The sequence below is a fragment of the Cariama cristata genome, unplaced genomic scaffold (genome assembly GCF_000690535.1).
Source record: "Cariama cristata isolate BGI_N322 unplaced genomic scaffold, ASM69053v1 scaffold9323, whole genome shotgun sequence".
NCBI classification, from domain to species: Eukaryota; Metazoa; Chordata; class Aves; order Cariamiformes; family Cariamidae; genus Cariama; species Cariama cristata.
The window spans coordinates 1-57,543 of record NW_009608943.1 but is presented as its reverse complement, the minus strand read 5'-3'; the positions used below and the strand labels follow the sequence as shown (position 1 = coordinate 57,543).

At 39.9% G+C, this 57,543-nt stretch overlaps 2 protein-coding genes across 2 annotated transcripts; one reads left to right on the top strand and one right to left on the bottom strand.

Annotated features, from left to right (window-relative positions):
• Positions 1 to 7,581: 7,581 nt before the first annotated feature.
• On the top strand, positions 7,582 to 44,535 carry BMP2K (BMP2 inducible kinase). Its single transcript, XM_009697346.1, has 15 exons — positions 7,582 to 7,692; positions 9,153 to 9,258; positions 10,718 to 10,860; positions 11,159 to 11,280; positions 12,278 to 12,359; positions 13,002 to 13,134; positions 15,735 to 15,838; positions 17,996 to 18,075; positions 19,731 to 19,891; positions 21,191 to 21,369; positions 22,381 to 22,476; positions 23,225 to 23,412; positions 25,470 to 25,627; positions 31,748 to 31,861; positions 43,097 to 44,535. The coding sequence occupies exons 1-15, from the start codon at positions 7,636 to 7,638 to the stop codon at positions 44,533 to 44,535; spliced, it is 3,162 nt and encodes a 1,053-aa protein (XP_009695648.1). The 5' UTR covers positions 7,582 to 7,635.
• Positions 44,536 to 52,580: 8,045 nt separating this feature from the next.
• On the bottom strand, positions 52,581 to 57,539 carry LOC104159444 (progestin and adipoQ receptor family member 3-like; the record flags this gene model as incomplete). The annotated part of the gene is made up of 6 exons (XM_009697347.1): positions 52,581 to 52,656; positions 53,137 to 53,275; positions 53,596 to 53,686; positions 55,155 to 55,352; positions 56,110 to 56,265; positions 57,480 to 57,539. Coding segments are annotated over 6 exons (720 nt in total), but the record flags the coding sequence as incomplete, so codon positions are not given.
• Between the last annotated feature and the right edge of the window lie 4 nt (positions 57,540 to 57,543).

Below are 57,543 nucleotides of genomic sequence, written 5' to 3'. Positions count from 1 at the left end.
CAGGAAGGCCACTTTACAATGCTTTCTGGCCAGTGGGCACAGACAGGTGTTACGGCTTTGATTGGCAGCTGTGCAGCCAGGGTGATGGGACAGTTGGTGTACGGCACCTTTCCGGTAGCTGGAATGCTCTTGCTGAGCTTGGGGCTACCAGTGTAGGAGCAAATAAAGTGGTGACAGTGCACTGGAATGATGAAAATGGGATGACCTTTGAGCAACGCTCTGGAAGCCTAGCATACAACGTGAGGTATATACCAGTTGTTGCAGGAATTCTTGTTGCATTGCTGGGAAACTGATACCTTTATTAATGGGATGTCCCATCATCTTCTCATGCAGAGGTGCTTCAGGAAACAAAAGGCAGAATCGTGGTCAGTGGCATCCTTGCCCTGTGGAGGTTTTGACAAAAACTGAGTGCTTGAGCAGAAGTTCTTCGTAAGGCTCGAAAACTGTATTATTAGTTTCTGTTAGTATGTAGCTTCTCAACAATCATGCAGTGTTTGGAGTCTGATGAAAAATTTTCAAGTGTTTGAGTTCTGTGCATTTTTAAAGGTTTCACTGTCACAGACAGAAATTTTGTTAGCTTGAACTAAATAGTGTTCTCTACACAAAACTAAAGTGTATCTTGTGTGTGCTTTTAGTCTGGCACTCTCATGAATGTGCCTGCAATACAGCGTCTGTACTGACTAACAGAAGTCAGTGCCTCTGTGGAGGAAGAACTTTCTTTGTTGCAGGAAGGAGAGAGTTTCTGATAATTTGAAGAAGTGCCTTGTAATTATCCTAATAGAATGCCAGTGAGCGTACAGAGTTACGGGCATTGTAGCAGTACACCATGAGAGAAGAAATTGAGCAGCAGGATGGAAGTGGGGGCTGTGTGGCATGGTAGCAGTGTATCAAGATCACAGAAGTGTTCTCTGAGCTCCAAGAATGTGCTGTGATTTATGTGCTTCTACTATGTGAAGCTGTGATCAAAACTGAAATAACTGCAAGAAATAACTCTTGACAGGGGTTCATCTGCAACCGTTCCAGAAAGGAGTTTATTCAAAATTCCTGGTAAAATAGCACATCAATATGGTACTTAGCACTTACTGAAAATGGGCCTTTCCCAGTGCTCTATGCAGAAGTGCATGTGAGTATTAAGAGATGTTTTTTCATGAGGTCATGCTTTTGTTACGGAAAAGGACTACTTCTTTTCTGATTTTCTTAGTAAGTGTCCTGTTCTTTTGGACACTGACTTCTTTGGTGTCTTGTCACCTCATAAAACTATAAAGGTCAGAGTTGGGTTTTTTTCCGGCAAAGAGCATGCGTTTGAAACATTTAATGAGGCCTTACTGCTGTCCTTTGTTATAGACTTGCAAGAAGTCTTTTATTTCTTCATATTGCTTGGAGCCTATCTGCAGGGCATTCATGCTACTACTTTGAGAGAGACTGGTCTTATTCTGTATTTTGAGTGGATTCATAGTGCATAAAATGGTTCACGCTGGTGTGTTGGGCTTGCAGGCTATAGTGCTCAGCAGGCTATGAGATTTCAGGAGGTGTGTAACTTCTGAAGGAGTATGTCTCTGGCTGCAGTTCAGCTTGATTTTTGGAAGATCGTTGAGACATCTGGATGACTTCTGCCTCTAGAATTAACAGAGAGCAGACATGTATACAAGGTGATCCAGGCATCAGGTGGTGCAGATTAAGACAGCAGTAAAACTATTGCTAAAGGTAGAAGTTGTTTCAGAACACAGATGAACACACCTACGTTATTGTTTTATGTTAAATTATCTGAATTGCAAAAAATCCAGATCTGGTATTTTAAAGAATATCAGTGTGGATAACCATCTTGTTGCAAAGGAGGGAAAAAAAACGGCTAGCAGCATATGTGTGGGTCGATGGGTCACTGGAAAATAAATTGCACTTCAACCTGTTTATCCAGCTTTGTGGAGAGAGGGATGCAAGGCCATCTCACTGGCCAAGGTCATACGAAGCTGAGAGCCAAACTTGCAAACTGGCTTCAAATCAGAAATAAACTGTCCTTTAGGTTATTGAGCTTTATTAAGAACAACTTTACATAATGACTGTAAAGATAGTTCTGGAACTGTGCCATAATGGAGGCAGTGATGTTGGCCTTGAAGCCCCTCTTAGGGCTCACAGCTCTAACGGTTAGTTTCTTTCAAAAACTGTCCTTTTTTTAATGCAAGATTATATTTAGTTCTTGAGGAAGTTACTAAATATCTAACTGTCCAGATTGTGTAGGTACATAAGAACAACTAGTATGTGTTGCTTCCCACATTTATTTCTTCATTCATTTCAGGTTTCTGAAATGTACAGGAAAACTGGGTGTAAATGCTCTATCTGAAAATACACTTTTATGTAACAATTAGCTTTGTAAACACTTATTTTTGAATATTCATTTGTGTCTAAATGGAAATGGACATTAAGACTCAGCCACCTTTCTATAACAGCCAGGTTTCAATGCATTTATAGGGAAGCTTTTATACCTTTTGCAGGTTTTGCGAGAGTGTCTGTAGTAGCTACTGTTCCTGGTTCAGCATTTACAGGTGTGGGTAGTGGTTACTGCATGTTGCTATACTGATAAAATCCTCCTGATACCAAAAGGTATCAGAACACTTCTGCTCTTCAAGTTCTGTTCTGTTTTTCTGAGATTTGAGTGTATAGTTGAGTAGCTCACCAGTTGGAGGAACAACACCTGGTGCTTCTATATGTTTTAATGGTATATTAAAAAAACTTATTGTCTATATATTTAAAATATGCACAACTTTGTTCAGAATATCTTTGTTGATACCCTTCTAGTCTGTCTTCACAAAACGGTTGTCAGCAGTCTGAAAGATGGTATAGGTATTGGAAGATTCTTCAGCCTTGTTTTGTTCTACCTGAGTAAGCAAATAGGATATTTTTGAATTCTGACAGCTACACTGTTTCCTGGTTGGAGTTTTTGAGAATATGACATGGTAAAGCATAAATAGAATGTTGAGGCCTGTGAATTTTTCAGGGTTGATTTTAAATAGGCATAGGAAAAAAATGGACTAGACAACGTGGCTGATGTAGAATTGTGTTTAAACAACCCCCCCCCCAAAAAAAAAAAAAAAAAAACAAAAAAAAACCAAAAAACCCAAAACCCAAAACCCAAAACGTTGCTAGTTAACTTGGTAACAAGATCCCGAAAGTGGATGGTTAAGATGAAAGAAATGACCATTCAAGGTAAGAGGTGTGAATTTCAACTTGCTGAGCTTTGTGATGAATTTATCTGCTAAGTATCTACTGACATATAAGTGCAGATGCTATAGAAAGGCTTTATAGCAAGTATTAAAAGGAAGAGCGACTTGTGCAATGTGACTGTCCTGTGTAACTTTTAAGTATTTAGGTCTTGGATGAGCTTGATGGAAATAAGAGACTATAAGAGGTTCAGCTCCTACAGTACAAGTCTTTTGTGATTTAACCCGGGTAGCGACTTGGCCCCACACAGCTGCTCAGTCTCTCACCCTCAGTGGGATGGGGGAGAGAATAGAAAGGGCAAAAGTGAGAAAACTCATGGTTTGAGGTAAAGACAGTTTAGTAGGTAAAGCAAAAGCCATGCGCGCAAGCAAAGCAAAATAGGGAATTGATTCCTTACCTCCCATGGGCTGGCAGGTGTTCAGCCATCTCCAGGAAAACAGAGGGCTCTCATGCATAACAGTGATGGGAAGACAAATGCTATCACTCAAACGTTCCCTCTGTTCCTCCTTCTTCCCCCAGCTTTATACGCAGAGCATGATGTCATATGGTGTGGAATATCCCTTGGGTCATTGGGGTCAGCTGTCCCAACCATGTCCCTGCCCAACTCCTTGCACACCCCCAGTCTCCTTACTGGTCGGGGGGGGTGAGGAGCAGAAAAGACCTTGGCTCTGGGTAAGCACTGCTCAGCAGTAACTAGAATGTCCCTGTGCTGTCAACATTGTTTCCAGCACAAATCCAAAACACAGCCCTGTACCAGCTACTATGAAGAAATTCAACTCAATTCCAGCCAAAAGCAAGACAAAGTCTCAGATCTGGGAAAGGGGATAGAGATAATTCAATTCTAATGGTACAGCACGAAATGAAAAGGAGATGTGTGTTTTGAGGGGAAAATAGCATCCTTATAGCTCTTTGTGGCAAGGTGTGAGAGTAAGAGAGATGAGTCTTGGTTGCGAGGCCCACGGATGCAGTGCCTTGTTGATCCACGCTTAGCAGCAACGCTGTGGGATGTTCTTGCAAAGGTAATGTGGACCAGTACAGGCTGGCTAAATGCAGTGCTGCTGTCATCGTGCAAAATGATACTTTTTTTGTACTACTTCTTTGTATGTGAGTCTCTTCAGAACTGCAGTCAGTCCTGTATTCAGGTCTCGAGTGCTGACTGTGTTACCAGCCCTATGGTTTTCTTAGTTGCTTTTCCTGTGGCCTCTCAGTTTACATTTGAGTTGGCTCTTGAGGGTGTGGAGCAAAGGATTAAAAATGGGATTGCGGTGTTAGGCTCTCTACCTGTGTCTGGTAGCCTTACGTACTGTTGTCTTGAATACGTCAGTGGCAATTTTTAGATGGTATCTGGAATTATTTTCTGACAAATAACCTGAAGGACTTGCTATGCTGAAATACTGACATGGCTAAGGGCCGTGAGGGTTCATATAATTGCATTGCCAAACCTGTTGACAGCCTGAGCACATATGCAATTTGTTAGGTTATTACATTTGATCACTGTGCCCTTTCCGTCAATTATTAAACAAAGGTACTGTAAATTTTGCTGCTCTTATTTTTAAAACCACCCAAAGTTATATTGCTTTTTTAAGGTGAGGCCTCAAAGTTGGCAAAGCTGTCGCTCATTGCCCAGTAGGTGAAGAATATGTGCTAGTCAGTGCCTGCATACCTGTCGTTGTCCCAACTGCAGCATGCTGTGGCATTTCTTGTCCGTGGGAAGATGGGGAGGTACTTGTGGGATGCTGTGGCGGAGTTGTGACTTGACTATATCAGGAATTTAAGAAGGCAACCAGAATTGTCATGCTGGGTGGTGAAGAATGGAAGTGTGTAGAGAAGATGGTGGCTTAACATCTGGAACTTCCTTGTCATCTTTTTATGTACCATAACTTATGACAGAAAACAGTATATTTTCTGTCTTCACTGATATGAGATAATAGAAAATTTTTTCAGCTTCTGAAAACGTTGGTGAAATGCCAGCTCCCATGTTGATGGATGCATGGAACTGTGGTTCTCTTCAGTCTGCAGTCTTGAGTCTCTGGGCAAAGCAACTACTCACTATTTCTGGTTGTGTTTCTGTATAGGACAAGGCCGTGCATATACTCACCTACTTCCCCCCTGATGGGTAGCAGTGTTTTAATAAGAGTTTTCAATAATGTTTACAGCACTGATTATTGCTTTCTTTGGCACTTTCAGTGAGAAGTTTTATGTCAGAAATGACTGAAAAGGTTTAAAGTTTAACAGTTCAGGGTTTTGCTGGATAAAGATTCCCAGAATATTAGTGACTATTAATTTTCCTGTAAATATTAATATATTTATTCAAGTCTTGTTCAAGAGTTATGCCACTTGGCTCTTTGATGAGCCAATTTTTATAGCAGTGATACTTACTAATGGAAAACCATTCAAGGTCACATCTAGTTCTTGGCAAAATGGGGAATAGGTCTGCTTTTATGGCTCTTTCGGGGTTCAAGTATTGGTTAATATTGCCACCTAATGGCAAGAAGAGCAGTTGTCTGAGTATTTAGATTTTTTTTTTGCTACTTTCTACTGATTGTTTTTACCCAGTCATGTCTACTCAGGTTATGTAAAAACAATTGTCAGGGAAACTTGAAATCCAGCATTTTGCTCTTGTCCTCCTGCTAGCCATAGAGAATTTTATGGCTGTAAAACTGGTTAAAAAGGCAAGACGTGATTTTTGTCTTGAATCGTTAGACTTTTGTGCTTTGCCCAAGTACTGCCTTATATTTCTGGTGACGTATTGGTGCTTAAAAAAGAAGTCTCTTTTTATGGAGAGGCTAGTACAAAAAATCTTACAGTAATGAAGGTCTGCGCATCACTGTCTTCACAAATTCCTCAGGCTGGTATTAGGGGAACCCTATAAAATCATTTCAGCCCCAGCTGGAGTTTGGCATTAGAACTTGAGTAACTTAAGAGCAAGTGTACTGTTAATGTTTCGGGAAGGCCCTATGCAAACTAGGTTACATATAATAATTTTGCAGAATTTAGGCTGTTATATTAAAATTGGCAGTAATTCTGTTTTGACAGTGTAGCATCTCATTTGGCTAAATGAGCAATTAAGTTAAAAATAGTAGATACTTAATCTTCAAGAAAATTTCCTAGTAAGACCTAGCTTCAGTTGTAAATTGTTATGTGCACATTTGTTCAGGCACATGAGACTTGTATCAAACGAGATACATTATACTTAATAAATGCTGCTTGCAGATTGTATCAGGAAATGTGAAACACGTGCGTTTTTGGTTGGCTGCCTGATTATCTGAGTAGTTAATTGTTTTAATGTACATATTTCTGTCCTGATTGTACACCTTAGTTTTTGTAGTAGTTGAAAGTTCCCATGGTAATAGTTGGCTTACCATCAGACAGCAGTCAATTAAGGAAAGTACAGATTTACGTGAGCTCTTCTATGAGGCAGACTTCCCAAAACTGTGGGAAAGCTGTGCCTGTGAACCCTGAGGTGATGCTAATGTAATCTACTTGAGGCCTTGGGCAGTAGTCAAGACTAACAGAAGACAGATAAAACAGGAGAGTGTTGTTTTTCCCTTTGGTTTGCCTGAGTATTTGGAATTACTTTCAGTGTAAGCTGTTTCACTTTACTTCTGTGTATAATTCCTGTCTTTGTGATTCTTTTTACCAGTGAAGAGAAAAAGAAAAGTCTCATCTGGGGAAGCTGAGAGGTGGGCTTGAGTGTGTGGCTTGCAGTTCAGGCCACTTGTAGGACTAAAAATGCCCCTGATGGGACTAGTTGTGGGAAAATGTTTAATTCTTAACTGTGTATTTAGTATGGGTTTAAATAAAAACACTGCTTTAGAGCTGATTGTTTGCACCATCTGTGATTGCAGCGAGGTTCTACCTGTCTTTAGGCTGTGCTGATAAGTTGCATGACTTCTTCAGTATCTCGCAAGACTTGGTCTTTTCTTAGTATTTTAATTTACATTTTAAAATGTAGGTATTAATATTAACCTTTATCAAGTATTGGGGATTTAGAAATTGGAGAATACCTTCACTTTGTTCAAGTTTCTGGATGACTCTGAAAGTACTTCAGGGTTGATACCTGAATACGTAGAGTTCACACTAGGCTTTATAAATCTGTTTGAATGGGAAAATGCTTTTCAAATATTTTCTTTTAATGTTCTAACAGAACAGTAAGAGCCTTACGTTTTTGTCAAGAATTCTTCGCCTATGTGAAGTGGACTGAGGTAGCAAATATTTATAACTTTTTAGGTGTTTGTTACTCCTCACTCAATGACTGACATAGATTATTGTATTTATTTCTTAGTGTGTAGTGATGTTGGCTAAAGGAATAACAAAAACTCAAGTAGCTTCATTTGCTTGTAATTGTTTTTTCCAGGTGGCTTCTCAACTGTGTTTCTGGTACGTACCCATGGTGGGATACGTTGTGCCCTGAAACGAATGTATGTTAATAATGTGCCGGATCTCAACATATGCAAGAGAGAAATTACAATTATGGTAAGAAGCCTGTTGTTTGTAACTGGAGAATATATTAATTTGTAATGTATGTACACCAACTGCCTCTTCAATGACAATTGCTTCTAGACCACCTTTTCTTTTGACCATGCGGTCCTGATTTTGCATCGGTAGTTTCAGAAACTAATACTGAGTTTAAAGTCAGTGCATGATCAACTTTTAATGCTATTATAAAAAAATGTATTTGATACCACAGTCAATTTGGTCAGTGTATCTGGTTCCCAAGCGAAAGTGATTTCTTCCAGTTCTGCAGCAGTAACTTAAATTCTCAAGGCTGTGTGCCACAGCTCTGCTAGCTGAATGATGCTGGTGGTGGCTTCCACGAGTATTATCTTGAGTAGGCGTAAGCACCTTCTTGAAGTTGCAGTCCAGTGTTGAGGTCACTGATATGTGTGTAGCTGAACTCCCCTACCTCATCAGTGTTTCTATTGTTTTTCAGTAGATGACTAGCAAATAAGGAGAAACTTAGAAGGGTTTAGTCAGGCACACGTGGGTTTATGATTACTTGACAGGTAGGAAAAAAAATAAAATTAGTTGCTGACTGGGCAAGAGGAAATCTGTTTTATTGTCTTCCAGTGGATGCTATGAAGACTATTTATCTCCATCTGCATACACTTCTAGCTTACATGTGTTCTGATCATAGCAGCACCCATATAGTTATCTCCATACACTTCTAGCTTACATGTGTTCTGATCATAGCAGCACCCATATAGTTATCTGATATGAGAGGTACTTTTATGTTAACCCTTAAGTTATCGTATAGGCAGAAATTTTGTAGTGCAGATGACACCACTTGTATGGTCAGATGTGAAATAAGCATTGCTTAATTCCACATGTAAAATGGCTCTTAAGTTTGGTTGGGTTTTGTGGTGGTTTTTTTTTGTGTGTGATGTGGATTTTTTTGTTTTGGGTTTTTGTGTTTTGGTTTGGTGGGGTTTTTTTTCTTCCCTTGGGGACACCTTCAATTGCTTGAGTGTAATAACTTTGTAAGACATCGTAATAGTTCAGACTACAACAGTTGTGGTTTTTTTCCAGCTACCTTTTTTAATAACTCTGAGAGGCTGTTTTTCAGTTTAGCTTAGGATGGGCATGAGCAGCTTGATTCTTCCGTATCTCCTGCATATCAAGGCTCTAGCTATTACTACTTCACAATGTTGTTCCAGAATGCAACAGTTCAGATGTGTTTGCACTGTCCAACAAGAAGCACGTAAATTTTCTTTTCTGAATAGTAATTGCATTGTGTTTGATATGTAGCAGTCACTCTGACATTGCTGGCAGCGGTGAGCTTATGTTCTGTGTTTGTGGTACTTTCTCAAGACTAGTGGATATGGGGCAGGGACTGACTTAACTTGAAATCATAGATAGTTGTCTGAAAACTTATACTATCTTTTATTTGTTTATATTTTTCTGTGCTGAAGTGTAATGTGCATTTTCTTTCTCAGAAAGAGTTATCTGGGCACAAGAATATTGTGAGCTATTTGGATTGCGCTGTTAACTCTGTAAGTGATAATGTTTGGGAGGTACTCATTCTCATGGAGTACTGTCGAGGTAAGAGTCAACTCTTAGGTTTTTCAGAGTAAATGCAGGGAAAATGTTTGCATTGATCACTGGGGATTTTTACTTAGAATTGTTCCTTTATTATTTATATCTCACAGCTAGAATCCAATTAGTTCTTTTTACTTTTCAGTTTGTGTTGTTAGTTGGGCACTGAGTTGTTGAACATTGAGAAAATGTAAAAGTCAGTTTCACATGGCTTTGTAATTAAGTAGGATTAGAAAGAGGGAAATTATTTGTGTAAGTATAAAGTGAAATTGTTCTGTTCTACTGTTTGTGCTAATCAGTGTGTAGCTAGAACATAATTCAATACGAAAGATTAGCAAGCTTTTCATTGTTCTTCTGCTATTTTTGTTTAAGATACTTTACTCTTATCTGACAGGTGACTTGTTATAAATGAGCATAGCATAGTTAGTGTTGATAATGCTGGCCAAAAGAAATTACTTTTTTCCCCACCTCACATATACATTGGAATAAACTTGCCATTGAGTTGAACTTCTGAAGTTTATCTTAAAATTTAGGGTAACTAGGCACTCACCTCTTAATACGAGATGGTGGTTAACCCAAACAGGTGATGATACTAGAACAAGTGCTACAAGTACAAAGTAAGTATTTCTAGACAGAAAGAAAAGCCACCCCGTTGTCTGTAATGCTTGAAGAATACTTTCAGTTGAGGTTTACATTGGTTTTATTTGCAGTAGAAGCAGTAAACATTACAGCTTGTGCAATCTGTACCATAAGGAGCCAAAGAGAGTCTTGATGTATGTTTTGGGAATGGGAATAAGGAGATAACTTGAAAACTAATGGCCACATTTTTGGCCCTCTACTCTGCTTGTACGGGAGAATTTCTGTACCCTTGTGGGAGCTCACTTCTGACTCCCTATTTTCTTTCCTTAATTGTAATGGTAAGTAGCCGTGAGTATGTCAGATGACTTGACAGTGTTAGGCTTTTCTTTTTCAAAGCATCCTTGGTTAAGTGAGGTCTCTCTCTCAGAGCATCCTTGGTTAAGTGAGGTATCTCTCTCTCTCAAAGGGTGAATTCAGGGTTCTTTTTTTCTCTACTTTTTTTTTTCCCCTGCTTTGTCTCCCAGAAAGACAGAGAGAGGATATCTACAATATGAATTAAATTGAACTTGGTTGACTGACAGGGTTTTGGCTATGGATCTAAACACAAGAGACGCTGATGCTTCTTTGTGTTTGCAACAATTCGTCCCAAATGGGTTCAGTCATAGCGACTTCTTTTTTTTTTCACTTGAGACAGTAATTTTTCTATCTAGGATGATACAGGAGTGAGTGGGCATTTGGGAAACCAGGTTGGTTTTATTTAAATACAGTGGCTGTGGAAAACTTTCTTGCATCTTATTTGTGGACTTTTTGCATATAAAGAAGTCTTTACTTCTGTACGAGATAGGAACTGCTAAAAAAAAAAATAATTACCTTATTGTTTCTTTAGCTGGGCAAGTTGTCAATCAGATGAATCAGCATCTTCAGACAGGCTTTACCGAGTCAGAAGTAATGAGAATATTTTGTGACACCTGTGAAGCTGTTGCCCGGTTGCATCAGTGCAAAACACCTATAGTTCACCGGGATCTAAAGGTATGACCTTAGTAAAAAGAAACATTTTGGTTAAAATCAATGATCTACTCAACTCCTATATTTTCAATCCTTTTTATCTTACTAAAACTGACTTCTAGTTAGAGAAGCACTTGCTGTTGGTGGAGCTGTAAACGGAGAGACTAAACCATAAGACATCACTTATTGCTGATGCCAAGTCTGTCGATTGATTTTTCTGGGAACTTTGCTGTTTGTGTGTGAGAGCGTGTAGTAACAGTTAACTTGGAAATGAATACCATTATTTTCATCTAATGTTTCTGTGTGTTGATTTCCTTTCAAGGTGGAGAATATATTGTTAAATGATAGCGGGAACTATGTTCTCTGTGATTTCGGCAGTGCCACTAACAAATACCTTAATCCTCAAAAGGATGGTGTTAATGTGGTTGAAGAAGAAATTAAAAAGTAAGTTCACTTTTAAGTGGCTAGCATAAGCAGTGATTGTGCTGCTAGGAAACTCCATTTATTATTGTGCATATATCTTATTAATATGAATTAAACTTAATGGCTGAATTTGAATTAATGATGATTTGGTAACATAGATTTCTTCCATTTATTCACAGATTGTTTTTACAAAACAGACTCTTAAGACTCAAACTGTTGGAAAAAAGCATTCTATTTTTAAATTAAATTGTTCAAAAATGTATGTCTGGCTACTGGCCATTTTAAGAGTTTGTTTTAAATTTGTGCTATTTTAATACAGCTAACGATATGAGAGAAAAAGAACTGATGTAAATAAGCATTGGAATGGATTTATGTAGAGTCGTATTTGTAGACTAAGGTCTGTGTTCATTCTCCTGAGACTGATCAGAAAAATATTTTAACCTTTATTACAGGTGCACTCCTGAAAAGGTGTATTGTTTTGGTTTTGCGCCTTTGGGCTAACTACTGCAGAGGAGTAAATACAAGCTACTTGTTACCAAGTTATAAAGTGATACAGTGTGTTTTGGGTTTTTTTTCCCCAGCTCTGAAAAATACTTTGACTAGCAGTTTAGTAATTATTTTCAGATGTTAGTATTTTGAAGTCCGCATTCTGTATGTTTCAATATGTGATAGGTAATACTCCTATAGGACTCTCACATGACACCTTTCAAATGACTGGTTATTGCAGTATTTAAGCAAAGTGACTCTTGCAAAAGTACAGGTGCTGGGGAAATAACATTAAAAGCAAATTTTAGCTGTCTTAATATTTATTCTTGTGTATGATAATTTTATGTCTCTACTCCAAATATTCTCTGTAATACTGCGAATGCAATAAATTACTTGTATCACCTGAGACAATTCGAGGTGCGTATCTGAAACTTGAGTGTGAATCGTGTGTGCATGGCAGATGCAGGAAAACACGCTTTCAGTTCTGAGGCATGCTTTTCATCTATGTCTTCTTTTAATTATCTACTGCTAGGTATACAACACTATCATACAGAGCTCCTGAAATGATCAATCTTTATGGAGGAAAACCGATTACTACCAAGGCAGATATCTGGGTAAGCAAAAACTCAAGTACTATGAAATACGGAACTAATTAAGAGGTGAGGGAGGGAAGTTAAAAGCAGCATTGACTAACTGAAAACCTAATTCTTTCAAAGTGAAATATATCATGCAGCTATGCAATGCAGAATATAGTAGACGTGTCTTTGGTAGTTATGTCTTTGGTAACTAAAATGGATGCCATGTGTGATGATCATTTTGAGTTAAGAAGGACATGATTTAGAATTTTTCCTTTTTGTTGCCTTCGGTTGCTGCTTAATAGTCATCAGTGATTTCTTGTGGAAACCTGTTGGCAGCATGATAAAGAAAGGTGTTTTTATTTAGTTCGCTGCACATCACCTAACAAAGACTAAATTCAGCAGAAATGCGAGTGATATCTCTGCTATGACAAGGTGAATGCAGCTCTTGGGATATGCTCTGATTTTGGTAGTACATTTTCTAACATAGGAGTCAGCGGGAAAGCAAGCCTTTTTAGAGCTTCTTATATATCAGCTTGTCACATCGAGTGCTTCATAATGCAGCTTCTACATAACAGAGTAAGCATCAGCTGTAGCTAGAATGCAATTTGTTTCTTGTTGCTTTATTGTGTAAAAGGCTTACTCTCATCCCTTTACAGTGCTTGTATTTGTTTTTTACAGGCACTTGGCTGCTTGCTGTATAAACTTTGTTTCTTTTCACTTCCCTTTGGAGAAAGTCAAGTTGCTATTTGCGACGGAAGCTTTACCATTCCAGACAATTCCCGATACTCTCATAGTATACACTGTTTGATAAGTAAGTAACTGGGCAGCATGGCAATTCTTTTGCCTTGTAAATCAAATAAAACACAGAAGATCTTGCTAATGTAGGTGAGTGACTTGGATAGGTGGTGCAGACTGGCTGGGTTCTGGAGTGAACAGTGGGAGTTGCTCCTGGCTACCATCAGTCTTGCAACTCCTGCACTTGCCCTTGAAAGGAGGCTTATCCATTTGCACAACAGAGGACTGTGCCACAAGGCACAGAACTGAGGTGCTGGCCTAGAGGAGGAATTTCGGAAACCTAGAAGAAATGTCTTTGAAATGGTGCTAAAAGTCAGCCAGGTGAATGAAGTACGAACAGGTCTTTCTTCTGGACAACTGACATGTTAAAATTAGCTGTTGTATTCTGGGCATTTAATGGATGAATCTATAACTTCAGAATTGAAACAGAATAAAACAGCACAAAGACCTGCCAGATTAAATTGTACCTCTCAACTCAGAAGAGCTTTGTTGCAGTTAAAAGAACATTTTGATTTCTTTGGGAGGCATGGATGATTTTTTTCTTTAGTTGGCCATAAATCACAAAGGGATAAGGGGAATGAAAAGAGTAGCTCTTAATTTATTCATTGGTCCTTTTTGCCCTTAAGTGTGTATTTTCTATGGAGTATCAGACTGTTAATAGTATTTTCTGTCCAAGTTGGACAGTTGTGCTCGGATGAATTTGAAGTGCAAGTTTAGTGTAGAAACATAACTGTACGGAGATGAATTGCACTGTGGAGAATTTTATAGTAGTTTCATGGTTTATAACAGAACAAAAATCTGATAAAGTTTGTGCAATCCGAAGTGTCGGATGTGAACTCTGGCAGAACTTTGAAGGCACAAAGAGTATGAAGGAAAATTTTGGACAACAGCAAGCTCTGAGGCTAGTGATTAATCTGTTATCCGGGTACAGAGATACAGGATATAATATTTACAATAATAATGAGTATTTTCAATTGTCTTTGTTTTCAACTTTGAGCAGGCTAACTCAAGAGAGTACGACGGACAGTATGAAAAACTTGGAAAGTTTGAATAGGAGCTCTTATAATTATTTTCTAAGTTATGAATATGTTGACCACAGTTTATGCTTTTATACAATAGGAAATGCCAAATCCAAACCACTTTTTTGAGCACAGGTTCATAATTGAGAAATAGCAGTTACCATGATAAGCATTTACCTTCTGCAAATACTTGATAATTGACAAAATGAGATTAATTTTCAAGTGATTAAATATTTTTCTCTGTGTCACAGTGCTACTTTTAGAAAAGTACAGGTTTTAATCCTATCTCTTTATAAGTATGAACGCAGATTTATATTAAGATTCAATGAACTGCTGTGCCAAGACTGGCATTACTGGCATAGAATATATGTGGGTAGGGAAGAATCTCATAATGTAAACTTCTCTTCGTTCTATTTGGAATGGAAGCCAAAAAAGATGCAGTTGGTTGTAGAAGGTATTTCAGGGATTTCTGGCTTCTCAGCTCTTTTACAAGGTGGGGGTTGGGGAGTGACAAGCTGGCCATTCTCCACGTAATAAATCTAATATTTTAGAATCAATTGGCAGGAGTCATGTCCTAAGTGTTCTGTTTTCACTTAATGGTGCTGTTGCTGTAAGTTTAAATCTGCTTTATTTTATAAAACCCATTAAAAATAGAACTTGCTGTGAACTATATTGGTCATGAAATAATGGCTTTAAGTAAAATTGTAAGATCTGCCTAAGATCATATTAATTTTTTTCTTTAAAATTACTTCAAGACTTTTTTACAAAATCTTGTTTAAGTTTGGCTGTACTACTGAACAGTTTTGGAAATGTAGCTCAATTTTCTCATGCAAACTGAGAACTTAAATTTTCATAGGTTAATTTTCTTTGTACCTGAACATATTTTTAGAGGTTTAGCTTGTTTAGAAGGCATCTTTCATGGTTTATTTAGGTTCTCCAGCTATTTAGGCAAGATTTCCTGATTATGTGCTCTATCATATTGTAAACAATATAAAGTAACTTTTTTATTTGCTTGAAAAACACAGAACCTTCTAATGTGGGAAGGTAATGTTTGAGAGGGACATCAGAAATTCTGTGTCTTGTCAGGAAAAAGTCCTTTTTTCCATGGAACTATATATATATTTTTTTTAATAAACAAAAGTGTGCATAGCCAACTAAACCTGCAGGACAAAAGATTATGTAGAACCTTAGCCTGATGCAGTTAGATATATCTGTGAATCTTCTGTTAGTTACATTGAATTTTGTATTAACCCTAGAAAATTCAAGAACTATGAGTTGGTTTTATGCTCTTTTTCTCTGAAGTTGTTAATTGCTACTTCAGTTAGCCACCATTTCCACAACTGAGTGTCAAAATATCAAACGGCATACATCTTCTCCAATTGTATTTGATCCTAGAAACTATTTGACTTGACAAAAAGTATTAAAAAAACCAAAACAAAACCAAAACACCAAAAAACCAACATAACAATAAAACCAGGTCTTTCTGTGGTAAGCTCACTTGGCAGAGCTGCTGAATTTCTTCTTGCTGGTAACATGCTATCTCAACAGGCTTTTTGATATCCGATAGTTGTTAATTTGGTCGTGTCATTTTTTGCAGGATATATGCTTGAGCCAGATCAAGAACAGAGACCTGATATCTTTCAAGTATCTTACTTTGCCTTTAAACTTGCCAAAAGGGATTGTCCAGTGTCTAATATTAATGTAAGTAGTCTTTAATTTTTTCCATATTTTTGGTGTATTTTGTAGGTAGCATTGAGAAAAGTCTATGAAATCAGCTGAGAGATTATTTCAATTTCTTCATAAATCTTGTCCCTAAATTTAAAACAGAGCAGAGTACACTTCAAGCTACTGTTGCGTATATGTAATATTAGCTCTCCAAACAAAAAAAAATTCTTCCTGAATTGTATTGATACTGCACCAATACCTGACTAACAGTTTTAACCATTACTTATCTCTTGTGTCTAATACAATAAATATGAAATGTACCACAGAACTTAAACTTGTTGACAGTAGAAGGTTTAATGTTGTAACTGTAGTGTCAAGAGCATTTGTTTGTTCTGGATAAACCCTGTTTCTTAATCGTCCTTAGCGATTATGTTAATCCATTGGAAGGATGACGGTGAACTGGAAGGCAAACAGAGCAGTGCCTTGGTTAGCCTGCATTCCTACCCTTACTTTCCATGTGAGTTTGAACTTTGTTTGAAAGTCTGAACTTTCTTTCAAAGATCATCTCATTCACAGATTTAATTACTGCGCGATGGAATTTGAGGGCACATCGATAATGTTCAGTATTATAAAGTCATTCTCAAGATATGCATCAGGAAAAATCCATCTCAAAATACTATAATTGACATTTGTTCCAAAATGAAAAATCTACCTTCAGAGACAGAGGAGTGAACTTACTGAGATCCCTTTGAATTCCTTTATCATTGATCCCTGTAGAAGAAGGTGCTCAGTAAATGCGAGTGTTGCTTTTTGGAAACTTAGGTTAAAAATCAGAAGACCTTGAAGTACTTACTGTTTGTAGGTAAAGGCTAAATTTCAAGTGGTTTGAATGGTTTTGCATTTTGCTGTTGCAGTGTGTGAACAGGAGGTGCACTAACTATACTTTCTCTTGAATACTTTATCCTGAAATATGAGCCTATCTTGACATAACATAATTTGGGAATTTACTATGTTACTCATTGAAGGAGTAGTATCACCTTACTCAGGTGGCTTGAGAATATGTGTGTTTCTTGGATTTTTTTTGTTTTTCTGCTGCAGATAGGAATTGCCTGCTTACTTGGCCCTTTGCCTTGTGACAGACATAGAAAAGCAGAAGTACCTGGAGTATTCTCACAAAGTGAAGCTGTTTGATGTGTGTGTTTTTTACTGCTGGAGTGTTAAAACAGCAGTAAGAGCAGCAGTCTATGCCCTTGTTTCTGTTGCTCTTGATTTCCTCTGGTAGTGCTTGCTTGTCTAGCACCCACGGCTACCTTAAAAGAGAAGCAGCACAAAAATATGCATGTGGACACCCCTCCCCTGACCCTCCCACTCAAAGTTCCGTGAGAATAGAAAAATGACCATTGTAGGTTAGAAGACAGGCTGGCTGTCTGCAGTATACTGTCTTTGACAGCAACTTGGTTTTTCAAGGGGAAGTTGGAAGTATGCCTGTCTGCCTCTTTCCTAGATTCTTGACTAATTCCAGTACTGATGGTAGTCTTCAGAAGCAGTATTTGATAATTAACTCTGTCTCTGATATTTATGACCAGATTTAGATTTGCGTCCTTTACATAAGGAGGTACTACATGTGTAATTAGAGATAATCTTCCTCCTCCCTCTCCCAAAATTGCCATTTTCCTTGGTAAAACGTAGTTTAGGTGACATATAATTCATTCAGGAATTTGATTGAGATGAGGATAAGTTAAAGGACCATAGAAGCTTAGATACTGCATGGTTTTCTGGAATTTGTGTTGTGGTGGAAGAGCTGAGTGGGCTAAAAAAACTGCTGTTGTTTCATCCAAAGATTAGGCTTTGTTTTAGTTCTTAAACTTGAGGCTAAAATAAGTGTCTGTTCTGTGCAGTTATATGAAATCATTTGGAGAAAATGTTTTACTTTATTGTTAATAGTTGGTAGGGAGTAAATGAAGTAGGTGACAAAACAGTCAGACCAGTAATGTTTTGGTTTTACTTTTGCAACAGATAAGAGAAGGTAGAGATACTGATAAATTAAAGCACTTTTAATCTACAGCCACGTGAGTTCTGTATGAAGCCTTGTAACATGAAAAACTTGAACCCAAGTATTCATCTTCAATATGTAATGATTTTTTTCTTTCAGGATTTCGGTTTTTTAATTTATTCAAATTTATTTTTCCCAAGAATTCTCCTGTTCCTTCAACTCTTCCTGAACCCATGACAGCTAGTGAGGCAGCTGCTAGAAAAAGCCAAATAAAAGCAAGGTGAGCAGCAGATGTGGCTTTACTTTTTTTTTGCTAATATTGTTAAGCTACATGTTTGTCTAAAAGCTGTTTTCATATGGTTGTTAATAAATGAAAAATTGTCTTAGGAGCAAAGGTCATTAGAACAGATCAACTGCAATTCTAAGAGCTTCAACTCTCTTTGAATTCCACTCCATTGCTTTTTTCATTGTATTGAGAATCCACAGAGAGAAACTGAGAGCCTGTTTCATGGTGGAATAAGTAAGTGCTAGCAGTCTGTTTCTGATCTGCTTTATTTTCTCCTAGTGTGGTGAGTGAATTTTGAAATAAAATATTTTAGTGGCAGGTGAGGTTAATATGGTACAGTTAAACTGTTCTTAGGAGTTCTGTTTAAATGTGCAAATCAAATCTGATTGAAAGTAAGTGGATTTTGTTCTTTCAAAAATTCCCATTTTTTTTACACCAAAATATTCTTTTTTTTGTACTTGTTCATAAAATCAAAACCTTGGGAATTCCTATTCATGCTTTTTACTTCTGCTATGGTATATGGTGTATGCTTAATGCTAACGCTGGAAGGATCCTTTACACTTCTATTGCTTGTTAATGGAAGTTGTTTGGATTTTGAATCTACCAACATGTGTGACTTAGGTACTTTTATATTCAGCTGTAATTATCAGCTCTATTTCAACTGTGACTTCATTAGCCTATTGTCAATGAGAAGCAAATGAATGGGCTTTTCTAAGCTGTGTTTGAGCCATGTAGACGTGTCTGTGCCATTTTAAGGTAATGTCATGGTCTGGACGTGGTTGGTTTTGCTAGCTCTGCTGTCAGTTGGTAACATGCAGCGGAGGGCAGGCGTAGAGTATCTATGCAATAATGTTTTAAACTCCAGCTAAATTTGCTAGACGATAGTAGGAAGATTCATAGTTCTTCCTAAATAATGTTTTCCTGGTGGCTCTAAGTTACAGCAGGTTAAGGCAGATGGTATCTTGCTGTAATATGGTAGGAACTAATATAAGGTGTTAGCTACTGGAGCTCAGATGTTGAATGAGTGTTTTTGAGCCGTTGGACAGTTGTAAAAAATGTGTATACTATAACCTGATAATGGGATTAAAGCTCAAAAGTACTTTAGTTTTGAACATCTTTATTACCCTGGTGGACTATTATACATTTCAGAAGTACTTCAGGGAAGATGTAAATATTTTGAGCAGTTTATGGGTGTTTGTAACTGCCAGAGGCTAGATCTCCTAACAAAAAGTAGAAATGAGTTGACTTAACAGATAAGATTTTTCTTAATCTTATTTCCTGTATGTATGAACAGTAATCATATCTCTAGTCATAGGATTGCTGACTCAAGTGCTAGACATAACTTTCACTCACTACTGTGAACTGAGGAAAGCTTATACAGAGAAATTTCATCTAGTGTCATGGTCTCCTTGGGAATAAGGCAGTTGCTTGCTTAATGGTGTCCTGCAGCAGTCATGTATCCTATGGCTGCAATGAGTGGTGAGTGGAATTTTAGGAAGCAAATTTTAAGGTATTGAAATCCAATTCAGAAGTAGAGCAGCACATAGTTAAGACATAATTGAGCTATTAAGAGATATGCTGTGTCTAATTTGAAGAAGAAACAGTCTTTTTTAATCAACTCTCTTCTGTGGGAAAACTTGCCATTTCAGAATAACAGATACTGTTGGACCAACAGAAACCTCAATTGCACCGCGACAAAGACCAAAGGCCAATTCCAGCACTGCCACTTCTAGTGTGCTGACCATCCAGAGCTCAGCAACTCCAGTCAAAGTACAAGTTCCTGGTGAATTTGGTAATCGTGGCCAAAAAGGTAACTTAACAAAATCTAAGGATGGACCAAAACAAATGACGAATGAATCTTGTATTTCTTTTTTCTTCTTGCTCTAGTAGGGATAACATATAAAACTCAAATTCATCTGGTTTTTTTATATGCGAAAACCCAAATCTTTATCATTTCAGAAAGACTCTAAATGTACAAGTAATAAGTTTGACCAGGTGCCAGAAAAACTAAATGCAAATTGAGAAGTGAGGGTATTTTTTTCATTGTGCTTAACACTGATTTTTGAACTAACTTTCCCACTGTGGACTGTGAGAAAAGTTCATTAATTATTGGAAAGTCAAAACTGAGCATGAAAAGTACTGAGCTCTTCTGTAACAAACTGCTTTCATTGTAATAGGAAAAATATTTTCCCTGTGCATCAGTAAGTCATGAGATATCAGTAATATGTTAGTATTATTTATAGACTGGAACCAAATTTCACTTCTCTAATGACTGACCAGTGCATTTCACATTGTACTGTGGGTGCAATAGAGGGGCAACAGAGGAATAATTCAGGGAAACTCAATTGAGTGAAATGGGTTTTCAGTAAATCCTTTCAGGTTTTCTTTATCTCTTTCCTAGTTGCACTCTGTGATGTTACGTGACTGTTACAGTACAGGAAGAGTAGCTTCAAGGGCAGCATTGGGAAAGCCTCCAGTCAGAAGGCCCCTGAGAATGTTTGTGTTCCTGGTGTAAACAACTTTTACTAGACAGGATCCAAATAACATCCAACTTGGAAAGCTTTTCCTGTTATGATAACGAACAGGTCATTGAACTGGGCACTTCAGAATATAAATACAGCACGCAAGAGAGATTAATTTATGTTAGTAACTGCTTACTTAAAAGGCAGCAAAAACAGTTGAATGGCAAAATTCATCAGGTGTTCTGTTTAAGGGAACTAGGCTGGACTAGTGAGCCAATAGTTCTCTTAAAAAAAAAAAAAAAGCGAGAGAGTATGCATTCAAAATTGTATGTTTTGAGGGTTAGGGTTTGAGATACTAGAAGGTTCAACTTAAGCATTAGTAAAGCGGAAGTCTTGAATCCAGCTTGCTCTGTCATGAGACCAAAGGAAGCTTCACACACCTAAGTAGAAATCGTGCATTGACAGATGTGGAAGTCTTTTCAGAGAAGTGAACTTAGTATCTACCAGCTGTACTAGTTGTCTGACTGGGAAGGGAAATTTATAAACTGTTTCACCTTGAAGTGTGAAATAAAGATGTTAACTGCCGTGGAGCACTCTAACTAAACTTCAGAGATCAGTATGTCAGTAGTGTTGTCTGCGTATCACAGAAACAACGCGACTAGGGAATGGACAAGACATCTTACAGTCCCAAGGGACCAACCAGCACCCCCCGCAGCAGAACAGAGTTCTCCAACAGCTGCAGCAGGGCGACTGGAGACTGCAGCAGCTACACCACTTACATCACCAGCAGCAGCAACCTGCCATTCAGGATGCTTACATTCAGCAGGTACAAGTCGAATCTCTTAGGTTTCTGAGACACACATTAGCTTGTTAATAACACTTGGAATCATGTGCTGATTAAACATTTCTGCTGTTGCTGCCTGGTTTTTTTCCTGCTAGGAGGTAAAAGGATCGTGCCTCCTGCCTCTTCTTTTGACGTTTGATTTGTCTCTTCATAGACACTGTAATGCTTATCCTAGAAAGTTACTTTCTTTGTGCTGTCTTGTGTTTGCAGTTTGACCTTGAATCCCAGCTTGCTTTGAATCTCCACCATGTGGCCCAAATAAAAGTTTTGTGTATGTGTAAAAGTGATTGAGATAAACATTAGAAGTTACCTAGGTGACAATGCTATGCTTGCAGTAGATGGTTGTACATACACTGAGTAGGATTTTTGCAGTTTTTGCTTTCTTCAGTTTTTCTTGGACAAGGAAGAGCTTCCTTTTTGTAGTTGTTCTGTCTGCCCAGATTTTTCATGGATACCACGTATTCTAACACTGGTATTCTATACCATCAAGTATAATTGCTTAAGTTGTGTAGCATAAATAACTGTAAACATAACAGAAGAGCAGCTAGGTCAGACAAGAACTTTCAGATCCTGTCCAAGACACCTCAAGACACCTTCTTGCTATTCCCCCCCTCCCTGTTGAGAAGTTATTCTTTAAAGCACAGCTCGTTTATTTTACAAAGGGACTCAGAACAGGTGAAAAATGCAAAAGTTGGGATGTTAATTGATATGCCTCAGAAAAGGAAGTGCTAAATATGTAGTCAGATTTTTTTGGTTTGTTAAACAGGCTGGTATTAATTGGGCGAGGGGTGGGGCAGGAAAAGCTTCCAAACACAGAGTCGTTAAAAAGCAGTGACTGAATTGCAAGCTGATTCTTGGTTATGTGATGTTTTAACTGAAAAATGCTGTTGAGTCACAGAATTAATATTTTAATTGATGCTTCTTCTAAATATCTGGATGTTTCTAAAAGGGGATCACGACGACTTTAAGCTATTTTCTTCTTTTCAACTATAGTATCAACAAGCAATGCACCAGCAGATGGTCCAACAGCAGCTGTTGATGCAGTCTGTATATCAGCAGCAACCTTCCCAATCTCAGTATCCTGCTATGGTATGTGAAGAACGGAACATAGATGTCACAGTCGTAAAATACATGCTGTGTTTGTAAGTCTGTTGTGAAGATGCAGTAAGAGAAGTTTGTGAGTAGTTGTAATGAGCTGTGGATGTGGTAAATAGTGTGAAGTTCAGCATCTAAAATGGGGAAAAAAAAAGTTAACCCAAACTCGGCTGTGAAAGCTTATCTGGAGTTGCACTTCTGTATTAATCAGATGGGCTATATCCTAAACTTCATTAAGTAGGTATATACTAATTTGAAACATGCTTGATGCTTAAGGTTTCCAGTAGTGACCACAGCAACAAATGTATGTTATGCTACAAAGTGATAGAAGACATGGTGGCATCAAATTTCTACTTTAAAAGCAAGAAGGCTAACTAGCATAGTCTATTTTTCAAAAGTCAGGAGAAATTGTCCTGAAATTTTGACTATTAATATTTAAGAATAGGGTATGATGAAAACTAGCTTCTTAGTGCTACAGTAGCATATACTTAGGTTGGAGTAATTGCAAAAAGCTAAGTAGTAATATGTTAGATAATAATGGTATCGCTGATCTGTTAGGGCAGTTTCTTTTTACCATGTATGTTATAATGGACAGGTCTGGCTTCTTGTTTCTGCTGAAGCTACCAAGCTTTTCTAGAGTGTGGTGGTTAGTGCATCTGGCTGCAAGACCAGTATTGTTACTTTGCAGAAGAGATTCACACCGGCTCATGAATTTTAGTAACATGATCATTACCTTACTTAGGTGCAGCAATATCAGCAGGCTCTCCTACAGCAGCAGATGCTTGCTCAGCAGCAACAGCGGTCCCAACAGGCACCGTCTCCTGAATATATCACTTCTCCACAAGACTTCTCACCAGCCTTAATCTCCTACCCTGGGTCACTTCCAGTGCATGCTGGAACAGTGGCGGATTCTCCCTACCCTGCAAGCAGGCAAGTATTCTGACAGAGATGTACCCAAGGGTTACTTACTGCTTACATTCCTAATTTTGATGTGCACTGCTGAATCCTTTCCTCGGAAATTAATGCGTCAACAGTAAGGTATTATTTAAAGCAGTTGAGTAGTTGCTGTTTGGTGATAAAGGATATTTTGGGAGGAAAGTGGGACGTTTAACTTGTTAAAAAATGAGCCTGGTACAACTTCTTAAAGAACCTGTCTTCCACTTTTACTTGTTCATGGATTTATTCCAGGATCTGGCTGCTAACCACTTTTGCTTAGGATGGTCAGTACCCTATGTTGAATGAGGTTATGGGTGTGTGAAAGTAATCTCAAATACTCTTTTAAGAGAGGCTTTATAGTTGGCATTTATTTGCTAGGGCTTCTAACTCTTGTGTCTATTGATCAGACGTCTGACTTAGGTATGTAATGTGATGGAGTACACCTCATCAGAGATATGGTCCTTTTGCAGGGGCCTGTGGACTTACCTTTGCTTAGTGAAGTATAATAAATAATGACTTTTCCATGAATTCTTATGAAAAACAGCATGTGGAATAAAAAAAACGCTTCCTTTTCTGATTTAAAAAATATAAAAATCACAAATTTGTCCAGTTTCACTAATGTTATGAAGTAGGTTATATATTTATATAGGTTCCTACTGTGCTATATTGAAAGAGAAGTCCTTTGCAATTGTGGAAACGCTGCTGTCTTTGGTGCACTCAGTCTTGACACAGGCTTTCAGTTAATAGTGTGGCTTACATGTTTCAGGTGCTACTGTCATTCTTAGTCTTTTCTAGGTTAGAGTGTGTTGAAAGAGGAAAAGGCAAAATATTTTCCTGCTATAGGCTGGATTGATATAATATGATATATCACTGTGACCAGTTTGGCTTCATCTCACCAATTAGTCTAATCCCTAGCAGAGAGTGTTGTCCCACACTTCTGTGCCCGTATCTGAGACTTACCAGCTGTACTGTGGTCAGGTCTACTGACAGAGTACTTCTGTCACAAATAATTTCTGAAAGCAATCGTTCCAGTCAGGAAGTAAATACGTGTATTTCCAGTTTCTCTTCTGTGTGTTTGGCTGAAGATTTTGATCCTGCTGTCTAGCTTCAAGTCAACGACTGTGAGTTAGCAATGGTTTGCAATGCATAAGATCTTGTAAACAAAAAATATGACTACTTATATGAAAGGAAGGGGTGATGCATTTCTTATCCTTTGACATATTAAATGCATTGTATTGTATTGCACATTGTCCTTCTCCTAGTAGAAAGAGCCAGTAGTCTTTTGGGATGGCAGCACCCAGGCTGACAGGAAGTAGCCCCTTCCCCTTTCTCTGGTCTTAGAGATGGTTCCACATGGAGCTGGGCTGCAGGTGTGGCCTGCAGAGCCTGGCCAGGCATAGACAACCGGTTATAGTGCAGTAACTTGCTGATTGCTGCTTTTCTAGCCTGCTTCAGACAAACAGAGAAGTGGTAGCTGTAATTGCTAAAATGTGCATGAAAGAAAAAACACATCTGGTCAAAGGTTTCCTTATCTGTGTAGATTAGAGTAATAAAAGCAGAAGCTGTTATGTCAGCTGGTTAAGTTAATTATATCGGTTGGATGGATGTGGGATTCAAAGACACTTAATGTGTCTATCAAGAAAAAAAATTTGAAAGTAAAGAGAACCAATAAAAATTTCAAACATATTTAGTAGGCTTTTTTTTAAGGAAGACAAGGCAGTCTCCTATGTCAATATAGAAATGACCACAGGTGAAATACAGTTTTTGCACTTGCACAGAATTCTTCATCAAGGTGACATGCTTTGGCTACAGTTAATAAATTGAAAAATAAAAGTCCAAGGATTGCATACAGAAATGATGTGATCAAGCCACATATTTCAAATTATCTGTTTTCCCTTAAATTAGCTTTCAGATGTTTTTGGGATAAGCTGTTAATGCATGTGTTACTTGTATCTAGTATTTTGGCATAACGAAGCATGTCATAGATTTTCACCCTGATAAACAATCCTGTAATGTTTCTTTTTATTTGCTTCCATGAACTGACTTTACAGGTCGGGTATTCCTGATGCTGAAGCAATTGCCAGTTACCCAAAGCAGAGCATCAATAACCCACCTGATATGTCAGGCTGGAACCCATTTGGAGAAGACAATTTTTCAAAGTTGACAGAGGAGGAGCTGCTGGACAGAGAATTTGACCTGCTAAGATCAAGTAAGGGACACTTGAAGGCTTATTTTGCTTCACAGTAAATAAGGGCTCTGTAGTTGCTCAGCGCTTCCAACATCTGTCTTGTTGAAGGGCCGTGTGGTCTGTGTACAGAAAATTCTTTCTGAGCATTTGAGGGCAGAGTTGGGCCTGTCTTCTTTCTTTCCTTTCCCTTTTTGAAAATGTGTGCAATAGGAATTCACTGTCTAAAATTGGTAGTTACTGGCTCAAATATTGCAGAAATGGTAATATCTTAGCTCTTAAATACTGCTTATGTCACCTTGATTGTTAAGAAGCTCTGAACAGCAGAGGTGTGTTGTCAGATAGGAAGAAAAGTTTTGCTGCTTGCTTTATTCCTTTCCAGCTTTTTTCCTTGCACACCAGAGCAGAAGATTCTTCAGGTCTGATATGTCCTTTGAAAATGCCTGAAAGAAAATTGATCGATTACATTATGTTAATGTTTTGTAATGTCCTTTTTGATGAGTGGCTACATGTAAGGGCTGCTTTATTGTTCTGATATGGCAATAGTTGAATAAAGTTTTTCCTCTTAAAGTCAGTTATCTCAATGGTTTTTACTTGAAATTACTTCCTTTTCTTAATTGCTTAACACATGCTCATTAGATGCTCTTCCTAAAACTGGTTTTGTCAAGATCGGATTTTTTAGTGAGACTTGTAAGATGTGACAGTGTCAAAAACCAGATTGTGTATACTTGGCTGACTATCAGTAAGTTCCTTGCAATTAAAAATGCAGTAAAGTTGAATTTGAAGTATTTGAAAAAGAAAAAAAGAAAAAAACCCAAACCTAACAGCAGCAAAAAAAAAATCCCCAAAACCTATGCCTTCAGTTGAGTCTTTTTCTTCTTGGATTTCTGTGTCCTTAAATGTAGCTGAACAAGACATGCGCGTTACCTGTTAATCTTTAAGGAAAGTGACTGGGTTGTGGTTTGTTTTGTGTTTGTGTGGTGGTGGTTTGTGTTTTTTTTTTTTCTATGAAACTCTAGTTGATTGTTTTCACTTGTATCCTGTGTTGATCAAATAATGACTCCTATATTTGAGGTGTGGATATAGCCTGCACACATTTTACACTAAAATGACTTACTGCTAGCTGGGGAAAATGGGTAATGCACCAGCTGAAAAATAAGCATTCTTTCTCAATCCAAGTTTAGAATTTGAAATTATTTAGTAGTAGAATTGAATATCCTTAGGCATGCTGCTTCCAAATGAAGCCTTAGAAGTCTTTTGAAATAATACACGTGTGAATCTGGAGAAGGTTAGTTTGAACCAAAAGGTCATCACGACATTACCAATTTCCAGAATCTTTGACTGTTGGACTGCTGACTGTAGCTATGGTAAGTTTTGAATTTGATTTGGTTAAGCCACGTGTGTTGAACAAATGTAAGTACAGAAGAAGATATGAACCAAGGACATATTTCAAGTGGCTTTACAAAAAAGCTGGAAAATGCTATAGAAGAAATAAACTTGCTTGGAGTAGCTTAATAGGCTGGTTATAGTAACCCAGGGAAACAGAAAATCATAGAATCATTTAGGTTGGAAGAGACCCTTAAGGTCATGGAGTCCAACCGTTAACCATGTTCCTAAGTACCACATCTACATGCCTCTTAAATACCTCCAGGGATGGTGACTCAACCACTTCCCTGGGCAGCCTGTTCCTGTGCTTGACAACCCCTTCGGTGAAAATGCTGAATTGCATGCAATTAGACTTAGTAAAGTCTAGAATAATTTGGAGCTAAACGCCGCTAACTGCTGTCTCTAAATCTCCAGCAGAAAGAACAGTTAACTACTCCTATAATTCCATTATCCAGTTTTTGTACTATGTGTGTGAAAATAGTCAGAGTTTTTAAAGACTAAATCTACTTGGGCGTGTTTATGGCTCACCTCTTGGTAAAGATAATTCAATGCACAGAAGAGCTGGATGTGATTAATAAACTTCATATGCTGTGTCAGAAAAGTAAACATGACAGTGTAGTTTTGCTTAGTAATAACCAGCATTAGGGGTTTTTGGTCACTTGAATGCGGAAAATGTAAAAATAAATTATACACTTGACCAATAGTACACTAGATGGCAGGCGTGTTTGTATGTAACATGAGGTGCAGTTACAGCTTTTCATAGGCCTGGCTTCTTCTCTGTTAGAGCTCCTGTGGAGGTCCCTCATTGCTAGTTTTCATCTCGGTGTATGTGTGTTTGTGTGTACACATAGATACATACATCAAAGACTTGAAAGGCCTCTTAACTTTGTTTTTTGATATTAAGGATGTTGTGCCAAAGATCACATGAACTTACCTTGCAGTGTTAATGCCTTTACTGCAGTCAAAGCAGAAATATTTATACTTAATTTTGTCTACTGGTACTTTCTCAAACTTAGATGGATTCATGAGAAATTGGGAGATCTATTGTACAATTAAGGTGTATACCTATAAAACTGTCTTTAACTGTGTAATACTTCCTGGAGTTTTCTCAGATGTATCTTAAGGGTTAAGGCTTAATTTTCTTTAGATGTAGATTATCTGTTATGAGAAAAAAAAACCCTGCTGTTTACTACTGAATTATTTTTTTGCTCAATTTTTGAGTTTACTGTGAGTCATTTTTGCCTTCTAGAGGAAACAGAATTGAATAATACAGGTTTCATAAACTGTTATTTTTTCTGTTACTAAACCCGGTTGCTGTCCCGTACTTCATAACTCATGTACAGTGTTATGTAAGTTTGTCTTTTTGTGATGTTGCATGGTGCTGAGTAGCATCCTTTCATTCCACTTCCAAAAGCCTGGCTTGTATTGTTGAGTTGATGCTTTATTCATAAACTAAAAATATTTTTAAATCTGTCAAATATTTTTTAAAGCTGTTGTGTTCAGGATGGTAATACACAAGTAATTAAATATAGGCAGCCTTTGTTAGAGGATCAAGATGTCATCATAATTTGTCAGGCTAACATTACAGTTCGATTTCATGCATTTAGTAGCTTAATGTCATAGTGTATGTAGTGATGGTTATTGCTGTGATGATTAATCCCTTTTCCTTTAAAAAGGGAGTTAATTCATAGAACAGAGTACCTTGCTTCACTTTGTGAAAGTTTTTGTGGTAAAAAGATTACAGTTGCAGTAAAATGTAATGTGCAATTGAATGAAGATTTCTGAACTGAGCACATTTGCGGAGAACTTTGATAGAGTGTCACAGGGTGGAATTGCTGGTTCTTGTGTACACTGTTTCTGTGTTGTTGTCGTCATCATTGGTATTAATGATGGTCCAGAAGCAACACATTATGCTGAGATTCTGACAACGTTGTGAAGAAATTAATTTCTTACAAAGAGCTTCTGTAACCACTTAATAATCTGTGCAGAATTGGGAGCCAAGAAGAGGAGTCACTTTTCTCGCTGGGAAAAAATACCAGTGCAGCCTTCACACTAAATCGCACAAAGGTTCTTGTTAGGCTCAGAATCATCTTGGTGCTTCAACAGAGACGCCTATGGGTGCGAAGCCTGCAAAGCTCCATGCCCGTCTCCTTTGCAGTACGTACAGTATGAAGGAACTACCTAGGCCATCTGTGCAAGAAAGAGCTGTGGTTCTTACCAGGCTTTCCTTGTGCACAAGTGCTTCTCATACTTCAGAAAGTCCCGAGAGCGCTGTCTCCTGAGGATTCTTGGGCCTGTCACTTGAACGGAAACAGCTGGATTCCTTGTTCGTGGTTTTAAATAACTGTACTTTTCTATGGAAGGGTCTACTGTGCCACGTGGTGCATGATCGTGTCTCTGGCAGCAGTCTGGGCTGCATTTGTATGATTATTCACTGAAGGAAAATAAACTTGGATCTTTATTTTAAGGAAGTTGCATCTGAAGCACAATGAAGTCCAATACTGACAGTCCCACTGAATCTACTTCTGCTTGTGTGAAGCTGGAGAAACCATCGCTGTCTCTTTTCTCTCGAACGCTCTCTGATAAAGAGAAGTGGATCTTGTTCCAAGGTGGACAAATTACACTTGTGCCTCAGAAGACTGGAAAAATGGCTCGTCCTTTTCCAGTAGCCTTAGATTTGATGAACTGCCAAATTTTAAACTTTATTTTCCAGGGAAATTTGTCCCAGAATATATATGCCTAGGTGCTGCGGAGGAGTTGAAACCTTGTATTTACTCGCTTAACCTAGTTTTTCTTGCATGCTTAGCATTTCGATCCATTTTGCTTTCTGCTATCTGTAGCCCTGATGCTGAAACTGGGAGATCTGATCATCATCTAGGGGCTTGAACTTGCATAGTCTTGCATGCCAGCATTTGCAGGGAGTCTCCAAAGAGTCGTTCAAGTTGTTGCACCCTTAAAAGTTACTCTAGAGTTTGGTTGCCTGCAGACTGTGCAGCAGTCAACTGGTTTTTCTCTGGAGGCAAGACACTAGTAGGGATAATAGAACAAAGCATCCCTCACTCAGACTGCATTTAGAAAGATGCAAGTTGAAGGTCACACACTTTGCTTCTAAGACAAAACTCAAAAAACCCCAAACAAAAAACCCAACAAAGTAAAACACCACCAGCCTGCATACCCCTCCTGCAAAAACCCCATCAAACTAACCTAAACCCCCCAAAAAACCAAAACCCAAAGCCAAACTCTTTCTCCCTGAGGAGAGAAAGCAATGTGAGTATGACTGTTCAGAATCAGGAGTAAGTACTGCTGTTGGATATGATGCTTGGCAGTTGTTTGTCTTCAAGGCTCAAAGCCAATGGTATGAAACACAGCTGCTAGTCTTTTGTGCATCTTGGCTAGTATTCTCTTCTGCATTGCTGTGTCATGGTAGGGTAATTTTATTCAGGTCTGTTAGTCTCTGCCTATTTCAATGTGTATATGTTGAGGTGAGAGCAACTGCTTAGTCTCCTGTACTAGGAGCCCCCACTTGGGATTATATTTTGAGTGGGGGTTGCCTGTAATGGAACGACTCCCACTTGTATTTCTTTGGAGAGTCTAACAGTAGGAAAGAGTAAGGCAATTCACATTACCGACACTTGAATACAAACAGAACACTTGTCTGTGAAAACTGGCATGTAATGTCAAAACTCTTGGGCTTTGTACACAGGGTTAACATGCATCTGTCTGAAGTAGCTTAGTTTGCTGTCTAGTCCCTGGTGGTTGTCTTGATAAAGCTGCCCAATCGCTGTATTGAAGGACTGAATAGGATATGTGCGGGTAGCTTGATACATAATTAAGGCACAGTTCAGCTGCATCTCTGCAGTGGCAAGTTGTCAAGAAGGTTGTGCTGCAAATTGTTTGGAGGAGCAACTGCTTGCTGTGAAAAAGGGGAAAACAAAATGCTGTGTTTTCTGCATAGAGGGTGCAGGATGTTAGGTAAGGTGGGACATCTTGTCACCATGGTACTGTTAAGTGGCTGATGGGCCTTGCTTGGACCCTCCTGAGTTGCAGTGTGGTGGTTGGGCTGGATCTTAAGTTGGCAGTAATAGTAGAATAAGAGCTTAGACAGAAAACCTTGTATTTACCATTGCTAGTGCTTTGAATTTTTGCTGTGTTAAAAACCTTTTGTATATCTCTCTTAAAAAGAAAGAAAAAAAAAAATCAGTCTCCTAAGGGTTGAAGACTATGCAAAACAGACACTACATTTTTCTATGACACTCAAATTGTTTTTAATTGCTAACGGATCTTAGATTTTTTAATAAAAAGTACTCCCAGCTATTTTGCTCTGATTGTCAAATTTTCTCCTTTTGTGGCAAAGGCTGGCCAAAACTTGGATAAAAAGAATGATTTTGTGTTTTAGATAAGCATAGTGATTCTAACTTCAAAACCTCAAGAGCACAGAGGACTAGTAGTTTCTATTACAGAGCACATAAGCTACATATAACATATAAGAGAGATCCTCATTTAAAGCATTCCAGCACCAAATACATGCAGCTTTTGGTGGTACAAGGGGATTAACAATAGGTTTGTGCAGATTAATTTTCCTGAATGATCAAGCAGTATGAATTAAAGATGTAGGGTATCTTTACAACATTAAAAAAACCCCATAATCAAGAGTATATCCCTCCCTCACCCCATACAGTAGATCTCTTTACCTAGGCCTAAGACCTGCCATTTTTATTTTATTTTATTTTTTGTTCTGTTTCATTTTGTTTTTTACAGACAGGCTGGTGGACAGGAGAGCATCTTCAGATAAGAATGTGGAGCCACATTCTGCTCCACAGAAAAACCTTCCTGAAGATCCCTTTGGTTCTGTTCCTTTCATTTCTCACCCAGGCAAGTTACATCTGTAACATCACTACCTCATATGTATATGTATACATACGTACAACTTGCTTTCTCTCTCTCTGTAAGTGTTGAAGAATGTACATCTGGTTAAATGACCAAAGAATGATAAAAGTGTTGGCTGCCTTCATGGGTTGAAGAGATTTTTTTTTTTTTAATATGTTGATTACCTCCAATTAAAAACTACTTCTGCATCCAATTCCTGGTTACTTGTACAGCATACAGACTATGTAGTCTTCACAGTGCAGATACATTGGACCAGCGCAGTGTGAATCACTTGCGTAGAAGCAGAAGTGCTTTTGCTAAAGGCAAATTACTTGCTAAGATGAAAGTTTGCTACTTCCCTGTAGTCTGCTTCCAACTCATGCTGCTTCTTTAGTTCAGTTCCCCAGCCAAGTTAAGGTTGTAAGCTTCTGCTGCATTTAGTGCATAGTGAGGCAAAACAAACAAAATACCTTATGTTATCTGTATATTTGGAGGGGAGGGGGGGATTCGTTACTGTGTTTCAGTTCAGCTTTGGCTATTTTTAGCTTGGATGGAAGTAAAAATAACATTGTATGTGAACTTTGACTGTGAGTGTGAAATTGCGTCATTATACAACTTAATCACCAGTTTAACATTTGCTTGATCAGCACTTTTTAATAATTTTTTGGTACCTGTGGCAAAGTAAAACCTACATGACAGTTAAATGGTAAAAAGAGCTTCAGTTACTTATGGAGCCTCTTAGGTGCCTACCTAAGTTTTGAGAATGCTTGTGTGATAAATGTGCCTTGATAGGACTTTTAAAAGCTATTCTTACAGAAGTTCAGATAACATGCCTTAAAATAAATCACTTGGGGTCAATCTAAGTTAGCATCCGTGTTTCCTTTCTCTTTCATCTTGCATTGCTGAAGGTCATCTTCTAGGGCTGCTTAATGCTCACAAGTGCTCTTGTACTATACATGGTGAAGAGTGAACAGGGTAACACTGTCATATTCTGCAGGGCAATTTGTAAAAACACCTCTGCATCCATGTCTGCTCCTGTTGTTAGAAAGACTTGAATTAATTCTGCTTGGTCTGTTGCTGTGCTCTTAGTTTCTCCTTTTGTTCTGCTCATTCAGAAAGGACAAGCTTACCTTTTGTCATCCTGTTAATATTCAGTAGTTCAAAAAAATGTGAAAGCAATTCATAAGTGAAGAAATGTTTGCTCTATAGGTGGCAGTTTGGAAGGATTTACCCTAGAGTCTTCATTAAAGAAGTTGCTTTGTTTTATAGGTGAGCCTAAATTCATATGCAAAGTGAACAGTAATAATTACACTTAATCTGAGATGGTGACTATCAGGTGCTGTCTCCTGTCTTGAGTATTCATACCCATGTGTCTAGGGATTTTTTTTTTCTTTCCTCACCTTAGGTCTTAGAAATGTATTTGCTCATTGCTGTTTTTCAGGTAGTTATAATATAGTTTAGATTGTAATGAATGGCCTCGCTATATTATGTCATATGTTTTAATTGTGTTACTTTGAATCCAAACTTCAATTCTTGACATACTAAAAAACAAGGGGAGATGCCTTCTACTAAGAAAAAAAAAATCAAATTCAGTCATGGCTGAACGGTCAGACTGCTTGAGAAAAAAAAATCAAATTCAGTCATGGCTGAACAGACAGACTGCTTGAGGAATGTTGAGTTCATTGTGAACACTGTTATCTGTGTCATTGGAAAAAAAAATCATACGTTTATCAATAGCCTTTCTTCTGCTGACTCGTAACTGGAACTTAAACAAGTGTACATACTGGCTTGATTTCAAGGAAGGTATTTTTAATTCTGTGTGAAATTACACTTCGCAAACAAATTTGATGTGATAAATCTTGAAATCTGAAGATACGTCTTTTAAAAGCTGGTTTGTTTTCCCCACGGAATTGTTCTTAGAAATGTCTTGAAATGAGCTGTTGTAAGACGACTAAGAAAAGGAGAATGGTGTTGACTTAGACATATTTTATTTCTAGTTGAGGGCTTCCTAGGACAAAATTGACAAATATCCCTAATACTTAGATTTCCTCTTGTACTTAACATTTCTTTCTGATTTGTTCCTTGTGATTGTGAAAGATTTAACGGAGAAGTAAACAACATGCGTACCTTACTCGGAGCATCAAAGGGCAGGTGACTGAATAGAAAATGGAACAGAGTTTTAGTACTTTGAGCGCAGTTTTGCTGTTTGGGTGAGAGACTGTCTTGACCTAGTTAGAGCAGAAATTTCACTTCCTTATTGTAACGTGTCTACAGGGCAAATATGGAGCGTGTTATCACTGTTCACCCAGGTTTCTGACTACCGAATTTTGACTTCTTGAATTACGATGAGATGAAATGTTGGTGTTACCAATACAGACTATTTAAAATAAATAAAAATAGAAAATTTTACTTTCTTACAAAGTGGCAGCTCCTATTGAAGATGTGTTCTACTGTATTAAGAAACTTTGAGTTGAAACTGTGGTCTTTTTCTGCTTTGCTTTTCTTTCTGTGTGACATAGGTTCATAATTGTTGTATACGGACCATAGCTGAGTAGAGTCACCCGGAGTAGTACTTTTGTTTGGGAGACTTAAGGGTTCTCTGCTGAAAGCAGCACTTGACTAAACGCTTAACTGATTTCTATCATCTGATCTGAGCTAGCAGCAAGAAGCTGAAGATCATGTATTGTCTTTTGACTTAACTTAACTTGTTAACATAAAGTGCTGGTAGTCCAGCAAAATAAGTGCTATCAGGTACGTTTCCATGTGTCTGGGAAAGTGTTGCAAGGGCAAGGGAGATGCAGAGGTTGCAATCTGAAACCTTTTGTCGTCGCTGGAAAAGACCATGGGTTGCTGAGAGTTGTGAGCCCTCAGGATTTTCACTGTGGAGCTGAGTGCATTTCAGGCTGCTGCTGCTGCAAGGATCACTGGGAAGGAGAACCTGGAACTGGATAGGCTAAAGCTGCTTATCCGACAGAGCTTCTGTGCTTATTCTTCTCAGGCAGGAATGGAGAGCCAGCAACAGCATGTATTTCACTTGATGTGCTATGCAGAGGCCAAATAGTGGTGTGAAATGACCTAACATATTACTGGGTTTGTCTTAGAGTTGATAGGAAAACAGTGTAGAAGCACTTAGTGTTACTCACACTTGGTATATATCCTCTTAAAGGTGTTTTCACAAGTACTACATGTAAACTTGCTATACACGCTATTTTATGCCTAAATGTTTGTGGAAAATAGTAATGGCTTAGAACTTGGGACATCTGGAAAAGAAAATTGGCTTGAGAAAGTATTCCAGTGCTCAATCTGATAGAAACAAAACTAACATCACAAACTTTTTATGAAAAAGAGAAAAGAAAACAAGTGTTACTCACACTTGGTATATATCCTCTTAAAGGTGTTTTCACAAGTACTACATGTAAACTTGCTATACACGCTATTTTATGCCTAAATGTTTGTGGAAAATAGTAATGGCTTAGAACTTGGGACGTCTGGAAAAGAAAATTGGCTTGAGAAAGTGTTCCAGTGCTCAATCACAAACTTTTTATGAAAAAGAGAGAAGAAAACACAGTTGAATAGCCAGTAATGGGGCATTTAGGACAGGCACCTAACATTTGGAAAATAGATTTTGGTTACTGAATACCTGAAATGCTGGATGGTGACAGTGGAAAAATTGGCTCCTGTAGTCAGCGTTTTGGAATGGAAGCTTTTGATTCAAGTGTGTGTTAACTAACTGGTATTGTAACATCCTTTTTTAACGTGAAGTTGAGTGTTTCAGAAGCTCAGAAGAGACACAGACTTCTTGCTGTCTTCAAATTATAAGAGGTAAATGTCATGAATATAGTACAGTTTGCTATTGAGTTGTACTCAGTGGCCTTTTGGCATCTTATGTTTGTTTACACTAATTCTTTCTGGGGTTAAACTGGGCTAGATTGCCTTTTGCTTCCCTCGGCTTAATACTGGAACTCAAAGAAGTAATAAAAGATTTGAGTGAACTCTCAAAATGATGTGGATGGACTGTGAGAGAAGTGGAGTTGTTGTCTGCTAGATGTTTTGCTCCTGTGGAGAATATCAGTGCACTGTCTTCTGGCTTGTCTTATTGGGATAAGGCTCTAGTTTAGGTAGTTTATTTAACTGTCCTACTCAATCTTTGTAAAGCTCATCTTGTGTACAGTAGACATGATGCTTCTTGGCAAGTTACTGCTGTTTTTCCTAACATATGTAGATAACTCCTTCCCAGTCACTGCGTTCACTGTGCAGAGGCTGGGGATAAAAGCAGGTTTAGGTAGCGGCTTCCTTTTGACTTCCAGACTTCCTGCACTCAAAGACTTGGTAGTGTCTTTAAATGATCATTATAGGTGTCTGTCTCGGAATAAGAGCAATTTTGTGGTGTGGCGTGTAACTCGCTAGTCACAGCTGTGTGGATCTGGCAGAAAACCAGCCAGCTGCGTGCCAGATAGCAGTACAGTGGAAATCGTCTGGAGACTTGGACACAGTATGTCCCTGAAAGGACTCTGCTGCAATAGCCAATTATTAGCATTCACCATGTAACAGCAGAAAAGTGCATTCTTCTGGCATGAAGAAATGTGGGTGATGACTATTCATTTGGTTACTTTTTTTGTATACTGCTTCTAACACGTTTTCAAACCACTGCAAGTTTCTGTACCGTGGCTTTGGAGCCCTTGGACTACTGTGCCGCCTGGAGTTTGAAGTGAAACACAACTCACTACAATTTGGCAAGAGATCACAAATATGAGAACAGGAGAAACAAAAAGACTTCAGCGAACCTCTTCTACAACGCTAAAACAGCTCACGCTATCAGTTCACATTTCTTCAGCAATTGATGTTCTTAAATTGTTGATTAAAAGATACCCAAACCTGCAACTTGATATGGCTGTTGTACAGTGTTCCCGATTTAGGTAACTTTACAATTAAAGTAAATTTGTATCAATATTTGTACTCACTGAAAATGCGGCTTATGTTATTCCATAACCTTTCCTTGGCTACGGTTTCAGATATTGCTGAATGCAGGTTCAGGATCTTTCCCTGTATCAAGATAATCTTTAGACTTTAGCTTTTCTAGTTAACACTTCCAAAGTAACTTGAACTTATTCACACGTCACAAGAATAAGTGGTATGTGTGGGCTGTGCTGGTGGCGTGCTTTTTCTCTCCAAAATGATTCAGTGATTTCTTTTTTTTTGGTCAAATCTTAGAGCAATCATGGTCACCTCTCACTTTTTTTAATAACACACTACAACCTGTAGACTAATCATATGAAAGAATATCTAAGCAATAGATGCTAGGCAGAAGTGTTTTGTTCTCCCATTTTTGTTCTTGAAAATAAAGATGGCAAGCAGTGTAAATCCCCATTACAGCGTTCAGCAGCTGCTGCTCTGGCTGTTGTCAAAGAAATAGTGCAGATTTAGTTGCAGCATGCCGGTAATCCTTGGGCCTGACATGTGGCAAATTGTTCTGAAATGATGGTGGCAGTATGTTTCCAATTCAAAGAAAGCTTAAAGCCCTTATGCCCCACTCTTTCGCCACCCCCGCAGTACCCTAAAATGATGAACTAGCAGAAGGCATGTAATTACTGCAGTTGTTAGAGGGAATTCATCCTCTTATAATCGGATGTCTCGAAAAAGAACATCAGAACAGAAAATTTCCTTGAAGACTGGGATCTTCTTATATGATTAAAGATGTTCCACCTGGCTTGCATTTGAGCGAAGAACAATTGTCTCCTACAAGATGCAAACCTGATTAGAAGTGTAGTAATCTGAACAGTACATTACAAACAGATGCTACTCAACATTTTGCAGCATTTTTTTATAAATACTTATCTGAACAGTCTCTGCAGCAGTTTAGGTTGAGAAGATTGCATGAAATCAACATGACAGAACACTTCATTTTTGAAATCTCTTTGGCCAGAGCATTAAATTGTCATTAACCGGGGAATTTTCCCTTTTAGGACATTGTTTCTATTTGTAGTGCTCCTTGTATTGATTTGGTTTGCTAACTTCTTTAGGAGTGAAAGAGAGGGAACTGTAGTGTAGAAAAACAAAACAAAATATTCCTGTCATGGGTTTAGAAATGATAGCTCGATGGAGGATATTTTTGTTTCTTTGGTTTGGTTTTGATGCCAGTCTCCTGCAATTTCTCCCTGTTATTGGCACTAAACCAAAGACACTGCAGATGAGAAGGTGCATGCAGAGACAGTTTCTTCCATGAGGTTTGGCTGTGTTAGACTATAAAGTGTTTAAGACTAGTGTCTTAGACTAATGTCTGCTTGGAGCAGGTGCCTCTGTTTACACCTCAACACAAACTGAAGAATAAAGCAAAATACTTAATCTTTCCTGAAAGATACAAATGTGGGAGCAGTGAGGTCACCACTCTTGAAATACTTCAGAAATAAAAGTGCTTTCTTCAGAATTACGGAGCTGGAGCAGGAGCAGTTGCCGCTCCCAGCCTCGTCTGAGGTGTGCCACTTGCTTTCCTGTTGAAGTTGTGCATGTAGGGTCATACATGCTGGTTCTGAAATTTTAATAATACTGAGCTGTTACTGTAGCTTGTGAGTTTCTAATCACTGCAAAATTCATTGTCTTTTTAATAATTCTGAGTCTATAGACAATGCACTAACATCAATCTCCTGCTGTGATAAAGAAGTAATATTCATAACTCTGGCAAGGAGATGGTAGGTAAGGAGGAATCTTGGGGCTAAAGAGCTAGAAATTTAGAAACCCTGTTTAGAAATCATTTGTAATGAAATGAGGGGTTTGAAGCTGATGGGCTAATAGGCAGTTAATTGTGTGGTGCTGTGATGATATTATGGCTGGAAAAATAAACATGCTTGCAGTATCTTTGAGTGGCCTCAGAATGGAGACATTTCAGACAATGTTTTCTCATGTGCAGGGACAGACGTTTACAAATACACAGGTTCAAGCTTCCTTTCCCTGTGTGCTTCTTCATTCCTGCCATCAAAAAGGGTGTTGTGTGCTATGTTCTGTATGTGATGGCTTAGCCCCGTTGCACTTGGTAGAACAAGAGGCCACAAAGCCAACTAGTGCCAAGACAGGTTGCTGTGTGGAAAGCACTGTAAAAACAAACAAGTGCTTCAAATTTTCAGTACTCTTGCTAGCTATTCAGGCACCTCCATGTCTCTGCCTCTGTCAACAGGTAATGTGCTCAGCATGTCCTTGAAGAGTGGTTCAGAGCTCGAAGTATGTGAACAAAACATCTAGCTTCGTACACGGCGTGCACGCAGTCTCTGTATTTACTATCGAACGCGAATCTCCAGCAAGTGGGATTGCTCAATGAATTGTTCCTGACTCATCACAGTTTTTCTAGAGGCGGTAGTTGTTAGACTTGAGAAAGTAAATTTAGGATGCTAATACAGATTCTTTAAAAACTAGATTGTCTGGATGACTGATGCCCAAAATCACTTGCTGTGTTGTCACCAAGAATAACAGGCATAGAGGGGTCTATTAAGAGATGTTGGAATGGCTTGTGTGCCAGTAGGTATACATTGAGTATGGTTTGGAAGACTGCTTTAAGTGTTTTGCTATGTACTGTCAAGTCCCGTTTGATGTATGTTCTGTCCAGAGAGGTCTGCTGCTGAGAGCTAAAGGTCCTCTGGCTTGAGTTGCATGTTCAGCAAGTCAGCAGCTGTTGGTAGGGGTTGGGGTTTTTTTTGTGTTGTCAGTGCCCTTTGTAGTTTGTTTTCCAGTGAGTGTGACTGTGGCAGCAATTAACAAAGAATACTTAAACTTTTTGGGAAGACAGGTATATTAGATACTCTGTGGTTCAGTTCTTGTCTTTAAAAAAAAAATACTGTATACATTGTTTTCTGCATATGGAAATTATCTTAAACCTTTGGGAAGACAGGTATATTAGATACTCTGTGGTTCAGTTCTTGTCTTTAAAAAAAAAATTACTGTATAAATTGTTTTCTGCATACGGAAATTATGTACAAAGGTATAATAATTTCTTGAGAGTGTAAACTCCTGTGGATATTGACATACATAAAAGATTTGGGTTTCCTCTTGTGTAAGTGGTGTTAACATTTAACCTAGAAATATTTCCTTTTTCTTCTCCTTTTAAATCTAATTGCATTTATGTTAGTATTACTGTTCCAGTAAGTATTGGAAACAGCAGGATTTGGAAGACGGGGGTTATATAGTGCAATGGGAAATCTAAAGTAAGCAGCCAAATAATCCAGATTCTAATTTAGTGGGTAAAGCAAATATGTAGTGTTTAAAATTACAGTAGATAAGAAGCAATCTGATACCAGAAGCAAAGAAGAAACAGCTCAAAGCCCTAATCACCTGATGTTTTTAGTCATTCTGGTCATCTTGGTTTTAAATCCATACATAAAATGTATTGCTGCAGAATTTTTATTGTTCTTTTAAGTGTAATTGCAAAAGAGCAAAATGGCTACTGGATGAAGAAATAGGCTATTAATTCCTTAACAGGAAGAAACTGTTCTTGTAAAACTTAATATTCTAGCCTAAACTGGAGCATAGAAAGAAAAAATCTGACTTGGCCTGGAAGTTGCATGCTAATTTCCTTGTGAAAGAAGAAATTACCTGAGAAATTATTTTGTGTGTTACAAGAACAAGAGAGTCACGAGCTGGATTTGGGCTGAAGATTTTTTTTTTTCAGATAAATAGCTGGTGCACATGTCCATCCCCAACTTTTTAAATGCTGTGAACACATTGAGGCTATTAAATTTCAGTAGTTGTTTAACACAGCCGTAAATAGAAGGTGTGTTAATTTAGGTTAGGTGAGAGGGTCAGGAGTCTAGCGCAGTGCTGTGAATAGAGCTTGCTAATTGTTGCTTTAATGAGGGGCAGCCCCTGTCCCCAGGTTTGTGTCAGATACTAGAGATGTCAGAAATTTGTATCCAGCACTCGGGCCGTACTCTATTTGTTGCACAGTATCTCGGTAGTGAAGGCTGTGCAGTGGGGCACATGGATGTTCTTAGCCAGGTAAAACTGAGCTCAGCGTGGCCTTTAGGCAAGCAAAAACTGGCTGTCAGTCCGAGGCCTTGCTAGCACAAACAGAAACGCAGTTGGTTTTGCTGTTGTTCTGGTCCCCACCTGAAGGCTCATACTCACGTAATATTCAGCGTGGAGGAACTGTAACGTAGCCTCACTTCAAAGTAGTGCACACAAATTTTCGGTAGTTGCTCTGTACCTGTAAAGATAATTATCATTGCTGTTATTAGCGTTACATGTTCAATTATACATTCTTAAAGCAGCGTGGCTCCCACGTGATCTGTGTCCTAGAGAAAGGGACGTCTCGAGAGCAAATATGCTTTCCCTAGCTGGGACCAAGTGTTTTGCTTTTTCTCCTACTCATTCTCTTCAAATAGAAACGCAGCAGTTAGTTATGCTCCTGAAAACATCTCTGCACAGCAGCGGGGCTCCGATGTGGGAGGAGGTTGTTTAGCGTAAGCCTGACGAGTGCCGTGCCGGTGGCACTATGCAGGCTTATCTGGTCTGCGGGCCCTTGCCATCTGTTTTGTTTACTGATGCGAAGTTTTTATTCTTCCCAGTATTTCTAAGCCAAGCACCCCACAAAAGAGTCATCAGTGATTTGTTCTTTTAGCTCTAGTTGTCAGATTTTTTTTCAGGAATGAAGGTGTTGGAGTAAAATAAATAGATAAATTTTCATCCCACAGAGAAACTGAGATGACAGATCGTATTTAGAAACAAACAAGAAAACACTTCTCTCAAGTCAAAACCATAGCTTTTTTTTTTGCCTGAATTGCCACACTAGAAGTTAGAAGGGGCTGAATGTGGAGCTTCAGTGTCACTAGAGAAAAAGACATTCTCTAAGCATAGGTTTGACGTGCCAAGGTAAGTATTGCTTTAAAAAAAAAAAAGTAAAAGCTGTCCTGTGTTGCTATCGCGATGTGTGCTTTGTTGGTGTTATTCGTCAGGAAGGCCCTGATGGAGAGAGGCTGTTTCTGCTGAAACCAAGGGCGAGCACTTGGGGAGACCTTTTCAAATGCCAAATGGCAGTGACCATCAAGCCTAACTCTCAGTGGGGTTTATGAGTCCAAATTACAGTTTTGGTCCTGATTGGGGTGAGGGAGGGAGTGTTTCAAACCAAGACACATGTTGAAAAACATCCTTGTCTCTGCATCTCTATTTCCATATAGTTATGTTAGCCGATCACCTTGCGATCTCCCCATAGGGGCTGTTGTCTTGTCTGTTTCCCTGTGTGTGCCTCAAAACACCCCCAAGGCCCCCTCTCTCTGGGGCTGTGAGAGGCTCTCCCAGTCCCGCTCCTTCAGCTTGTGTAAGGAGTTGGTACCCTCGAGGGCAGGACAGAGAGATCGAGATCTCATGTAATCTGCCCTGCAGCTTGGACAGGAACAAACTGCTGCTCTCTCGCCTGGTCCCTGATTTTCATAGACCTTAGAGGAACCGAATTATCTTGGGAATGTTGTGTAGGATTGTGTCATGCTATGAAAGCTTGGGAGAGGAAAGGCTGGGGACTAACAGGGTGTCATGCACTCGTTTCCCTTTTGAAACCACATTGAATATGCCACATGTATCTGGCTCCATGGTGAAAACCTTAATACAATGGTCAGTCTTGGAGAACCTCTTCAAAAGGCACCTTAAGGGATGTGTTTGTCAACAAGATGCATTTGCTTTCTGGTATACAGAAACTGCACAGCAGACTGGTTGGTAGGGCAGCAGAGCAGAGCCCTCTGAGGTCTGTTGTTGCTGTAAAACGGTACCCGAGATCAGAAGTGAATTATCTGAAATTGCTAGATGTTTTTCTTTTGACCGTGCTCGACTGTTTTCATGACTAGAGCAATAAGTTTGTCAGAGCAGAAGCACTTCAAGAAATAGGTAGTCTGCTTTTTTTTTAAAAAAAAATTTCAAGCATGCTGGCTCCTGTTTCCCTGGAGAGGAGCAGCTGTGTAATGAGTGTTTGAAAAGCTGGCTCTAGAGATCACCTGTATCCTTTGGTCCCTCTTCAATGCCCCCGAAATACCAGTATTGATTTCCAGACACCTTTTGCTTGAGGAGTAAAGCTAGAAGGTCTGACTATTAATCAATTTTGTGAGTGTTGTTTGAAATATTAGATCTGATTTTAGCTCATTTCCCACAGTAAGTGCAGACTGTATGTTTGCATTGACTCTTGGTATGTGTGGCTATGGCAGGTGTGGAGTAAGTGTTGATTCTAAGAGTGTATTTCAAGTTTGCATTTATTTTTTTTTTTTGGACCTGCAGGTTCACCTGGAAAACAAGTGGATAACTCAGCCAGCAATCAAGGAAATAACTTAGGGACACCAACAAAGGCTGGAAAACCGAGCCATGCTTTTAGAGATCCCCGGCCAGGGAGGAAAACTGCAGAGGGACAAGTGACAAAAAGTGGCGATGAGTCAGAGAGTGATTTTGAATCTGATCCTCCTTCTCCCAAGAGTAGTGAGGAAGAAGAAGAACAGGAGGATGAAGAAGTCTTGCAAGGAGAGAATGGAGACTTCAATGATGACAATGATACAGAACCAGAGAATTTAGGCCACCGGCCGCTCCTCATGGACTCTGAGGAAGAGGTGGAGGAAGAGGAGGAAGAGAAGCAAAGTTCTGACTCTGATTCCGATCGTACCAAGCAAAAATCTGTGGAAGAGCTCCTAAGCGGTAGGTTCAGAGATGGTGTGGGCAGCGGTGAAATCAAAGAAGCCAGTTCAGTGCATACGCCCTTGTCTGAGTTGCCAAGTACTGTCACCAAGGTGAACACTGGCCAAGAATTTGATGTGTTTGGGGCAGTGCCGTTTTTTACTCTGCAGCCTCAGGCAAGAGAGAAGATGGACAAAGATGTCTCTTCCCAGATGGCTTTTCCCGGCCTCAACCAAGAGCAGGATGACTTTGACGTTTTCACAAAAGCCCCCTTCAGCAAGAAGGTGTCTCAGCAAGATGGCCAGGTGGTGGGAACTGAGCCTCTGCTCTCCCCCACCTCTCCACGGAGTGTTGATATTTTTGGCTGCACCCCATTTCAGCCGTCCCTTCTCCCCAAGACTGGTGGGAGTAAGGAAGACCTGTTTGGGCTGGTTCCTTTTGAAGAGATCACAGGGAGTCAGCAGCAGCAGCAGAAGGTCAAGCAGCAGCGTAACCTGCAGAAACTTTCTTCCCGCCAAAGGCGCATGAAACAGGAGGTCTCCAAGAGCAATGGGAAACGCCACCATGGCACCCCAACCACCACGAAGAAGGCTTTGAAACCGAGCTACCGCACCCCTGAGAGAGCCCGCAGGCACAAGAAAGCAGGCCGCAGGGACTCGCAGAGCAGCAACGAGTTCCTGACCATCTCGGACTCCAAAGAGAACATAAGCGTTGCGTTGACTGACAGCAAAGATCGAACCAACCCGCTGCAGACAGACGAGAGTCTGCTGGATCCTTTCGGAGCCAAACCCTTCCACCCACCGGACTTGATGCGGCATCCACAGCATCAGGGGTTTGGTGACAACCGTGGGGATCACGGCACAGTAGTAGTGGCTGGTAGACCTAGGCAGAGCTCCTTGCACGGAGCCATTCATGGTGGTGACGGGCTGAAAACAGATGACTTTGGTGCAGTACCCTTCACAGAACTGATTGTGCAGAGCGCACAGAGCCAGCAGCAACAGGCGCTAGAGTTAGATCCCTTTGGAGCAGCTCCGTTTCCTTCCAAACAGTAAATGCTTCCAATGGGTTCCCCTCCTCCACCTCTCTAAGTTCCTTAATAGAGGTTTTAATTAGTGGGGTAACTTATCTGTTTGAATTGACAGGGACCTGGGTTGTACAGTTTCTTCAAATTCAAGAAGGCATGGCCAGCTTGCACAATGAAATTTAGAATGATGGCAAATTTTTATTGGTGTTTTTTTTTGGAGAAAAATAGAAAAAGCAAACCAGGAGCATCATTTTGTTATGACAGTTGGCTTCCAGAATGAAAAGCGAAATCCAATGTGAATAATTGTCTGTCACTGACTTTGAGCCCTGGAACATATTGTCATTCTGCACTTTTGCGTTGCCTTTTCAGTTCTCTGTGATGTGTTGAGATGGAGGGAGGGGGACGGGCAGAGATCACATGAAAAACGTTTTCCGTACATAGAGGGCGGCTAATGGAACTGTGGTGGTGGTTCACGTCTCAGTTGCAGTAGACCTAAGAACCAAAATGTACTAATATCCAGATTGAGATGCTGGAAATAGTCAAGTCTTTGCTTCCTAGGTGAAAACTACCTTTATTAATCATAAAAATAAAGAAGCCAAGTCCTCAAGGGGCTCTGGCCCAGAATTGCAGAGCACGGCTGTGGCTTGGGACTTGGTAGACATCTATGCAGCTGCAGAGATGAAAGGCAGATTATTTATTTGTGTGCCTAAACGTTCAAAGTATTTTTTTTACAGTAAGTGCCATTAATGTAAAATAGCAAACTGGAAGTTTAGGGTTAAAACTAAAGATACAGAGAATATAGTGGTTTGCGAGACAAAAAGCCTGAATGTAGTTGAGTAAGCCAGCAGGGATGCAGCCAGTGTTTGCAGCACTTTGAAGACTACTCAGTACGCTGGGAAGAGAGGCTGGCTTACCAGAGGAAATCATTTGGCACGTGTGGAGTATTTCATATGACTTCTGCAGTTGACCGCGAGATGCAACCATCAGATTTATTTGATTGCAAATTGGGATTTGTGGCTGAAAATACCTTTCTTTTCTTCTTGGATTTTTATTGCAAAGAAAATGTGTATTCTTTCAGACCCGTTGTTTTTTAAAACAATAATAATTTTATGAAATGACTGTAACCTAACGTTCTTTTAAGTTCTGATGAATCTATTATTGTACTTAAGTGTATTTTATAAGAAAGTTTTGCTAAATGTACTGAGCTTTGAAGAAACTTCTCTGAACCTGGATTTATTTCAGAACAGAAGCAGTAAGCAGCAGGTGGCTTGCAGAAGCTGATTGCTACTGTACCAGCGAACTGCATTTCACACCATGAAGCCTTACAGGCAGGACTCCGTCCTGCTGCGCAGTACCTCTGAGACTTTAGGTGCACGAGACGTGCTTGGGAGCGTGCGGTGCCAGTAGGTGATGGGAAGGTGATGTGAACAGACTCGTTGAGGACAAGATTTTGTTACCGTGTTGTAGAAGTATGTGCTGTGTGTAGGCAGAACGGCTTCTCTGCTGCCTCGCAACTTGTGCCAAGCCATGTATACCGTCTGCAGAGCGAGCACGACTTGGGACAGTCCAATTTGTCTGCCTTTTTTCCACGGCAGTCCTAAAGATGAAGTGGAAGGAGGTGGTTCCTACGCTTCTCTCGACTTTACATCCTGCTCTGCTGAATGCTGATGAGTAGATAATTGGATGTTTATATATGAAGGACATAAGCATTTGTGGTTGTGTCCCCATGGCCCCCCCTTTCACAGGAGGTAAAGTGAAATATTTAGGGTTGTGCTTCCCCCCGCAAAGTCTCCTGCTGGTTATACAGTCATCCCGAGATCTGTGAGGCTTGTGGGGTGGATCCCTTACAATATTTGTTGAAAACAACACATTAAAAATGTCACTTGACTCCTTCGAGGGTTGGTTTGATAAAACGCTCCCTCGGATATATGTGAGATTGCTTCCCGTAGTCCTGGAATTTGGAAGTAGCTCATACATATCTGTATACCTTCATTACCTTTTATCTTCCTCGTTTTCATTTTTCTCACAAGTTGAAAGTGAAATATTGCAGCTGTGCTTGGTTAAGTATGCCTTTTTCAGGCTTAGAAATTAAGCTCTTAGGAGGTTAGGAGTAGAAATGTTTCAACTCTATTTGCACAGATGTTTCCTAGGCTTTATTACTACTGTTCTCACTTGGTTTTTTTGTGCCAAAGGCTGTAAGAAGCGCACGTCAAGTTTTGTAGCATTTTCTGATACTCAGGTTAACTGTCTTTTTTTTATTTTTTTTTTTGACTCTGTGCGTGCTTATGAGCTGCCTTCCTACCGTTTCCTTCTGAACCGTTACTTACCTGCCTAAAGAGCTGTTGGAACAGAATGATGCAACAAATGGGGCAGGTGGGCGGAAACAAAACAAGAATAAAACAACAGGCAACTCACCCATGGTCTTAAATGCGGCTAGTCCTCACCGAAGCCACGCGGCCACTGCTTTCCCTGGTGGAAAAGCAACTTCAAAGGCTTGCTCAGCCGTTTGGTGCCAGAGGAAAGGGTTAACAACGCATGTGGGACTGGGGCTGAGCTCCACTGCCTGAAGGGCTGTGCATCGCCAGATGTAGGGTGGGCCTAAATATTCAGGTAAATTTAAGAACAGAAGGAAGTATGTTGGGTTTTTGTCTGTTCACCCGGAGACCTCAGGCTGAGGAGCGTGACAGGTTTTCCTCGTGTGGCGGGTTCATTTGGTTTTCGGCAGAGGGTCCATAAGTGCAGTACAGGATTGCAGTACGGGAAAGCTGAAGTGAGGTTGTACACAGAAACTGAGAGACGAGATAAAAGCACGTTGTAAACCCAAGTTGTTCTAAAACTGGCATGATGCCTCGGGCTGCTGCATATGAGTTAAGGCCGGTGATACTTGCTTTCTAATGGCCTTAATAAACTTTGTTCTTTGTATTCTAGTTATGAAACTGGTTTTTGCATAAATGTAACTTTTTTGTTTCTAGAGTTAAAATTATTTTATCCTTTCTTGTGACCGAAAAGAGTTTAGTATGCCTCGCTAAGCTGACTTTGCGTGGTATATACTGTTTATACACAACTAAACTAAACAGTTTGGGTTTAATTTCATCTAAGATCCACTATTCAACAGAGATGAAATGTGGTACTGTTGGGCAACGTGTTATCCTTCTGCTTTTATTTGGTGTGTGTGCGTGCTCATGTGTGGGCTTGGCATGGAGCGTGTCATGACCTTACCTGAAATACAGGAAAGACCTTGCTGCACTAGACATGTACCATGCTGTCTGTGAAGACAATAACGGCGAGGTAAGGGGCTGACGCTTCCCTTCCAACCGAAAATATTGATTGGTTTCTACAGCTTTTCTTTCAGCGTGTTGAATGACTGAACCACTGGCCTTTTAGAAACAGCTGCTTGAGAGAGATTCTGTCAAAAGGTACTAAGAAGCCATTAATGGTTGCGGTCATAGAAAGAAAAATATGATAGTCGTGTTTTTCTGCAGACTCTCAAGCGGCCTCGAGAGGTGCGCGGTTGCTTTGGCTGACCTGCGTAATGTGGGACCCGTGACTACCAGCTTTGGAGGAAATAACTTTTAATCGTTCTGGGTGTCCCAGTTAGTAACACCAAGTACTGTGAAAATAAGCTGATATATTTGCTACTGTAAGAATAAGAGTTTATCTGGAGTTTTTTATACTATATCGTGTATTTTTATATATGAAAAGTATATATAAAATATACACATGCTCGCACACATCATGTCTCTTGGAGTTGCCGTGTTTTTAGTAACACAGCAGCCACAGTCACTTCGTGTGACTTGAGGGAGAGAATATGGGTGAAAGCTGCAAACGGAAAAAAAGTGCGAAGGGAGGCTGCTGCGTTACTTTTCTATAGTGCTTATTTTGAAAGGAAAATCAAGGAAACTGTCTGTATAGCTAAATTTGTGACTAAAACATCACCTAATATTAAAGAGCATAAAAGCTTTTAAAATTGCTGGCATTCAGCTTTTAAGTGCACTTTCCTGAACTACACTTTCATTTCTTATTAGATTTCAAGTTTCTAAAGCTTTTTTGTGTACCACTAAACAGAGAACTTTTAACTTTTTTGTGAAACTGATGTACGTCATAAAATACTTGCAGTTGTTAAATAAACAAATGTGATAACAGTGACTTTGCAGATCTCCTTAAACATTGCGTTATTAAGTATTTGCATTTAGGCTTGAATTTACTTGCTGTAAGCAATGCTGCTTCTGCTGATTGCTTTTGTGGCTATAGGCTCTTGTCAGTCGTCCTAAAATATTTTGAAATACTTGTATTTGCCCGATTGTCTGTCTTTGTCCAAGTTGTTAAAAACCTGTTGATCGTGTAGTATTTTTAATTCCTTCGGTTCAGTATTATCTCCTTAAAGCCTTCCTGCAGAATTTTTTGAAAGGATGCGTTCCAATTCCTAGGCGGAAGCTTGGTCCCTTTTCTATAGCCAAATGTTAAGTTCAGTTTCCAGTGCTACCTCTGTGGAGTTAATTCTGGACATAATCTCCTAGACATTATTTTAATGTGATTTGACCCCCCTCTAGCGATTGTTTTACCAGAGCAGTTTTTTTGAATGCTGCTTGTACTCATTTTACTCTTAGGTAAACTGAAGTAAGAATGAAAACGGTCAAGAAAAGATGGAGTGGCAGCGGGACTCAGTTACTAAATATTAGCTCATGTCCTGGCTGTTCTGTCATCTGCCTATTGCCTGTTTTAGCCTAATTTTGTAAGAAGCAAATCCACAAAGAAATACAATTTACCTGGAGCCTTCAGCTTAACGAAAATGAACAACCGTGGCTGTTACAGTCTTGTTTTAAACAGTTCGTTTTTCATGGATAATGAGCTGTCCATAGTTTAAAGGCTTGGCAGAGTGCAAGTGGAAGAGGACTCGGGGCAATCCTGAGGGTTACTGGTAATAAGCGTTTGGCGAGCGCTGGCCCTGTGCTGCAGGAGAGGATAATGGGTGCTGGTAATGGAGGGCGCAGCATCATCGCAGCTGCCTGGCGTGGCTGCTGGCGTAGGCAGGACACGCACGTGGTCAGAGTTTTTCTGCCTGTGCCACTTCTGGTAGAGGGTTGGTTTGTTTTCAGCCCCTGCAGTTACAAAAGCAGTTAAAAAATGTTTTGGCTGTGGCTTTTTGTTTTCTTTTTGCAGTGTAACTGCTAGTGCTTGATTTCTCATCGCTGGCTTTTGCATGCAGTTGAAGTACTTCTGTGTTATGGCAAAAGCACGTTTACAAAGCTGAGGCGGGTAAGAGTACTGCTGTTTCACCTGAAGCAGAGTCAGGATGAACCTTTCCTTCTTTTCCTTAGGACACAGAACAGAAATGGCCTGAGCTCTTAAGATACGAGCAAGGCCCTGCTTGGAAACTGTGTAGATCTAAAGGTGGTAGGTTGTAAAGCTGAGTTCATCAGCGGATTCATCTAGAGATGTTTCTCTAAAAACGCATATAGAACATTAAGTACTGCTAGTAGGATATACTATACACAGTACTGGAATAGTGCAGGTCAAACACCTGCCCTGCCCCTCCATCCTGCGCCTTGATAGATCATGAGACAGTCTCCCTCTAGATTTAAAACCCAGGGGAGGTGACAGAAGTTGTGTAGTCAAGCAATTCACATCTATCATTTCACTATGCGAGATGCAAGAATGATGTTACTCCAAGTAAACATCCAATGAACTGAAATTTATTTACATGTTCAGTATGTACATAAAAGACCATCATGCAGCTTGATAAATTTTTGTCAGGGTAATAAAAATGTACAGCTTTGCAGTCTCTTTCCTTATCCAGTGAAAACTGCTATAGTAGTTAAGAGTTTACATTAAAAAAAATACATTAGCAAACTATAAAGTCAGTATGCTTTCAATACACAAACACACATGTTGTTCACATTACACTGGAAACAGGCTTTTAGACTTGCAGGTTCCTTGTCAGGCTCCAGTAGTAGTAATTAGTGCACTTGAAACTTGCTTGGCTGTCAAGTTTTTTTTAAAAAAAAATCAAATCAGTGTTTACACTGAAAGGCTCAAAGGTCTGGGAGTTGAATCTTAATGCAAAGTCAGTTCTTGCCACTACTTGTTTCTGTAGCTGAAAAAAAGAAAAAACAAAACCACCCATTGAACTTAATGGACAGTTAGCACTACTCTCCAGCACACCAGCAGAGAAGTTAGTATCCTGCATTCTCCATCCCTGATGAGTGTTCAGGTGCCTGACACGACGTTTCCATCACTATTCCCCATCTCCTTGGCACACCCCTGATGAGGAAGGTTGAGGGAGCTGGGCTTGTTTAGCCCGAGGAGGAGGCAGCTTTGGGAGGACCTGACAGCAGCCTGCCTGCCCCAAGAAGGGCACTGCAACAAGCCAGCGTCTCCTCTGGCTCCGAGTAAGCTGAATCCCACCAAGGGAGAAGCCTCCCAGAGAGGAAAGAGGCAATAGCACAGAATTGATAAGGCTGACCGTTCATTAAGAGCTTCTCTGGGTGTCACGCAGCTTTTAGCGTGGTTGCCTAAGGCTTTCCTAGCCCGGTGTCGGGCAGCGGTGTCTCTTCCTTGGCCTCAGGTGTAAGACAACTTGTTTGAAATTTTCCAAGGCCCTCCATGTATGAAGCTGGCTGTTGTCAGACGATCACAAAATATGAGAGAAGATGGTGGGACACTATTAAAGGCCACACTGCAGGTAACGAAGGGAGCTGTAGCGAGGTCAGTTAGGACAGTTTGTAATCTCAGAACAGAACATTTCTGCCTGTCATCAAAGCAGAAATAGGGTATCTTCCGCTTTCTAATGCTAGCCATGCTGATGCAATCGTGTCCTTCAACAGCTCTGGTCCCAACCTTTAACCGCTTGGGATTAAGTCGTAACGGCATATTGAGGCAAGCGGAGGAATCTCCAAGTGGCTAATGCTGATGAACACTTGATTGTGCAAAGCAGCAGCATTTGCTACCACTGCCCAAATAAACTGTAAACGCAAGCACAGCTGCTGTACAGAAGTCACTTACAAACGTTGATTCTAACCCCAAAATCCAAAGAATTCCAATCGTGTTTGAAAAAGTGGCACCCACTCAGGTTAATCATGCTGAGCTATGGCGATCTAATAACCTGCCTATTTCATGCCTCCCTAGCGTTGAGTTTGTAAGAGATGGTTTCATGACAGATTCTAAAACCCAGGGCAACCTTTTTACTGCAGCAAGCTTATGGCAATATGTCATTTTCTGTAACAAAGTCTGCAAGTACAGTATAATACAGCACACATTAAAAGGCCAAAGTTCAGGGATTTGAATCCCCAGCAGGTTCCCTACTCAGGGTGTGTTATTTCATCCTGTTAAACAAATTAACTTAAAATTCTTGGCAACTCTACTGATTGCAAGATAGTAACAAATATGAATGCCCAGGCTTAGCACTACTCCTGAAAGATTTTAGAATACCAATTCAAATTTACCGAAGGGATCTAAAGAAATTCCTTGAAGTAATGGCACTACCCATCTTGGGGGAGGCAATTTTTAAGATCTGAAATGAACACGTAGCCATAGTGGATGACCTGTGATCTTATCTTCCAGAAAAAGGAAAACAGCTTTTCCAAAAAAGTACAAGAGTCCACTGAATTCAATTTCGTATGTTACCGTACTGATGCTGAAGCGTAAGCACATCATTCAGACAAAGGCTCTGAAGGATGCCACACACTGTGCCGCTGTGATTTAGATCCAAGACCAGGTCCCACAGTTACCATGGTTTTACAAGCATGCTGTCAGGAGCAGTTTCTTAATTACGCACTTGAGCAAAACCTGAAAACCTGGCATACGGGCCTGTTAGCTCAGCAAGGGTACTTACTTCTGTTGTTCATGTTTACCAAGGAAAAAAAAAAATACTGCTGTGATCTGAATGCCAAGTTTTACAGCCCACCTTTCCATTGTCCCGCTCCGGGAAGACCTGTTTTGTACTTGATTGGAAAACAATCAAGAATAGGAAACGTATGTCAGATCCTGGGCAGTGCTGCTGTTTTTTTCAAAACTTCTAATAATATACTGTCCCAGCAAGCGGATAACAATCCAGAAGTCAGAAAAGGAACTGCCTCAGTGCTCAACTTCACAGCTCAGCTCATTAGGTAAGGTCCAGACCCTCAAAGTTAGAAATTTCATCGCAGTGCCTCTGAAATACAGTCAGGAAAGAAGTTTAGTCACTTACTATGCATATGAAAGTATCAACTCTTACCTGACTTCCAAAAAATCCAGATCAATGTTTGGTAGGCTGAAAATCTGACAAAAGCCTGAGGAAAAGGCTACTTAGGAACAAATACTAATGACAGCTTGAGGCTATTAAAATTGTGAAACAGAACTGAAAGGGATCTGGCAGACCTCTGTCCAGCCTGCTCTAAAGCTCTGCTCGAGGGCATTGCAGCCTCGTGGAGCCTCACGCAATCCAGCAGTATAGATGAGCAGAGCACCTGGCATCAAGATCATTATTTTCTTATTTACAGGCAAGTATTACACCACTCAGCATTTTCTTTGGGGAAGATAATTAGGGAGGTTGACTGAAACTTGTAACAATTTAAAACCAGGATTATTTCACCCTATACTTGTTAGAATACCCTATTCCCACGAGTATGAACACTGCTATACCTTCACTCACAAGCCTGCGTTATACTCAGGACAGGGCTTGCTGTGTCGATATTGCATGACGTACACTGTGGACTGATGCCACCAATACAGCATCACCACTGCAAGGATATGCCATACTTGGTGACTCGAGCCGAGGTAGTTCAACTGTCCTGTGGGGAAGAAAAAGGACAAATAGTTAAGGTGTTAAAGTTGTAGTTACTTGTGCAATGCAATTAGCAGTCAGTCTTCTCCAAAGCTCAACTATACACTTGACTCACTAGGAGGCAGAGAAAGTTCTTTAACGAACTTGATCAGAAGTTGTCTGCCTTCTTCTGATGCAAATACATGCAACGTTTTACTCTGTATGAGACTACTTCACGGGGAATATGGTCAACCTGTTCTCTCACAGGAACTTCGGGACTCACAGCAAGGACTGTGACACTGCAGGAAGCTTAACTGCAGAAAAAACATCCAGAAGAGAATTGCCTACCTGGGAAGTATCTTTCTGGAACTTTGGAAATATAGAAGAGAAAAGCTACAGCAGCGATGAAGTACATGACAACTACACGCGGAGCAAACTCCTGCAAAAGAAAAGTAAGCTCTCCTATTCTGTTAGAAGGTAAAAACAGAAAAGGCATGACAAAACTAAATCGTATTACACTGCCTATGTTATCTATGGACAAAATCCAACAGGGAAGCAAATGCCAAAGCTTGGGAAAATCTGAATGGGAAAAATCTTACTTGTTTTATCACGACCGCTCTGCTTCAATACGCAAGCTACTTAGTGTTTCTGTGCAGGCTGCAGCAGACACGAAATTTGTCAGTAAAAAGACATCTTCCAATACACTGATCTTATGCAGAATGGCCAGGATAAGTGAGACTTCAGTGCAAAATCTCATTTACCAGTTGAGATTGCAGCCATTAGAACCCAAGGCGACAGGATTACTACATACTGGATGGTAAATAACCAAGCAAACTGTTAACGAGTTGCTTTTTGTTTTCCTTACAGAAAGTTCTGTTACCCAAAGCAGAGCATTTTTCTGAAGTATGGAAGCAAAATGTGTCCCATACAGAGCATTCTGCTATACCAGGAGAAACTAAATGGGCGAAGGTGTGGGGGGACGCCTACCGTTTATCTGAATTTTAGAAGGCCAGTGTTAACTGCCCTGTCTAAAGACTTTTATATTCATAAAGTGCCCTAAGACATTTATATTTATAAATGTTGCGCTTTCACATTCAACAGCAGCTCTGGACTGGGCTAAACCATCACCCCAGGTGGCAGTCTTCCCACAGGGCCAGTCTAAGAACGTGCACAGTTACTGCTCACTATCAAATGTTTTCCTCAGCACAGTTAGGTCCCTGGGTAATTGCAATGATTTCTGGGGTTTTCAGATTGGGGCATATTTTAGTGTCTTTAGCTGTACTGTGCTGCTAGTTTTTCAGAGCATAATTCTAAGTGGTAAACCAAGAACAGGAAAATAGTTCAGTAACTTCACAGTGATGTTAAGTGAGGGTTGTGTAAGAGACAGAGGGCTGAGTAGGCAAATACTGATTTTTGCTGCCAACCCAGGGAACAGAAGAGGAAGCAGATAATCACCCCATCAGTGTCTTCCGGCTCCCCTCTCTCGTCTCGAGCTGTGGAGGCGGACAGCCCAGAGCACTCATGCACCCTGACAGACTGCCTCCCACTCTGCAGCCGACTCAGCTCTTCGCTCCTGTCCCTCGCCCTGGGGCAAGCGGGGTGCGGTCCACCTACACAGGCTGCTCTGTCCCTCAGGCAGATACACTCAGTCACACGTGTATCCAGTTTTCCTTCTCATGGTGCAGTTTCAAATCAGTAAAGCAGATGTAATCTACTCAACCCCATTTACTGCTTCTCAATAAATTTCTAACTGAGTGCATTTGGATTGTATCGTCTGAAAGAATTCTGTGCTTAAAGAAATTTTAATTCTCACTGCTTCCCCCTCATTTCCCAAAGTGGAAGAGGACTGAAGAAGATGGCAAGGGAAAAGCCAAAGGGAATCTTATTTGGTTTTTTTTCTCTTTTACCTGTACAATAGATGCACCAATGCCGCCGTTGAGCCAAACCCAGTGGATGGTGGGAATAATTCCATATCCAGACACTGAGCAAAAGATGACGGAGCGCAGTCTGTGCCACTGTTGCGTGAGGTAACTGGGATGAATCTGAGCAAAAAATACTGCCAAGATCATTGCCAGCACAGTGATTAAATATACCTGACGCCAGTACTGAGAAAAAAAAGAAACAAAAGCAAGTTGTGGGTTTTCTCATCACGTGTAAAAGTAAACTCTGGGTAGAAAGTTTACATTACCGAATGCAATGATATATCAAATCTCCAGTCACTGCTGTGAGCACAAAGGATGGGGTTTGAATGAATGGACTTGTATTTATTAACTGACAGTGAGGGGAAGGGACTCTACTGCTTGGGTACACCTGGTAGAATGTAATCTATTCCAAGCAGTACCTTTACCAAAACACTTTAAAGATACCTCTGCCTCAGCAGACTTGTTCAACTACCCGACTGCTGTATCCACTGCAGACATGGATGTAACCTAGGCCTTTGAAGGGAACTAATTTTCCTTGTCCTCTATTAGATGAAGAGAAAATAAGCTTGTTTCTGCCTCATGTAAGCTACTTAGTGGGAAATGATGTTTGAATTACTTGTAATGGGGACTCATCCCATAATCAGCCTCATGCATTTGACAAAGGTAGGACCTGTAAAGTTTACTCTGCCTTCATATAAATTTAAATATTTTTTGAGGCTTGTGTGATTGACAGCTTGAAAGGAAAACCTCAATTTGCCTATCACTTCAGCAAGCAAAGTTCTGTTGGTGTCAGAAGGAACTTGTTTCAATTTCCATCTCTGTCTCCCAACTAATGGTCTGCTTGGACAACCTGCAGTGAACCCCCTTTCCTACGGTGTGGAAACGACAACAACAGGACTGCAGGAACTAAACAATACGTGAACAAGTGCTTCAGACTTACGTTATTGCAATAAAATGCATAAAACACGCCTGACACATAGCAGCCCAGGATACCAATGGAAATTCCCGCATAATCTAATGCCATCCATCGTCGGCTGGTCTTCTCTGAGCGGTGACAACAGAAAAGATGATATCCTACTGAGCAGAGCATACAGACCTACACAAATGTTCAAACAAGGATGGATTAATTTCTTAAAAATTAACAGGGAGTAAAGCAAGCTTAAACTCTGGTGCTTAGAGGACGCGATCGACCTGTTACATATTTTGCAGTGCAACTTGGTGTAGGCAAGTAAGATTCCCGCCAGTAATCAACAGAAATTGACGTAAGTTTCTCTGGCAGATGGAAGAAGCAACAGAAAACTTTGCAAGACATGATAACCCCAAGTTGCACAGCTAAGAAAATTGGGCCACTGAGGCCTAGACTGTGAGGCCAAGCAAGGAGCCAGTACACAAGGAAGCAGGGCCGTGTCTGCATGAGTACAGTGGGATGATGAATTCTGCTTGGCCAAACTAGCACAAGCAGAAACCAAAGCCCAAATCTGCCCTGACTGCCCAGCAGCCACGTAGGTTTACTGAGGGAACGCACAAGAAATTTAACTCCTGCGCCTGGGCCACTTGTTTGCTTCTAGGTTGGCATCAAATTTTTTCCCTGAAAAATGTTCATTTCTCTGCAACCTTCCACAGGAGTAGGGAATAGCACAACAGTGGTGGTCTCCAAGCCAGCAAGGGAGTTTTCCCCACTTCTAGCAACGCAAAGGCATCCGGTACTCTTCAGGGAATACTAACAGCACTCTTCAGCTCTTCACATTCTTTTAGGGACAGCGTACTTTACAGGAGCTTCAGCGGTCAAACGATGACGCACTTGAAGTCTGCTGTTGAGAACAGATTTCATGTGACACTGAAGCTCTTGCTTACAGCAGGTAAAAAGTAAGAATAGATCAGCATCAGGCCGTGGCTGATTTTCATGTTCCACTGGGTGACCCCTTCCAGCAGCAACCGATGCTGTCTGGGAGCCAGATCAGACGCTACTGAGCCCCAATGCCTAGCTGGAGCTGTGAAATACGGCCCTGAACAATTTAGTTGTTTTTCACGGACTCTCTCCGAAGCTGGCTATGTTCAGTCCTCCCTGGTTTATCCCATGTATTGAACAGGTCAAAATCAACTCAACCACCAAGCTTGTCAGTTGCCTTTAAAAGCAATGCAATTTAAAACATGCTTGCCCAGGTCTGACCCTAGTGCACCTTGCTCTGCAGTCGTACTCGCACAACGCGGGTGGGCTCTCACGCTCTCCTTGTCAAAGCAAGCGCTCCCCTGCGCCAGCCTCCCGGCCCGCCCTGGGCACCCGCGGCCCGGTGGGCACCCAGCCCCCACCTGGAAGCAGAAGAGGCAGACGGAGCAGATGACGAAGTCCTCTCGGGAGGCGCCGGCGGCTGGC

Bases quoted from the DNA above. Each gene is read 5' to 3' on its own strand.
- BMP2K (XM_009697346.1), top strand. From the start codon at position 7,636: ATGTATGTTAATAATGTGCCGGATCTCAACATATGCAAGAGAGAAATT. The intron at 13,135-15,734 runs GTAAGTAACTGG...CATTTTTTGCAG, and splicing joins TAGTATACACTGTTTGATAA to GATATATGCTTGAGCCAGAT. The intron at 21,370-22,380 runs GTACAAGTCGAA...TTTCAACTATAG, and splicing joins AGGATGCTTACATTCAGCAG to TATCAACAAGCAATGCACCA.